Below are 68,219 nucleotides of genomic sequence, written 5' to 3' on the forward strand. Positions count from 1 at the left end.
AGTCATTTGAGTGTCTGATCGTCAGAGAAATGGCTGTCACCAACAGGGACCCTGTGAGTACCTTTAAAAGAGTCTCATCTCTTAACTCAGAGCGTGAGTTTTATCATTTTCATTTGAGTTGTCTGTTTTCATTCTAGTTTGCTTTTTAGTCGCACTTCTGTAATCGAAGTTTTCTCCTGTTGGTTTAAAAGCGACGTCTGTAAATGTGGTGATTTATGTTCAGCTCGTCCGTCTGCGTGGAACTAACAGCTCAGTGATTCTTCCAGGAAACAGAACAAACAAATGAAAGCTGAAAAGTTTGACTTGATAGGTCACTTTATTGTTCAGTGTGACGAGATGTGAACTGCATCTTAAAATCTGAAGGGTTTTCATTGATTTTCCTCTCACTGATCGACCGAACGCTGACAGAAGCAAACACACAGAGGCATTTATGTGGCTTTTTTAAACTTTGTGTTTTTCTTTTCTGCTTGTGCTTCAATCATTCTTCTGCCTGATTTGTTGTTGAGATTGGGGATTTGTACTCCTCAGCTCCTCCATGACCTGCAGTTACCCATAATGCCTCTCTTTGTGCGGAGATGCTGCGATGATATGCTGCTGTGTTCTAGTAGCCATACCAGACTATTTAGTCAGCCAGGAAAAGATTTAGTTTGTCCCAGCACATATGTCAAATGCAGTGTGCCAAAAACTCCAGGACGTCCTCCTGCATCTGCTTGCATTGTGCAGTGTGCGAGCCAGCATGTTTCCTGGTTATTCTGATCCTCTGAACAGCTGAAGATACGTCACAGTGACTGAGCCGCTGAGGGCAGGGTTTTTACAAAGTCTTGGTACTCTGTCAGTACCCGATCAGATCCTGCCCGAGCAGTCCTGTACGTGCAGGTCAGGTCCCAACGCCTGGCTGATGAGTTATTCTAACCTTAACCGCTCACCAGTCATTCTAGGGCTGCAGTACAGATCGAGCAGTGAACTGACCTTACAAATCACACTTTTTCCTTTTACTTCAAATTTCACACTACAGACTGAAAAGGGTAGGAGAGCAAAAGGGTCAAAGGTCAAGGCACAATGTCAGCAGCTAATGCTAACTGTATTCATATGCATGCAACAGTGCATACTTTGTCAGAGCAGCTGCAGTACGTACTTCAAGTAGACAGAAAAAGAAAGCGATATGGAACGTAGCCATTATCGTCAGAAACTGTAAACCCATTTGGGGGGGGGGGGCATGCCTCTGATTGGCCGGTGGGGCTGTTCATCCTGCTCATCATCACATCTGCTGTCAAGAATCACAGTTTTAGAGAGTTAAAAATCCCAAAATCTTGATTTGGATTTGACTTTCAGTGATGCTCCACTCAAAATCTGTCATTTGAGTTTCAAACACTTAGAAGAAGAAGTCTGTGAAAAGTTTGCTTCTTCACAGGAAACTGCAGCTGTGGTTAGTCTGGTTTCTGATACAGATAAACAGCCCAATCTACAGTATATTCAGGCCATGTGCAGGATTTATTCAAGAAGGAAAAATGCATCTACGCATTAAATTAAATCTCCTGTAATGTTTTCGACATCAGGCAAATGGCCAAAATGACTAAGGACTGGTAAACAGGAACAAATTTATTTACATCCTGCGGACGTCATAGCCGCTGATCAAAGAAAAAATATAACACTTACATCCACCATCCTCCATCCTAATGTCTGAAAACATCCACAGAAACATGCCAGACCTCCTGCAGTAAGATCCTGCAGCCTGAGCTCAAAGCAGCACATTTGATTGTTAAGCATCCGGAGGAGTTTGGATGAGTGACGTATATGCTGCTAAATACTCAACTTGTGTTTGTCATTTTTAACTAAAAGACAATAAAAACACTTTTAAATAAGTGTTTTCATGTGAGTGTTTCTTGCTGTTTTGTTGCGGAAGATGCAGATGTCCCACAGGCCTGTGCTGTGGCTCACTGTCCTGCTATTTGTCATCTTTACCACCGGCCAGTGTCAACAGAACGAAAGGTGAGGTGCCAGAGTGCAACATTTTTACATGGTGCAGGCTGTGACTGACTTACTGAGTCCTGGTCCTGACTAACAGATGCTCTCTCTGTCCTCCCTGCAGCCGCCGAGCGGTGACCGAACACCAGCTGATGCACGACCGTGGCCGAAACATCCAGAGTCTCAAGAGACTCATCTGGCTGTCCAGTGCCATCGAGGGTCTCCACACTGCCCAGACTCGGTCTGCTGCTTTCAGACCCACAAAGGTCGTGAACCTCGCTCTGAATCCAGCACTGGTCCCTGCTGCTGGAAGCCCCCAGCCCACCCGGGTGCAGAGCCTCCTGAGAGACTTCTTTAATCCCTACCTGATTCAGCTGCCAGACAGAGAGCCCTAACAGCACATTGCTGAAGCTACTGTACACATACATAAATTATTATTTGTGTCCATCGTTTGAACAATAAAACACTTAACGCACAACAACGAGAACACCCTGTCAGCTGTCAACGAGTCCAAATGTCTTCAAGAATTTAAAAGTAGATTCAGATTTTAATTATGAAGAAATATTTGAGTTTGAGCTGCCTGAAGGTACTTTGCCAGTGGGCAGAAACACGTGTTTGTTTTACTGTATGATCACGTTATATATCATATCGAGGGCTGAGCAATGGAACCAAAAAATAAAACTGTTTCCAAGCAATGAAATGATCTTCTCCATATCAAATACGATTGAAACATATTTTTAGTGGAGCAGCAATAACAAAAGATCTGCGTCACTCCTCAGTCCCTGATGCTTCATCCACAGTAACAATCAGTTTGCACTCACTGATTCATCGGCCTTGTTTGTTTGTGCAGGCAGCTAATGTTAGCGACCCGACTAATGACAAAATAATGTCGCCTTGTCAATAAACACGAGGAGAACACACAGATATCAGTGTGTAGAGTTATTTTTCAGTCAGTCTCTCATATTGACCATGGGATCCTCTGTTAGCCTGAAGCAGCTGGAGACACATCAGCCATGTAAACTGTGTCGGCTGCACATTCACTGTAACTGTCACAGTTTGTAGGATCTGTGTTCATCTACCTTTTGACTGACTTTCATGCATGTTCTTACTTCCAGGATGTAGACATTTTACACATCATAATAAAAGTAAAATTTGAATTGTTTGAAATAATTTGACATACTGCCCATTGCTACAACTGTCAAACTTACATTTGTTCCTCTTCTCATTCTCGTCAATTGAAGACAAACTCATACATATGTTTCTGTGTTGTTCAGAAGATATGAGGTTTTAGGGTGACAGGCAGTCATAACGTTCACGTCTGCCATTGGAGTGAACAGACGCAGGACCTGCTGCTGGTCTCCTAAGTATCTAAATATTAAGAAAGTCCACATTGACATAAAATAGGGATAGAGCACCATTTTGAAAGGCAAGATAACTTGAAGGATGAGGGGCAGCAAATTATACGTTCGGCAAAGCATTCTCTATGATAGTGCACAAACTAGTTCTGTAACAGTACGCAGACTTACATCAACATAGCATTACTCTGTTAGAGGACTAGCAAAGCTGGTAACTTGACTAAATTTGATCATTTTGTGTTTGTTATAATGTCCAATAAGAGGGTGCCGTCATATTAGCCTGTGCTGTCGTTGATGGTTTCACCACTTGATGTCACTGTTTTTGTGCTTGCTGTAGATTAAAGACATACTAATTACCTAATGACAATACTTTGACCTAGTTTACATTTGTTACATCGTTGTTTGCTGATGAACGTGAGCTATTTCTAGTTGTTAGCCTGTTGGCTATTACGTAGGAAAGTCTTCAAAGATGACAAGAGACAACATTATAATAAACACTGATTGGTCACAGGAAGGGAAACTATCATTTTCTGCTACAATAGTTTGGTTAGTTAGGACTTTATTCCATAGCTGTTAAGATAAACTTTCCATCTCTGTGAGGCAACCAAACGACACAGTTTTAGTATTAATCTAACTGGTTTCAGCATGTGGTTTGGTGGATTTTGCATCCTAATTTAAGACAGAACTTACAAAGAGCTGGTGCAACAGGCCCCTGAACCTTGTAGCATGAGTCCACCACCCACCTTGACTGCCTCTCTGTGTGATGTACAAGAGTTTTTCCATCAATTGAAAACCTGTTGCTCCTGAACAGAATGAATGGAGCGACATGGTTCGGACGTGGTTCTCCAGGTGGCTGAAAGCTGGCTTCAACACAGCTGGGACTCATCACAATCAAGCACAGCATAAAGACTGCAGCTGACTCATTGCCAGATTGTTTCTGCTGCTTAGTGGTGTAGTTGGCTGTTTATCAGTGCTACCTGCAAGTATAAGTGAATATTTAGTTTTTGTTCTCTCGTGTTAATCCTGCCCAAACATAACTTTGTCTGTTTGAGCTTATCATTTGCCAAACCCCACTCAACTAACCTTTACAATGAGCCTTTACAAAATACAATGACACAATAGACCTGTCAAGTTTTGGATTTCATCACATGATGAAGAGGCATGTGTAGAGCTAGCATTAGCATGTTCAGCTAATTAGCTTGCTACCAATTCACAGCAGTAATTTAGAAATGATTCCAAAGCCGAGAGTTAGCATGTGATTAGCTAACTACATATTACATTTTGTCCTCAATAATACTGTAAAGTAACATGGCAAATTAGCTTTGTAGTACAGGAACAAAGCTGCTCTTCTGCATTCATTTCAATGGATCAGTGACTGGTGATGGTGTTGCCTTTTTATCTGAGATTTTTTAGCTTTAGCCTCAGTAGTTAGCTAAGCTAATTACACCTGGTAAAAACTAGTGACAGAGAGCAGAGGCTTCTTCAGTCTACTTACATTTGAAATCAAAGACCCATTTTCAGGTTAGCTCAAAAAATTCCAACTCTCCACGGGGGAGACTGTTTTTTCCAGAAATACCTGTTACTACAACTACTCCACCTGCTTCCACTGAGACTTGGTTCCCGTGGTCCCTGTGTCCAGCATTTCATGTACATAGACAATGTGTTGCACTGCACTATATGTCGAAGTGGGCAAAATACTGAACCCCAAATTGCTCCTGATGCTGTGCCATCATTGTGCCAGTGTGTGTGATTGGTTAATGCTCGTAATGAGCAGGTGTGTGTGTGAATGGGTGAATGCAGACTTGCTGTAAAAGTGCTTTGAGTGGTCATCAGACTAGATAAGCATTTTATAAATATAGTCCATTTACCATAAAGTCCATTTATCTTCCTTGATCTGTCTCACAATCACTCAGCTTCCTGGCACAGGTGGAAAATACTTGCTGACGTGATAATAAACAGAGGATAAACTGTTGTCTTGACAATCACAGCTCCTCATTTCCTGCCGTTTCTGCATGTTTACATTCAGCTCACATTGACCTTTTCATAGTTTGTTTACCTCATTTTCAGTTCAATAATTACTGTTCATCACCTTGACCCCGGTGAACTATTAAAGACTCTATCTGTAATCAAAATGTGAACAGTGTCCTACAGGAAACAGGCTAATTTCTGAGAGAATAAATGCTAATTTAAATAATACAGTCTTTGTCATGTGGAGAGCAGAACCATGCCATGAAGAGTCTCAGTTGGCAAAAATCAGATAAGAGGGAGGAGGGCTGGCCCGGCTCTTCCTGGGAGTCTAAACTCAGGGCACAAAAACCGAGGGAAGACGACAGCTACGCGAGATTTCCGTGATGGCTAACGTTAACTAGCTTGCTGTGTGACAGCCACAGTGACACCGGTCGTGGTGATCCATCTTCAGGTGCAAACGTTCCTCCGGTACACTAAGTCATACAGAGAAACTTTAAAACTAAGCGCCCACAGAGGGGTCCTGTCTGTCGGCTCGAAGCGCCCTCGCCGCCCCTTGGACTGTCCGCGGCTCTCGTCCTTTCATCGGCCAGGTCAGTCGGTGTTATATCCGTCACTTCACCAACTCGCTAGCTGTCTTTGGGTTAGCTAGTCAAGCTAGCTGGAGCTAACCGCAGTCTTCACGGGAGGTGTCAACAGTATACTTTGATTTAATCAATATCCTAAATGGGCAGTGATATTTTTGAGCAATGCAAGTACGAAGAAGTGAGAAGAACCCGACAGCAAGCGAGTAACTTTGCATAATCAAACTGACACAAGTCTTCGGTAGCTACTTGATAAGCGAACGTTACAAGCCCAGCTAATGCTAATGTTCAACATCAGCAATACTGATGTTAAGTTAGCTAACAGCAAGTGGCTATGCTAGGCAGCGTTAGCAGACTGTTGTCAGTTCAGCTCATGTGTTGCTGACAGTCACAAATAGTTTCGTAACACAGATACGATCCGTTAAGTGGATCTTTGATAATGTCTGTGATTTGTGTAATGTTAACAGTTAGCTGATTAAACACTTGTTAGCAGATTATCTGCTGGTATCTTTTTCTTCTGAGTCTAACATGTCATAGATATCAGGTAGCACTACATACCTGATGTAATTAATCGTACAATAACCGTTATGTATGACCGTTATGGGCAGTTTCTGACCGTTTTGGTCACTGGAGGCTGATGTCCACTGACGCCCCTGAGGGGTCTGATCTTTGATCTGCTTTGATTACTGATCAATCATGGCAATCATTTTTCAAGCAAAAACACCAAGCATTCTCTGTTTGGAGCTGCTCCAATGTGAGGATTTACTGTTTTTGTGTTTTATGTCATTGGAAACTTAATGTCTTTGGGTGTTGAACTGACTCATGACCAGATGATTAACAAATAAACTGAGAAAATACTCATGAGATGTATCAGTGATGAAAATGATTATAGCCTGAGTGAATGCTTCATGGGTTTTGTGAAGCTGTGTTCATATATTGTGATGTTTTCACAGGATGGTGTTCTGATATTGGTTTCATTTTTCCAGGTATTGTCCAGCCTCATCCAGCCCCATTGTGGATCTTTAGCCCCTTCAGCAGGACAGTGGCAGTGGCAGAGGCAGAGCCATCAGGGACCAGACCAGCAGGCAGCAGGGCTCCATGAGCACGACGGGGCAGCAGCAGGGGGGGGCCTTGCGTTCTCGCCGAGGCCTTGTTCGGGACAAGGACCCTGGGCAGGGCATGGGCATGGGCATGGAGGCGGCCTGCTGGCTGGCCCCCGGAGTGCTGCGCCGGCTCATCGAGCTGCCCTCGCCCCCCCTTTCCAGACACCAGCTCAAGAGACTGGAGGAGCACAGGTAGCAATGAATTCCGCTTTGCAGATCGAGGCAAAGTGAAATAAAACTTTATCGTATGTGGAGTTATTTTAATGTTATGCACAGTAAGTTTCAGCAGTGATATGTACGGTGATACACAGAGATGTCCAGAGGTTAAGCAGTCTGATATGGAAGGATCCAGTGTGTGTTGAGTAGATGGCATCATATGTGGCTCTCCTGTATGAAAGTAGTGTTTGTTCTGTCATCAAGCTTTGTCAGCTTTGAGTACACACTTCACACTTGGTTGCTGTTAGGGCGCCCCTGGTTTAGTTAGTTATTGTTTTCTGCAAATGAACTGTTTATATGGTCTACACAGTTTGAAACAAGATATGATTGTATCAAATATGTTCACAAAGTTGTTTCAACTTGAAGAGAATCAAGTAAAATAATGCAGCTGTTTGCCTTTTCAGTCCGTCCAGAGTCAGTTAAAGAAACTGTCGTTAATGCCATATGTAATATCATTAGGATAATAAGTTAGTAGTATACATAGCATTACTGAGTAATATTCAAATATGTCATTCAAAAGTGGCATTGTGTTCAGTGATAACAGCTGCACAGTTGTCCAGTTGTGGTTAAAATAAAACACTGCTGCTATGTCAGGTCTGACAATGACTTCATGTTGGACACAACACGGAAACCTAACTGATGATGACTCTGGTCTGAAGCTGTTTGGGCTCATGTTTGCTTCACAGTTCTGAATGTTGGAGACCAGACTGTCAATCAGAGCTCTCCAAAACAGAAAACACTGCTACCTGAAAGGGCTGAGTTATGTTCAGGATAATATTAATGTTCAAATGATGAATGTGTATGGTTCTGGATGAGAGTATTTTGAATAGGCTGCTCTTTGGTTATAAAGTGGAAAAGCTGTTAACACACCTATAACTCTCGTCACATGGTAGCACATGCAGGTAGGATGACTTTACAACTTAAGTGGCCGAAACTCCTACGAAAAGCTGACGTGCTTGCCGGCTTGTTTTGCCTGCAAAGGTTTAAAGGTTATATATGAGATTTTGAATCTCCATTTGTTATCAGGGATCCACTGATCCACTTTTTTCAGTACTGATTCCATTTGAATTCGATCGATTTAATAATTGAATTTGGATATCTGCCAGTATTGAGTACTGATGCCAGTGTTTCATCAATAAGCTGTATTGTGTGGCGATAATGCCTCAGTGTGTGAAGGGGACAGATTGTTCTTTTTTTGTGCAAGGCAACATCGGGCTTGACTTAAACATTGCTTTCCTAACCCAGCAGGAACGTAGGCTCAAACATAGAATTGAACTGAAAAGATTTGCCCGACTGAATCGAATCAATATGTGACATCAGTACTGAATTGGTGCATCCTTATTTGTTATAGAGAGAGAGTAAATAGTGAAGAAACGTCACACTCCCTCTGTGCTTGTCGTCATTTGAGCTTCTCTGTTCTTTGTTTTGGTAGCCGGGATGGTCGTGTGTGCATGTCGGTGCATGTGAGTCCCTCCCTGTGAAACTGTTTGCCCTCGTCGTGTTCATAAAGAGACGAAGAGGGTGACTTCCCACCCTGGATTGGAAAAGTGAAAGCGCAGTGTGCCGTTCAAAGCGGTGCGGGTGGCGTCCCAAACATTCAAACTTCTGCTACCTAAAGCATATTTTACCTGATGTTTTAGGTAGCTAGCGTTAGCAGGATAGTTAGCAAGCCCATAATTATATTACATGGATTAAGGTCACTCAGCAGATCAAAAAATAGCTCATCAAGCTGAATACATAAGTGATGTTACTAAACTCTACTGTGAAAATCAAGATTCCAACCAACAAACTAACACCCAGCTCACCTCGTCACTTGACATTGTTCACAAAACAGTAACTTTATTCAGTTGTTTATCCCACTGCGTGTTCAGAGGTCTTATTGAGGGCCCTGTCTGTCACACCAGCTAAATTGTCATTGAAAATGTCCTGCAAAATGATCTCTACAAAAGAGTGGGAACCCAGTAAAACAATGATAGCATCTTTGTCCTCGAGCTGACATTCACACTCAACAACTGCCGACCGTCTGAAGCTGATGTGAGACGATTATCGACTTTATTTTCGTAGAAAAAGATTTGTTGCTTTGTTGGTCTTTCGTGAACAGCAAAAGACATCGCCTTCTCTTTATTTAATCAACCAGTAAAATTATACAGAGCGTTATTCTCCATAAGGGAACAGCTCTTGGCCAAGTGTAAATGTACAGACGCTGACTTGCTGAGAGCTCATTAAACAAACAAGAGCCAGGGTTCACGTTTTAAGCCTCTGTGCTGCTGAGGCATCGTGTTGGTTGTCATCACATTCTCGTGAACATCTCATAAAACATTGAGGGATTTTTTTTCAAATTTGGTGCAAATGTTCACTGGGACTCAAGAAAAAACTGAATAGATATTGGCGGTCAAAGGTCACTGTGACTTCATAAAACACATTTTTGTCCATAACTCAATAACTTACCGGGTTGAAGATGTGAGTGAAGCTTCCATATTTTCTTTGCAGCAACATCCACATTCGAATCATCGTAGTCGCTGATTGGTTCTGTGGATATCGAGCTTCTGGTGACTGTCGCTGCACCATGTGATGGTGTCTCTCAGTGAAGGCAGCATGTTTCTCACAGAAAACTATTCACTGGAATCATACATGTCAATATAGTGAGAACTTCCATTTCACCAAAAATTCACCTTTTATAAAATTCCTTCAAAGTCTTAACTGCATGTATTGCATTAGTCTGGACAGACAGGAATATAAACTGCAACTTGACTGGTCACTGGAGGAATACAAGCATGAGGAGGTCATTCTAGTTTTTCTCATGCAAACTAACAGAATTGACCTCGATTGTCTACAGTTAAGGTGACATGTTTCATTGTCGCTGATGGAATCAGTGGTTTCCAGCTTGAGCTGTCACTTTCTACAGCTTTTTAAGACACTTAATTATGCAAGTTCTGATCAAATTTGCAGCTCTTGTGATTTGAAAATTTCACTTAAAATAATTGTTCAGCCTGGATGAAAGTCAACGACAGTCCAGCCATTGTCGTGATTCCAGTGTTCTCTTATCTTCATCACTGTTTGCTCCATCCTGGCAGGCAGGTCAATCACCAGGTTAAAGTCATCCAGGCCTCACCTGGCTGTTCTGGTCCCTGCAGGTACAGCAGTGCTGGACGCTCCCTGCTGGAGCCCCTAATGCAGCGTTACTGGGAATGGTTGGTAGGACGAGTCCCGTCCTGGATTGCCCCCAACCTCATCACCATCATCGGCCTGGCCACCAACGTCTTCACCACCCTCGTGCTCGTCTACTACTGCCCAACTGCCACTGAACAGGTTGGTCATCTGGGATGTTAACCTGGGTGGTCTTTTTGTTAAACCAGATTAAAATGCAAGAATTCATGTTAAAACTTCGCATTCACTAATTAAATTTCAGAAGAAATTTGCTCTAAGTGATGAGAGAAGCTGCAGACTGTCCGGTCATTAAGACTAGAAAACCTTGGGGTGTCTCAGTTTCTTGAGAACCTGGAGTTCATTGCTTCAGCTTTGTGTTTGCGGGCTTTGAGGTAGAGTGAGTGACCGCTGCTTGAATGTGTGTTGTTTCAGGCTCCTCTCTGGGCGTACCTGCTATGTGCTGTGGGTCTGTTTGTCTACCAGTCATTGGACGCCATCGACGGGAAGCAGGCCAGACGCACCAATAGCAGCTCTCCGCTGGGCGAGCTGTTCGACCATGGCTGTGACTCCCTCTCCACCGGTCAGTTTTGTCCACTTTGACGTCGTTCGGCTGCGTCCCAGTGAATCTGAAGCCCTTTTAACTCTGACTGTGTTCGTGCGTTTGTCTCTGCAGTGTTTGTGGTGTTGGGAACCAGTATAGCCGTGCAGATGGGTACCAACCCGGACTGGATGTTCTTTTGCTGCTTCGCTGGGATGTTTATGTTCTACTGTGCCCACTGGCAAACATACGTGTCAGGAACGCTGCGCTTTGGCATGTGAGTCGACAAAAGCTGCTTGTTTTTTTTTGTTTTGTATTTGTTGTTTGAAGGTTGTTTTTTTTTTTAAAGCGTCAAATCCAGCCATTAGTCTGCGAAGAAGGTTCATCTCAGGAGTGAGAAACCAGTCCTTCACAAGTCTGAATGTGACTTCTTAATACTGCCACCAATACGATACCTGAGTTTTGTGGTTCAGCGGCATCACGGCTGCCCAGCGTTTTGTTTGTAGTGTTTTCTTGGATTTCTTGAAGACTCTAATTTATATCAGTCTGATTCTTTTAAACCCGAAATTCATCCTGCACTCATTCATTCACTCACGTCACATTCAACATTCAAACGTGTATATTTCCAAATTCACTGACACCTGTGGAGGCTGTGGAGAGCTGAAAATATTAACATCCAGTTAAGTGGCTGTTTCTCACCTCCACACACAGACCTGCAGCATCAAGTCTGAGGCTGCGTCCACACTAACACTTTATCAGTATAAAACAAAAACTATCTCTATCCAGATGAGCGTTTTAGCACCGTATCAGAAATAATCTCCACCTGACAACATTTATCACATGACCATCGCACACTGGGTGTACATGCCAGTGCTCAGTGTTTGCCTCCTGAGCACTGGAGGGCAGCAGTAGCATGATGAAATGCAGAATTTAATTACAGCATAGACAACAAGATCAGCAACTGCTGTAATTTGTTATACATGTTGAATTAACCGCTGGTAGCAGGGCTTAACTTCTTCAGGAAAAGGATCATGTGACATGACGAATCAGGAAGGACACGTGACTGATAACGTGCGATAAAACCTGAGCGACTGCGTCAAGTCTCCATTTCAATCTGAAGTTGTAGGGGTTCTAACCCGCCGGAGGAGTGTGGTCATGAGGCGAAAACATGGCAAAATTTCCGTTTCAAAACATAAACGTATTAGTGTGGTCGTAGCCTGAAACGTGTCCGGGTGCATTTCTGAAATCTGAAAACACATTCATCACTTTTATTTTTTGAAAAGAGGATGAACTCGTTACAGTGTCATCAGATGACAGCAGTTAGATGTGCAGTCGAGCTGGAGTAAACGTGGATGTATTCTGTGTGTAGATTTGACATAACAGAGGTGCAGATCTGTCTAGCAGGATTACAGATGCTCACAGCCAGTGTGGGTCCCTGCCTGTGGAACTCAACGGTAAACCTCCCGGCTGCTGCTGCATGGCTCACTGCTGTCTGCCGTCTCCTTCCACACTGACCGCTGACCTCCACCGAGTCACAGTAAATTCACAGCGTGTCCTGCTTAAAGGTGCAGTCATTAAAATACGGCTCCTCAGTAACTCAGCTGTTTTATTTATCTATGCAAATTCTAAACTGGGATTTGACTGAACTTGAAATTACTAAATTAGACAAACGCTCTTATCAGACGGACACATGTGACTTCAGCCAGCAGCTAACGCTAAAGAAGAAATGCAAATATAATGATAAAGGTACAGCTTTGCATTTAATTCCAAACACCACCAAAACGAGGCACAGTGAGACGCCTGCTGAGTGTGTGGAAATCTAAGCTCTTGTCTGTTTTATGTCACTATAAACTGACTGTGTTTGGGCTTTGGACTGTTGGTCAAACAAAGCAAACGTCCACTGATTTCTGATCTTTTACATGCAGGGTTTGGAGAGCTTTTTAAGAATAAAATTCAGCCACTTTTCAAGCACTTTCAAGGTACTTAATCCAACATTTCCAAACTCTCAAAGCCTGTATCATCACACCTAAATTGTTGGTAGAAATGAAATATTGAATTCTTTATACTCACAGCAATCAGAGTATTTCGTCATTTGGGTTATTTTACCAGCTGTTTATATTAACTTTGTATGATTTGATCATGGTTATTTAATGCTCGCTAATTTCATTGCCAGGAGACAACAAACAGACGTCAGCGGGATCATTTCAGTTCAAATATTATAAGATTTTTTGGTCATAAGACATGATTGTAGATGAAACACCATTACGTTGACAATCAAGAATTTTTCAGAGCATTTCCAAATTATAAGTATAATGCTAACCTTGAAAACATAACGGTTAAAATTAAGCATTTTCCAAACTTTCAAGGCTTTGTATGAACCCTGTATAAATTAAACGTGACATTGAAAATCTCTAAATTAAAAAGTTAATTGATAATAGAAATATTTGTTAGTAGCGGCTGTCCTAAACACACATCCAGACAGGCTGCACCTGTTCAGAAAGTTTCAAGGAAACATTCTGGAAAATACACTTCAGGTGTTCAGATGGATATCGGTCTCAGTCTGCGGTCAGCACAGATCTGGAGTCAATATGTAGTTAGCTTAGCTTAGCTTAGCATAAAGACTGGAAACAGCTACACTGGTTCAAAACGACACCTACAGACACATCTGAAGCCAGATAATGAACACATCCTGTCTTATTTGTTTAATCCGTACATAAACAGAAACATCTTGTTGTTTCATGGGGGTTATGAACACAACAACGTTTAGCGACCAGTGACCAGGTGCAGTGACTCCTGCAGTCTCACAGCGATGACAAGACTGTAAAACATATCAGTAGTCGTTGAGGGAACAGAGAAGTGACAGAATCCTTTTTGTGAAAAGAGCCAGTGAAATTTTACTGATTGCACCTTTAATGCATCAACTCTGCTGTCGAAGCTTAAAGCTCCAAACGAAACGGTTAACAGGAAGAAGCCGACGGCGTGTCATCAGCTCCGTGCCCAGCAGCGTGTCGTGGAAGGAGGCTGTAGGATGACTGTGTGCTGGTAGATGTCACTAATCCTCACTGTGAACTCTCTGCTTTCTCCTCCCACTCAGCATTGATGTGACTGAGGTGCAAATCTTCATAATAATCATGTATTTGCTGGCCGCCGTGGGAGGATCTGCTTTTTGGCAGTCACTGGTAATTGTGATTGGTTCTAATTCTTAATGAGACTGATGATGCCATAATAATGTAAAGATGTTTATGTCAGTACGTAAAATGCTGCTCTAACGTTCTTGTTTTGACTGTTTTATTATAATTGTCAGCAGAAACTAGGCGCTCTTCTCTAACATTACTCACAATGCTTGCATTGTGGATGTAACTAACAAGCTACGAAACTAGCAGGAAGATTAGAGTGTGATCAACACACACTTTGATGTCATATCTGTGTTTTAATATTATTTCTTACTTTTGGTGTTTTTCTGTCTTTATTCCCAGATTCCGATCCTAAATATCCAGATGAAAATGGTTCCTGCCATCTGCACTTTTTTAGGAGCCATCTTCTCCTGCACCAATTACTTCAGAGTTATATTTACAGGAGGCGTGGGCAAAAACGGATCCACAATAGCAGTGAGTCTGGAAACTGCCTTTCCGCTAAGTTAGCCCTGTGTCCCAGAACGGACCAGAGGGAGGATGTGGTTTTACCAGATAAATCAGGACAGAAATGCTCCTAAGCTAACTTTGTTTAGTCTCGGTTAGCGTTAGCACTACTACCAGCCGACACCTGCCACTGGAATACCATGAATCATGTTAGCTAGCCAGAGCCAACAGATACTGTACTTTACTCGTGTGTAATTTTACTGGTTGCTGGTACTTTTTCTTTTTTCCAAATACTGAAAGTAGTGTAAATTGTCACTCGAGCTCAGTGTGTATCACCACTCTGGTCAGACGCTACAGCACTCATTGCTAAATCTCAGGGTCACTGTGACTGTAATAATTGGGTCCATTTGACTAATCCCAGATCAAACGCCTCAGCGTGTAACTGTGTAAACTTAATGTGCTTCAGTTCTTTTTTAAGCATTTGTTTCTAAAGCTTTTGGCTCAAATATGAGCAGCTGGAAGTTTCAGACCAGAATATGCAGATTGTGTTCTACTGTGTGTTTCTACTGATATGAACCATCTGTGTCTTCATTGTGCTTTTGTGTCTCTGTCCTCAGGGAACCAGTGTCCTCTCTCCGGTCTTACATATTGGTTCAGTTATAATTTTGGCAATGATGATATACAAGAAGTCTGCTGTCCAGCTCTTCGAGAAACATCCGTGTCTTTATATCCTGGCGTTTGGCTTCGTCTCGGCCAAAATCACCAATAAATTAGTTGTAAGTCAAACTGACTTTTTAAGAAGAGGGAGGTCGAACATAATGCTGCTCACAGAGAGAGAGAATGAAAAATGTAGAAACTTGAACTCAGATAGTAAAAAGTTAAAGGAGCATTCGGAAATGTGTCCGGTGTGGAAGTGCATATGTTAGCATAGCTTCATTCAAATAAATAAAGGTTTTTATTGAAACCGCTGACGGTCACCTTCCAACAGCTCTGTAATATCACCTGTTGCCTTTTGAACTGATTTGCATCTTTACTTTCAGTTTCCTGATTTTACCACATTAGTTATGAAGGCTTTGAGATAAAATGAGATGAATATAAAACCATCAAATAAAAACAGTAAAATGCACCATAAATATCTAACATAAGTACCATAAATGGAAAAGATGAAAACAAAATGTACTTCACAGCAAATGTTCATCATTTACACATTTAAACAGTCGTGTTGTGTTTGATGCTGACTGCGTGTTTTTTTTTGTCCACAGGTAGCACATATGACAAAAAGTGAGATGCATCTCCACGATTTAGCCTTCCTGGGACCAGGACTACTGTTCCTGGATCAGTATTTCAATAGTTTTATTGACGAGTACCTGGTGCTGTGGATTGCACTGGTGAGTACACTAAGAGCCCGTTTCTGCCATGAGAAGAAAATAATACTTTAAATGTTTGGAATGACGAACATGAAAAAATGAAAATTTCATGAGTAAATAATAATAATGATGTTTTTTTTCCTGTCAGTCTTCAGTCAGTGACAGTGTTTCTTTCTCTCCTGCAGATCATTTCCTTTTTTGACTTGGTGCGTTACTGTGTCAGTGTTTGCAACCAGATTGCCTGCCATCTTCACATTTTTGTTTTCAAAATCAAGCCTTGTTCAGTGCTCAGTTCAGCTCCTCACTGAGGACACGCCGGCCATGACTGACTCTGTCCCTTCCTGTTCGTCGCACTCATCTTTTCTTCCCTCTGTTTTCCGCGTAGAGATGCAGGGGATGACGTGGTGTAAAGTATGTGCTTCTGCCAACTGAATGTGAGGACAAATAATATATATTAAGATACTGGAGTATTACTGTCATTGTTTCTTTTTCACCAGTACAGAATTTGTACTGGTTTCATCTTCTGCCCCAGTAAAAAGAATTCTCCTTCTGGCAAACTCATGGTCACACAGAGCAAATATTTCAGGAGAGTCCAGGTGCTACTCAGTATGTTCGAGGAGAGAAACTTAAACTGAAGTGTGTTTTAACTGTTCTTGTGCAGAGAAAATGTATAGGAAATCAAACTCTTTGCTTTTCATGACTATAATTTTTGTAATATTTGCATAACTTTACCTTTTTGCTATTGTAAATACCAAACTGTTAGTGTCCGTGCTTCTCTTTTAAGTTAAAAATCCTGCTTTGACTCATGTAGAAACCTTCTCTTCATGTGTATGATTTTTTGACTTTATCTCCTGCACATTACACCAGGCTGTGCCACTGTTTCACGTCAGCAAAATGCAGTTTTGGGGGAAACTTAATGTCAACTTAATCTTTTTTTTTTTTTTTTACATATCAGAGTGTTCTTTAAAATATTCACTGCCAGTGTTTTTTGTTTAGTTTGTCGACTGAAACCACTTGGTTAAAACCACATGTGGGACTTTTTGGGCACTATTCGAGTCTGGGCTGGGAATTTCGGTGTATTTATTGTCACATGTAACGTTAGTTGCTGATATATTATTTGTTAATGCTTCATGGAGTTCGGCTTTCTCTACACTCTAATCTTTTACTGTAAATATGTTAGGAATCGTCACCACAGCGAGGTCAGATTCTTTCACACACATGAAGTAGCTAAACTCAGAGGTGTACTTGCTAGCATTGAGAGCTCTGCAGATGAAAGGTACGGAAGCTCGTAAGTAGTCTTTTTAGGTCAAGAATGACTTTGATACTCAGAACATTTCTGGTTGCGGCTGCTTTGAATCAGTGCTCAGGTCAGAGTTACAGATCACTCCTCCAGCCGTTGCTCTGCTTCCTGTTACGTCTCGTCTCCACTTGATATTATTATGATGTGTATTTCTTATCATCAGCAAATCCCACGAAAGCACCAAACCCAATGATGAGTTAGTTTGTCTCTCAGTACCTTCTGACTCCTCTGCCATCGGTTCCTGCTGCAGATGTAAATCTTAAAAAATGCCTCACAAACAGAAGTTTCATTTGTAAAAAAGATCAATAACCTCCTTAAGCAGCTGATCGCTGTAGCTTATAGCAAACATGACTCAAACAGGAGGAAGTAGGGCATTTGTTGGGACAGTTTTCAGTGAGTGAATCTGCATTTTGTGTTTTACTGACTGTTTCCAGCAGCCGGACGGTGTTTGTGGCACTGAATCCAAAGACGGCGTGTGTTCACGTTAATGAGGAACATGTCAGTGCAATAATTCGTCTCACTGATGTTTTTTAATCGTTTTTACACAACCACGGAGCTCAGAGGAGTCAGAACGATTAGATTTTGGATGCAGAGATGATACTTGTCAGTGGATCAGTTCGTTGTTGGTTTGTGTTTTTTCTTTGGATTTGTTGACATTAACAGACTTATTTAAAATGAACGGCTGCCTGCCACCATTACGGTTATTTAAGTGAACGTTGCACTTCCTCTCTGTGCCGCCGGTGGATTCCACCTCTTAACTGAATCACCGTTTTCATAAGTTTTGTTTGTAACAGAACCATGTTCACATCATGTTTCCCCCAAAACTCACCTGCTGAAGCAGAACAGGTGCTCCTGGACTGAGTGTGTAGGGGATGAAGTCACACGATGACATCACAGTTTTTAAGGCGGTGACTGACGAGAATCAGATCAAACTTTTTGTTCCTGACAGTTAATAAAAACCTGTTTATTTGAAGTGGCTGCTGCTCACTCCGCCTCCACATCCACCGACATCACCTCACACTGTCACAGCACCTGACCCTCAGTGGGTGTTTAACGTCGCTGCTTCTGAGGAGAACCTGGAGCGACGGCCTGTGCGAATGTGGAGAACATGTTTGTGCTCAACAGCAGATTCGTTTCTTGCTTTTTAACATTGTGCCTGTTTTATTTCTGTTGATCGGTTCCATCTGCAGATGCTTTAATACAGTTTGTTTCCAGTGTGTAAGAAGGCCTCGAATGCAAAGTGTTGACTGTGACGAGAGTCAGTGACGAACAACAGCTTCAGATCAGCATCACTGTCTTAACTGGACGAGTTCAGGCTCAAGGTGGATTGATCGTAAACTGCAGTTATTAGACTGTTGGTCATTCAACGAGACAAAGTGTTAAAGGGTCACTTCACACAAATACAAACACGTGTCCTCAAATGCCTTGTGTTATCTTTAGATAGAATATTAGAGAAATAGAGTATTATGAGATTTATAGAATAAAGATGTGTATCATTAAAATGAAGCTGTGAGTAAAAAAAAAGTCAACGTATATTAAGTTGGATTTTATGAGAAAGTAGTGACAATTAAGTGATGACATAATGAAGGTTTGAGTAGTTTGGCTCACTGCTGATTGGAAAAAATACACTTCATGTTTCAGCAATAAAAACAGTATTTAAAAATATATATAGCAATATTTAAGAGCAGAGTTATAATACTTTGAAAAAAGAGTCACTGTGAGACCATGGTTGTAATTTTGAGAAAATTGTCAAATAGGAAGGTAAAGTTGTCCAAATGGTACTGAAAGGGGTCATTTATGAAGAAAGAAGTTGCAGCATTATGAGAATAATGTGGTTATACAGGGAAGGATTGTTTTCAACGGTCTGATATGTGACAGTCATGATTGTAAAGGCACGCTGCCAGTGGGGGGAAAAATACATTTGAAATTTTGAGATATTTGGAGTAAAATCATGAGTTAAGATGTAATTTTAATAAAAGGTTTGAATGAAGTCATGAGACTATAGTTGTAATTTTGAGAAAATATGTTAAGTTTTCAGTACTTGGAGCCCCACAGGCTGAGTTCCATCCACTTACACTATCTCAGTGGAGATCCTAATATCTCGACACATAAACTGAAAACCACCTGTGTGATTGGACACTGACTGGTTTGGGGAGGGGGGGGTTATGTTTGTGATCTGTGTGAAGTGACCTTTGAAGGAAGGCAGCTCAGTGTTTTAATGTGACAGATCACAACAATGTTGACTACAAATAGTCGTTCCTCGAATGTCACATTAAGATTTTTTTTTTTTTTCTTTAATCCTTTATTTTCTGCAGTGGACGTCTGAACAGCAGCAGTTCTCAAACTCTTTCTGGCACACGTCCCTTCAAAAGCTGGAAAAAGTTCAGGCCCCCTCACCCCACAGTTTTAATCACACATGACAGGAGAAGCAGTTCAGTAAGACAGGATCCGAGGCTCATATTCACTCACTCCCCCCGGTCGTCCACGGCCCCCCTCGCTGCTCTATGCCCCCAATTTGAGAACCACTGCTGTTCAGTCACGTCAGCTCACACTTGGTGTTTCAGGAGAACTGGGAAAAGAACTGATGCCCTGAAATGCATGTGTACTATACTGCTGTACAGTTTGTACCATATGTGGAGATTCTTTGTATAACTCACGACTGAACAACTCCTCACAAGAACTCAGCATCCACAGCTCATGTGCACATAGTTACTGATGTCAGGTCAACTCTCTCATTGTTACTAGTAAAAGTTTGCCTTAAACACGTTTGTTTTCTACTGTTTTGTACAGAGAAGCTTTCACAATGAGCATGTTGTCGGTGTGTGTGTGCGTCCACTCTGGAAAGCATGTGTAAACGTTTGTCTTCTGTTGTCCAGACTGCCGAGCTCAGGTAACTCACCAGTGAACAAAACAATGTGCTCCTAGACGAAAACAGTCAACAAGATCGCCTGACAATCTCTCCTTCACCTACCGATGTAAATAAATTTCATACCCTCATGTGGAAGCAGGTTTCTTCTTCTGTGTTTTACCGGAAACGGTCAAACTGATGGCTTCATGTCTTTGTTCTGATGATGCCACTGAAAACAACGTCCAGCATGGAGGTCCTCAAGTCCAAAGGATGGTATGTTTCTTAAAGGAAATGTTCAACGGTTTTGGAAATACGCTGATTCATTGGGTTATAATTTACAGTCTTATGCCGGTTTGCTAAAACTTCAGGTAGTTAGCATATCTTAGCACAAACAGCTAGCAAGGCTCCATCATATCGTAATAAATCAGACCATCCAGGCCATCTAATGAACATCAAAGTTAAATATATATATATATATATATATATATATATATATATATATATATATATATATATATATATATATATATATATATATATATATATGATTAAAAGTGTACATTATTAGTTTTACAAAGGATTTGTACCGAATTACTTCTTGGCCACAACTGGTAACTTCCTGGTGTCAGCTGCTGGGAGCCAAGAAATAATCCCACATAGAGCCCACGGTAAAAAGCAAATTAGCATTTTAATCTTTAGTTTTTATTTTGAAATAGTCACATTTACACTTTGATTTTTGGTCAGATTATACAAACAATGTAATGTGCTGAGTGATTTTAAGAGGTGGTTTGGACAGAGCCAGGCTAGCCGTTTACACTCTTTGTGCTAAGCTAAGCTAACAGGCTGCTGGCTGTGGCTTCATTTTATTATACGTATTAATCTCTTCAAGCATACAGTATGTAATGCAGCGCTTCTAAAAAATATGTTTGAAGATGATTAATACATTGCTGCCACTGGAGGACTAATCAATGAACACTGTGTTAGGTATTCCTGATGAGACACTTACAAAATACAGATGATTATGAATACAATACAGATTGTATATTTACCAAGAATTAAGAGAAACTGTGTTTTTTAAATATCCTGAAACGGTCAGGTCAGTCATGTCATAGCAACATTTCAGCCTCCTCTTACCTGTATTTCCCACTGAGGCCACACCCCGCGTTCCGCTTCCTGGTTCTCCTGCGAAGCAAAACTCGGGGCAGAAAATTCCCAAGTTGGTCTCGTGGTTGACCTGCGCATGCGCGCTCACTCTTGACTTGACTCCCGTAGCACCGCCGTGACGAGTTTAAAACTTTATTTTTTGAATGAAGTGTTGCACGCGACCCTGAGGACTTCTGACATTTCATAGACGTCTGAACAACAGTCTGGTTCCGAAATAAGTGATTCGAGAAGTTTTGTTGCTCCAGGAGGATTATGGTCGCTGGAGGGCTCGAATAACGTGAGTGTCATTAACGTTTAGTTTCGCTAATTAAAAACCGACTTACTTACGGTGACACTGGTTCACGTGACGGTAACGTTATTTTCTCAGTCGAGCAGCTGCGCGCTACGACCCACCGAACTGAAAACGCTCAAATATAAACGTTAATATTGGTCGGCTATCCAGCGCGGCTAACGTTAGCTAGCTAACTGCTAGCTATAATCTTTGTAGCTTTGGTTACGAGTCAGATGTTTACTGCAGTAACTTCCAGTTAGTTGGCGGTACTTTTCGGAATGTGGAACGTTAAGATTGTTTTTTTTCTTCTTCTTTTTTGGTTGAAAAAGCGTTAATTGACGGATTTCTGGGTGGAGTTTGAGATGTAACACCGAAACAGTTAATTTTACACTCTTCAGTCTGACTTTCTGTTTCACTTCTTCATTAAGAGCCTTTGTTAGAAAACAAGGGGCGTTTCCCAAGCTGCTCTTTACTCTTTACAACGTTTTTTTTTTTTGTAACACATTTAAGAGCTTCTTATGAAGCTTAAATGGGATGATGTTTACCTCTCAGGACGTAGGACTGCACAATTAATCTAAACTTCATCGCCAAGTAAATACAGGAGCTGCAGCTTTTCAGATAAAGGTAAAATATGTCAGAACATATGTTTTAAACGAAGCCTGCACATCATTTTCTCCAGATGTTTGGGAACATGACTGTTTGGTACAGAGCCCAGCATTCATTTTAATATTTAATATTTCTTTAAGTGGAAATGAAATGCAAAAATGACCATCCTACTAAGTTCTTGACTCATATCAACATCACTTAATATGTCAGAATAATCAGAGTTTTTCCAATATATTCACTGTGAGCAAGTCAACATTGTTGATTTAGTAGTAATTAATTTCGTATTTATTAGTAGTTATTAATTGTATAGAATCTCATCTGCAGAATTAATCTTTTATTGTTACTATATAAACTGTTTTTACCAGTTAGACAAACAGAAAATAAACATTGTTACCATCAGCAATCAAAAATTACAGTTAGTGCAAATGAACATTTTGTCATTTTATTATATTTATGGCTCATTCTCAAGAAGACAGTGAGACAGCACAGGTGATGTCCACTGTTGACTGCATGTCAGTGTGTGCTTGTGTGTATCACTGTTTGTGTGTTGTGTGCAGGACGGAGTGAACCAGCATCACACTGACACACTGAGTGTCACCATGTGGTGGTTTCAGCAGGGTCTGTGCTTCCTGCCCGCAGCACTGGTCGTCTGGACGGCGGCATCTTTCGTCTTTGCTTACATCACAGCGGTGGTGCTGAAACATGTGGATCCTCTGGTGCCCTACATCAGGTCTGCGTGTGGGCACGCGCGCGCACACACACACACACACACACACACACACACACACACAATTTCCTGAGTTCTGTCACCCTTGGTGGTTCCAGTTGATTTCATCTTCGCACCTTAAAATGAGCAAATTTGTAATTTTGCATTGATACATCTGATTGATTTCAGACAGAACAAAAGCAGCTTCTCATTTTTAGGGTGTCATTCGAATTTATTTGGGCACTGATGCCTGTATACAGTACATGTCGTTCAGCACTGACACCAGAATGAACCTTTGTCGCACCAAAACATCTTTTTTCCTGTTTAACAAAATAAACCAAACTTCTCTTCAGTGAACTTTGATGTGTGTTGCAGCGACACAGGAACGGTGGCCCCAGAGAGGTGCGTGTTTGGCATTATGCTGGATGTGTCAGCCTTTTTAGGTATCTAACACACACACACACACACACACACACACACACACACACAGATACACACAGATACTTTGATTATTTGGACTGATTGAATGCGGTGTGTGGTTGTAGGCATGGCCACGGTGTACGTGCGTTACAAACAGGTGGAGGCTCTGACAGGTGAGGACGAGCTCAGACTCCACAGACTAAACCGTTTTGGGCTGATGCTCGGCTTCATCAGCTCCTTTGGGATGTGTGTGGTCGCCAACTTCCAGGTGTGTGCAGCTGGTCCTGGACCCACTCAAACCTGTCCAGTGTGTGAAGCATTGAACATGTCAGCAGTTAATCTGTGTGTGTGTGTGTGTGTGTGTGTGTGTGTGTGTGTGTGTGTGTGTGTGTGTGTGTGTGTGTGTGTGTGTGTGTGTGTGTGTGTGTGTGTGTGTGTGTGTGTGTGTGTGTCAGAGCAGAAGACCACACTGTTCTCCATGCACCTGGTGGGGGCGGTGATGACCTTCGGCGTTGGGGCTCTCTATATCCTGGTCCAGACACTGCTGTCGCTCCACATGCAGCCTCACATCCACAGCAAGTCCATCTACCTGGCCCGCCTCGGCATTGGAGTCTGGACCCTGTGCAGCATCATCAGCAGTATCCTTTAACGAGCTGACAGCTGGAAACAGTCCAGCTGCGATGGAACAGGAGTTGATTTACACAAGAATCAGTGAGAGAGTTCTGTTCTCAAACACCTTTTTTAGTAATATTGAAAATTTTAAATGTTCCAGTTTGTAAAACACGATGGAAGCACAGAGCAGAACCCAGCAGCAAAGCCTCACAGGTTCTTAAAGGTTCAGGTTGAGCGAAGCGTCGTTCAGGACAGATTGATGTCGTGTTGCAGAGCAGCGAGCTGTGATCCTTAACGGCGTCCTCTCCTGTCAGTGTTCGTATCATCGGTCATCATGTACAGCAGCCTGAGGGGAGTGGACGTACCTCACAAACTGCACTGGATTCCTGGAGAGACGGTCAGTAGTCCTCTGTGTGTGTGTGTGTGTGTGTGTGTGTGTGTGTGTGTGTGTGTGTGTGTGTGAGTGTGTGAGTGTGTGAGTGTGTGTGTACTGGAGCTTGTCCGATTAAAATAACGACACCTTTCAGTTGCTAACAGGACTTTTGTGTTTTTTAGGGCTACACAGCTCATATTATCAGCACCCTGTCTGAGTGGTCTCTGGCCTTGTCCTTCATCAGCTTCTTCCTCACCTACATCAGAGATTTTCAGGTACTTGCTCTCTTTTCACCTCCACAGCTGCTGTTGAGGGTTTAGTCTGTTTTGTTTGTTGTATTTACTGTTTTAGCTGCTCTGCAAAACTGACTATTAAGTAACTTTTACATTTTATGCTGTTTCTTCTTTTTTATGAAGAAAATTAACTTGCAAGCAGAAGCAGTTTTGCAGAGCAGCCACCTGTACGACTGGCCACAAGGTGGCGCTGCAACGTCACATCACCACAAACGGGAAGCCTCCGAGTCGTCTCCACTGCTGGCAGGAGGAACGTGACCGGCAGCAAAACATCTACAAGGACTGTTTCACACCGAGTTTTCTAATCATGGTTAAAGGCTTTTTAGGAGGACTTTCTTAAAGGGTCAGTACGCTCTTAAAGGGCCAGTACACCCAAACATATTCTCTCTTCCCTCCATTGTATTGGAACGTAGATAGAAATATCAAAACCTATACAACTAAAACCAAAACTATCTGACAGGACAGATAGTAGGAGGTGAAAGAGGAAGGTGGTGCATACTGTTTTTTTGTAATTTGGGTGAACTGACCCTTTAAACCCAAGTCTAACGCTTTGCACTTTCCCCTCAAACTGCATCAATGACTTCAGCGCTGCACTTTATATCATTTATACTCGATTTTAAATTTTAAAACGCTTCCCTGTGTTTTACGCCCAGCTCTAAATTATATCTGCTCTTCCTGCACTGCTGCTGCTGCTGCCTGTAACACCCACATGTCCCCTATGGGGGATTAATAAGGTCTTATCTTATACATCTGTGAAGCCCACTCAGGATATAGAGAAATATATAGATATATTGTTAAACTGTGAGGGAAGGAATATTTGCTGAAGGGCTGAGTTTACGGTCAATGAACAGGATTGTTGCATATTTTCATCACTTCTCAGACTCGTTATCAGTCTGTGCTTTGATTTAGCTGCGTTACTTTTTGTTTCTTGTTTTTAGCAAATACTGCTGAACATTACAGGATAATTTAAGGTTTTTACTGTGAAGGACAGGTGCATATTTCTAAACCTTGTACAGTTTACTATGAACTTTGCTCTCCTGTAGGTGGCCCGGTTCAGCAGACGTAGAACTGGTCTGACAGTAGCTGAACAGCGCCCCCCGCTGGGGAATCAGAAACAGCAGCTTGATAAATATCACATTGTGCCACTACTATAATAATATATTTCTAGTGTTCATGTATAATCAATCAGCGTAAAGATTGTTATAATCTATTCAGGTAGAATGATTACTCACTCAGATTAATGAGTGAATAACAACTTTAAAACAACTGACCGCAGCTTTTAATGACACTTTATATTAATGCATTGATTGTTTACGTCCACCTTTATAAGTCAGCCGTCACTGTCTTCGCTGCCTGTGCTGGCACATGACTGACAGCACCTGCAGCTCGAAATTCAACATCTGTTGAAGAGAGGCAGCAGAGTCCTGATTGGTCAGACACACAGCAGCTGGCCAATCAGAACTGTTGCTGTTTGGGTTAAACTGTGTAGTTTTAGGTGGCACAGTGCTGATGTTTGATTTACAAATAAAGGGAACTGTCTCTAATTTTATCTGCACTAAACGTCTTTTTGTCGTCACTGTGCTCTTACTCTGCCTGCTTATTTAACATCTAATTTATATGATTCATTTTGAGTTAAAGCTGCACTAAACTGTATTTTTGAAATTACCAATAGATCAACTCGCTGTAATTGAGCTTTTCAGCCTCTTTTAGCTCCAAGTTTTGGTTAGTTGGAGACAACCAGGTGAAGAAATGTAACATTTAGCAGCTCCAGATGTTTTATCAGGAGTTGGTGGAGACCAGACTAGAGCTAAAGGGAGAGTGAATAGTGACCATTCATTCACCAGGTGGCCACAAACATGACCGCAGTGATGAAGATGATGCTGGATGTGTAACTTTTAAAGTAATGTCATTGTCAGAGGGTTTTTTTCAGCTTGTTCTGTCCCCGAAACCTCAGCTTTGATAAAAAAAACTGTTGTGTCATATTTAGAGTTCAGTACAAGGCTGATCTGTTTACTCACAGCCATAAAGGGTCGAGGTTCTTCAGGTTTGTCATCAGCTGCTCTCTGATCAGCTGCTTCCAACAGGTCGCTCCTGCTGATGATTCTGAAAGAAACTTCATTGAACACACACTCTGATCTGTACGTGAATGCAAAATAATGAGAATATGTTACCAAAGCCTTCGGCATCCTGTGATGTTTATTTACCTTCATCTTGAGCGGCAGCCATGATGTCAGAAACACTGAGGTCAAGCTGTATTATTGAGTGATTCAGTTTACGACCGAGCACTTGTCATTGAGGAGAAAAGGTGATTCATGAATTGGTGTGAATCAGGTGAATAAAATCGTTGATTCAACATGAACAAACTGCAGCCTCCAAAATGATCAAACAGTTGAATCAACACATCTCAAACAGTTTCAACAAAAACTGTTTTAACCACAGAGGTCGAGTTTACGGCAGGTCTGACGTGTTCGGCTGCATTCGTGTGCTTCAGGTTTGCCAGCAGAGATGCTGCGAATGTTCATGAGGTACTTCAGGATTTTCCTGTTAAACAGCGTCATGTTACCTCTGACCTCCCAGAAAACATGATTTATGTACGATTCCTTAACAGGTGGACACAGAGGTTTCTATCTTTCTCTGGTACCTGCTGAGTTCAGCTTTTCTCATTAAAACAAAACAAACGGCTAATTTTCAACCAGTCAAAAATCAAATAAAAATCCCACACAGATGGAAGCAAATACATGACGAGCTTTAATTTTCTCATAAAACTACAACATTCCTCTGTTCTATGAAACTCAGACTTAACAGGCATTAACTTTGGCAAACTTATTTCATATTCAGGCCTTTTAACAACCCATCGAAACCCTGATTTACGCACAAAATATTTTCCCTGCTGGCGTTCGCCTGACCGCACTCTGCTCTCATCACCACGGTTGATCAAAGCATAATAATATTACAACACATCTTTATTAAAATTAATGGCTTGAACACATATATACATACAATCATAACAATAAATAAGGACAGTGAAATTAGAGAAGCAGCTTTGTCTCTTAAATTAGTAAAATCACAATTAAAAAGAATATCTGAAGCTGATCCTGATAAACGGCGTGAAGGATGACAACGAGCGACGCTGCTGTGCGTTAAGGTTAGAGGAGGAAGAGGCCGTTAAAGGTCCAGTTCACCCAAATTACAAAAATACATATTCTCTGTCTCGTGGGATCTTTGCTGTCAGATACTTTTGGTTTTATTCGCTCAGGTTTGGAGACTTCTCACCTCATTTAGAGATTCTGGTATTGTGACATTAATCTCAACGAGCTGCAAAACGTTTGAGGTTTACTGTCCGACCTTCAGCTCGGGCTCAGCTGTTAGTTAAATGAAATTCTCAGCCGATGTCTGAACAAACACAACTCTCCACCAGTGGACTGTTTACTTCCATCTTCAAAAACACCACAACTACATAAATTATGGAGGTTATCTGCTCGGTAGCTGGTGAGTGTGAGCAGTATTTTAAAAGTCACAGTTCATTCTGTTACTGTTACTGGGCAGCACTGTAAGATGGCACACGTGAGGTTTGTGTCTTTTCCCTAAAAATGGGCCCTGGACGTGTTTCTGAAGCGAGGGTTGTATATAGAAATAAAATCTACTTGACTAAACAAATTAATTTACTGAAAATAATCACAATGTTTGTCACAAACATTGTAATGAAGTTCCAGAAACACTTCAGAAAACTGTGTCTCGTGTAACTTTGGTGAACTGGCCCTTTAGCATGGAGGAAGGAGCAGGAGGCGAAGCTGCAGGTGTGTCTCGCATCCTCAGGAGGTAGTGAACGTCGTCGAACGACGTACCGACAGGGTCATGAAATTCCTTGCGAGCTCCCAGAATGCACTGCAGAAAGAAGTGAGGATCAGGCGGCTCACTGGAGGCAAAAAGTGAACGGTGCGTCCCTGCGTTAAAGGAAAATGCACCATGTCATCGTAATTTTGAGAGCTGCAGGAGCCCTGACGATCAGACCGAACCTGCTGTGTTCTGTTTGGGACGGGGTTACCGCTCTGACCAGCAACCAATCAGAAGCTGCTGGTTTAGGAGCAGTTTACGTACAGCGGATTGAAGAAATGTGGACATTTGTTATTCCTTTAAGCCGACTTACATCAACCTGCAAACATTTCATCCACACTAACGTCTGTATTCTTGATGCCACCTGTGCAGCTCTGAGTGACGAGTAACCAAAGAAACGTCGTCAGTGAGCACAAGAAAAGGCCTTTTTTTGGATTACTGAACAAATCGGACATGTGGGCCACGAGGTCTGCAACAGGATGATGTTTCACTACTTTCTGGAAGAGAAACACACCCGATGATTTTGTGAATTTTTAATTGCTGGAGATCTGCTTGAAGCTATGGCACGAGCACAGCACGTCCATCACATCTGAGTGCTGCAGAGACTTTAAAGACCGATGATGCTGTGCTGTCGAACACCAGGACAAAGTCAAAAGTCACTTCTCAATCCTCTGACCTCAACCCTTCAAGTCGTGTGCAGTGGTTTCCAGTTCTCTGAGGACACTGGGAGGTCTATTAGATGGGCGGGGCATCAGAAAAAAGACCGGAGGGTTATAAGGCATCAGTGGGCAGGGCCGCAGAAAGGCGACGAGCTCCGAAAACGCCTCAGCAGGAAGTCAAACATTCACGGCCAATCTGCACACCGCAGCCCAGTCCTGGACTCTGTCCTCCTCCGCTTCGCTCCACCTGAAGGTTAAAAGGCCGATCCGTCGCAGATGATGTTCTGGCCTCGGCCGGGGAACAGCTCCATCTGCCAGTACCGAGGGTCAGCGTACACTGCACAGGTCAAAGGTCACAGGGAACAAACATCAACTGAGAGTTCAGCTCTAATTCACTGATAGTTTCATATATAATAACTTTTGTACACAGATGACTGTTTTGTGCACAAAAATAATAATCTGCTGAGAACAAGAGAAAAAACATCTTCAGGGGCTCCATGTAAAACTTACTCGTACTTCCTTCATTCATTAGACACTGGGACAAAATGTATTGTTTGAATGAATCAGTAAGTAATTCATATGTTTTATAGGGAGGCCTGAAGATCTGTTTTCTATCTTGAACTGCCTGAAGTCACATTAATTGTTTGTGGGTAAAAACAGCTGTTACCCATGTCTCCAGGTGTCAGCCACAGGTTGAAGGAGCTGCAGTGTTTCTGACAGCGCTGGACGGGCAGAACTCGAACTGTAGGAAGCCCCTCGCCCACCACGAGCCAGCCAAACACCCCGACACCCTGAAACACGACAGAGGGTTCAGTTGTGCTGAATGATGGAGGTACAAAGAACACCACAGAGGTCAAGACAACTGCTACCAAACACACTAACGATTCAGCAGTCAATTAATCTGTGCTTTCAACGGCACTTTCACACAGATACGGCATATTGCTGCTTTTTGTTCGTCAATTTTGTCAAAACATTTTGTCAAAAGCGTTTTCCTGTTTCGTCCTCCACTGTGTCAGCGTGGGGACGTCTGGATGCACCTTGCTCTGGGAGTTTGTGCTGTGGGTGACCAGGCAGCGCTGCACGATGGTCCCAGCGCTGTCCAGCAGGGGGCAGAGCTCAGCCTTTGGGAAGAGCCACCTCAGGACCTTCTCCCTGGTCCCAGAGCTGAACCTCCTACAACACACAGCACCGATCCTCAGTCATCTCAGATATTGGTTATCAGCCAGATGTGACCAGTCCACATTAAATACAGTTCTCTGTTCTGCTTTGTTAAAATGGACACAGACAAACTCCCTCCCCGACCTGATCAGGCTGACTTTGAACAGAAAGGCGTACCAGAGCAGAGTGAAGTTGGCGGGTCCCTGCGGGAGGCCGAGGTTGTGGTTCTGCAGACCATCGTCCTCCTCCAGCAGAATGGACATGGAGCCTGAATGGGCCAAGTAGAGCTCCTCAAGCTGCTGTCGCTGGACACTGAGGGACTCCCCACCCTGCAGAGACCAGGCAAACACATCTGAACTGTGAGACACCAACAGCTACTTTCAAGTCCAGGTTATTTTGTAAAGAAATTAAGCGAAACAGGTTTTTTTTTTACAGCTGTCATTTACAAAGTTTGCACTCATGGGAGTCATACGGGGAGGCCCATCAAAATAGCCAAAGCTGTCTGTGTTGACCTCTGACCTTCAGCAGGACGAGCTGGGGCCCCCGTCGCAGAGTCACAGTCCCTCTGAGGCTCTCAGGGACCTCCAGCACTGAGGAGATCTCTGCACAGCCCGAGCAGTTGACCAGATTCTGCCTGAGAGAGCCGGCACTCCACCATTCATGGAAACCTGCAGAGCGTGCACACACATATCCCAGTTTCATTAAGCGTGTCTCAGCAAGAAAACTGGGAAACATGGCTTCAGGCTGATTTCTTGCTCAGGCTGTTGTCACAGCTCTCAATGTTTTCTCTTAAAACAGACAGAGAACCTCAGAGATGGTAAAACACTGCACAGCTGTTGATAAAACTATGAGACGGCATGTGATGCAGCCAATGTGTTTTAAGTGATTTCTTATTGGTGAAAATCTGTGATTCAAACACGGTGATCAGGCTTCAGACCTTGCAGGTTGTACTTCTTGGCGATGGGCAGGGACAGCAGGCGGACGTGGCTGAGCGGGGACGACCAGTTGTAACAGCCCAGGTTGACCAGACCCAGCTGGGGGGTGCTCTGGGGGTATGTGAAGGCCAGCACGGCCACCAGCAGGAAGCCCACAGCCACCACAAACTGCAGAGACAACAGGGACATTACGGACACTGAGAGCTGTGTCCTTCCTCACACAAAGCTTGAATAAACCTTTACTCTCCGTATACGCTGAATCTGAATTTTCTAGAAACTAAATTTCTCTATCAGTTGAATCTGCATCATTTTCTTTGGTTGCTGTAATTGTCTCTTCTGTCCATATTGGTGAAAACATGATCGCTTCCTTACATGATTTTGGGCCTGATGTGAGGCTTCAGCAGTCAGAGCTCGACAAATCTACAAAATGATCGTCTTTTTGGTGCAAAATTCCTGTGCTGAGCTGCAGTGGACTCATAGTAATACTCAGAATTTCCGCAGTGTAAATACATGAATGAACTTTGAACCACGGCCCAACATGGGCCCTGCAGTGGAAAACACCCTTTACTGACTACAGTACTAATACGACATTATTAAACTGGGAAAAGCAATCAAAGCCTCATATCTCAGAGGTAATGACCTGCATGTTCAGTGCTTCACTTCAGTGATTCATCATTATTTTCTGTCATTTTAGCCGTGTAATGTTCGTGCTTGGCAGGCCTGACCTTAATGGTGGCCCTCAGGATGGGGAACTGGGGAGGCTCTCTCCTCGGCTCATTGGTCTCCAGCACCTGCTTGATGAACCTCTCGATCTCCCTCTCCGACATGCCGTAGCGGTAGCCCGACTGCCGGAGAATGTCGATGCTCTCCGACAGCTTGTCGTAGATACACGGCTCGCTCATCGTCGTTCCCATGACAGCAGCTTCTCAGTCAATCACGTCGATCTTCAGCTGCTGCAGGCTCCAGGAGCATGGTGTCACCTACGAAGGCATCTGAAATGGTAACTGCTGCTTCATAACTTTAAAACACGCAAACGCTTTATGGATTAAAGGTGCTGTCAGTTCACTGATGAGTGACACATAAATAACAAACCTAACTCTGGGTCGAAGTGACTACAAGCACACTTTAAAGCGAAGACAGTCAGTGGACATAGTATAGTAGACGCTATGGACTCTCAGGTGTCCATAGCGACACATAAAATATTCCCAGGTGTCCACATTTAGACAATAACAACCCGTCAGGTGTCCACATAGAGACAGCAACAGACTCCCAGGTGTCCACACTGTGACATTAAGGGAGTCCCAAGTACCCACACAGAGACAATACCAACTCTCCGCGTGTCTTCGCGTTAATTACCGGACTCAGCAAAGGAAATGAACGTTAGTTTTATCCTCGTCACGCGTCGTTAAGTCGAAAAGGCAGGCAGGAACCGCGTTTTAAACACCCAACCACATGGACTGTCACTACAAACTCGGCTCCAAAACAGGAAATTGCACAATTTCACGTTCTTGATAACAAACGTTACGTGATTTAAACGTTAGCGAAGGAACTTAGCTACTTACTTGCCGCCGCAGAGCTATCGCGAGCCAATTTTTTTTCCCAGGATGGCGAAGTCATGACCCGCCCTACTCTGACTCTGATTGGCTAGGACTACTTGCCTTTCTTAGTTAGGTTTAACCATGAAGAGTGATTGGTTATGGTTAGGACAAGGATATCAGGGTAAGCCAATCGGAGGCCGAGTAGGGCGGGTCATGCCTTCCCCATCCTTCAAAAATTATTTCCTTTCGTAAGCAACTCAGAGCAACACACTGACCTGCTAGCTTGTGTTTGCTAGCTGTGGTTAAGACTTTCAGTGTACGTCGCTTAAATAAAACTACAGAAGACCGAAAGCCTCACCTTAAAGTGAAATGCTCCGCCGTTATGGAGGCCTCTTCTTCTCACGTTACGTTCCAAATTAAACCTATTTTTTGAAAGTAGCTCGCTAGCTAATGTTTACAGCTGTCACATACAGCCCCGATACAGTCCTCCTCTTCTTCTGACGATACAGGAATTCGTGCATTGCCGCCACCAACTGGTATGGAATATACATGTATGCATAGCGTCCAGGAAATTATGTATGAGAAAACTGAAAGAGAAGAAATGAAAGTCTGAAAATAGTGAATGGAACCTGACAGCAGATAACAAGTTGTCTTTGTGTCTGTCCCTCCTTCTTTATCCACCTGTCCACATACACTCCACTCATGTGTCCTCACTGTCATTTCATGGCAATAAACACCTGGTTACTCATAATAACAGTAATTATTACACCAATAACAGTTGGTTCAGATAATTTGCAAACGAGTTACAGAATGAGCATGCTGATAAATTCCACATATTAATACAGGTAGTGTGATTCATTTTGATCACTCAGACATCAGAACAAGATGAAACATCCTTTATTTGTCGCAATGAACGCAACATGCAGAGTTAGGTGGGGAAACTGCACACGCCATGCATATGTGAAATTCTTTCTCCGCATTTGACCCATCCTTGGTCAGTCCTTCCTCCGCAGCAGACCAGGAGGTCAGGTGGTGATCTTCTTGCATGTTTTTAGTGGGGGTATTTTTATGGAGGATACCCCAGGTGAGCACGGGGAGAACATGCAAACTCCACATAGAAAGGCCCTTTTTTCGTCGAGCAGCAGGCACTGAAGGCATGGTGGAGGACACGCCACCACGCCACGCCATCGAACCGGGACCTTCTAGCTATGAGGCGACAGTGTTACCACTTGTTCCACCGAGCCAACCGAGACTAACTGACGGTACTTCTGAGTCTGAGTCTGAAGATATTTGTACTTACATAAATGAACTTTGTGTGAAAGGAAATGGCAGAAGAAATGTGTATACTGTTGTGAGGAAATGAGAAAAGCAGTGTAATTCACTTAATCCCATGATCATTACACAAAGACCAAATGACTGTCAAAATAACTTACAATAACTCAGTGTTTGCACTATGCTCTTTATATGCACAATATCATACATGTTTACAATTGCATCCCCATGCTGCTTCTGCAATTGCGCTTTCTATATTGCATTTTTTTTATTGCACCTCAATAACATACCTCAAAATCTGACTACACTCTGGCACACTGTGAATATTTTATATAAACATATGTCCATTGTCTGTCTGTATACGTTGTGTCCAGTGCTGTTGTCTGTTTGCACTATGTTATATGTTGTTGTGTGTTATATATTACTTGCACATTGGAGTATGGAGAAACGCAATTTCAATCCTATGTGTAACCACCTGTTGCATTGTTTGGTTGACAATAAAGTTCATTTTGACTTTGACTTTGGTGTACATGACAATGTCAACGTATCACTGAGTCAAAGAGCAAGAAATACATATAATACTATGAGGAAAAACTACCTGTGGATTTTAACATCTCAATTTTCCTTTGACGATTGTGCCAGAATAACTGAGAAAAACTGGAAATTAATTTTATCCAGAACTGAAGTCTACTGTTTAACAAACATACTGTCTCTGGTTTAATCAATTTTACAGGAGAATGAACTCACGTTTCATAAACCCCTGCCTGTAACCAATCAGAGGACAGAGAAAGACCTTAGCCCCGCCTCAATTAAGACCAAAACAATCCATATCGGCCAGTGAGATTGCAGCTTGTCCAGAGGAAGTCCCGCCCACTACTTCCGTTTCTTGTGCAACGATGAAACTGCAGCAACACCAGTTTGGCTCGCTGTGTCAAGCTGCAGAATGACAGGATCAAGCCGCAGATAGACCGTAAGGTGGTTTGTAAAAACAAATAATTTTTAAAACAAATATCATATTATTTTGAGTACAAACGTACATGTGTTTTGAAAATGTATCTATAAGAACAATTCCAATAAAAAACACGTAAAAATGAAGTTGTTTTAAAGAAACAAGCCATGTTCATTAGTGAAAATATTTTATTTTGAAAGTCACATCGGAAGTCTTCTTTGTTAGCGTCCCTGCCTTGACTCTCACCGATTCGGATATAACTGACAGGCGGCAACGTTTCTCAAACCAAACCAAACTTTGCTCACATTTCAAATTTATTCTTAAATCATCAATCTTGAATCGTCTTCTTCATTTCCATCCACACAGTAGGTTAAACTGGTTAAACCCGGTTTACACTGGTGTTTTGGTTGCGATCAGCGTCTTGTTATCGGAGGTCAGTGAGTCTCCAGGTGAAACTCGCACGCCGTCCAGATGCTTTCCCCGGGCAGGACAATCTCTTCCCGGCTGTTCAGGCCGATCTCGTGGATCTCTCTCCGGCAGGGCTTTGACCGCAGAGCCGCTAGCACCCTGCAGAAAGGTAAGAGCTGCCCGGAGAGACTCAGACTAGTTATCGTTATTTGGTCGTGAGTAGCTAGCACGAAGCTAATCCCACAGTGACGCAGTTTATAGCGGCTGTAAACCGGAGTGATGAAAAGTTACACAGAGGCGCGTGTGAGGAGCCGTCTGTGGCATTAAAGTAACACATTAATACTATAAAATCACTCATAAATGATAAGTCCTAAGTAGTTGATTGACAGAACATTTATTCGTCATCCATTTTTATGCTTGATTAATAACATTATCTTACATAATTTATCAGGCAAACGTGTCTAAAATCCTGTAGGTCCAGCTCTGTTTATGTTTTATGTTTTTTATGTTATTTCATTATATCACCTGGATTTAATAAAATTCCTCATTGTATTTTTTGTATTTTACAATTGATATATCGTATATCAGATATATACCAGATTTTTTGTAATCTGTCAAATAGCACATTTAAGTAGTGTAACACAGTAAACTGACGCAGTTTGACTTATGAGGATGTGCACTGTTTTGTTATATACAATAATCTCAATAAGACGGATCAAATGTACTGCATATATAATAAAAATACATGTGGCATATAAATATGTTCTGGTTCCTACCTGATACAGTGTTCAATTTTCAGACCTATAGTTTAGGCTCTATAGACAAAGTTAATCAATGACTCAGCGAGTCCTGACCTGTCACCGATGTCTGACCCAGTATTTCAGTCCAGAATCATGAGGAAAGCCAGCTGACGGTCTGTCTGTTGTTGTTTTGTGCTGCAGAGTTGATAAAGAAGTATGAACTGGAGAAAGATGAGCCCCGTCCCCTCTACATGGACTTCCAGGCTACCACACCCATGGTAAGTACTACTCTGACGCCAGAGAGAAAGTCTCTTATACCTACTTGTACAAACAGTTTAACGTGTGTGTGTGTGTGTGTGTGTGTGTGTGTGTGTGTGTGTGTGTGTGTGTGTGTGTGTGTGTGTGTGTGTGTGTGTGCTTGTGTAGGACCCCCGAGTGTTGGACGCCATGTTGCCCTACCAGGTGAATTACTATGGTAACCCTCACTCCAGAACACACGCCTATGGCTGGGAGAGCGAGAGCGCCATGGAGACGGCCAGGAAGGTAGAGAGACTGTCAGTTTTGGGGGGGGTGACCTTTTAAAAAAGTACAATTCTGTATTTTTCTGTCTTTTTTTGTCAGTTTTCTGAGGGAGTCTGAATGTGTCTACAGTGTAAATCTTGTGCGGTGTGTGTGTTTGGTTGTGGTCATCCTGTCTGTAAATCTGAATTTGAGGGAGAGACACTGACTGTGTGTTGTCTCTCTCTCTGAGCAGCAGGTGGCTGATCTGATTGGAGCAGATCCCAGAGAGATCGTCTTCACCAGCGGAGCCACCGAGTCCAACAACATGGCCATCAAGGTCAGCCTCTGCTCCTCCTCTTCATCATTAACTTCGTTACCCCCTCTCCATCACACCTTCTCTCCCTCTCCTCTCACCCCTACATCCTCTTGTTTTGTTTCCCAATGAGAACAGATCAAGAACTGAGGGAACAGAATGAAGGTCTGGTCACAGTAGAAATGTGGTTCTAGGATCGGGGTGGAGTAATGGCAACTCACGGGGCTCGTTGTTAAGACACTGACAAGGTCATTGACCTAAATTTGCAAATCGAAGTTTCCCCAAGTTGAACTTGACGCAGAAAAATCACCAATAGCAGCAAATCCATGGAAGTGAAATGAGGTCCCCTCAAAACCACCATTTTAAATGATGTGACCATACCTTGAGAACATACTATGAACAGAATGAGGAAGCAGTGAGAACACATTGAGAACAGTCGAGGGGTGAATGAACAGTAAAAAAACACTGAGTTGTGGTGTCTCCCCCTCCTGCAGGGCGTGGCCAGGTTCTACCAGGCCAAGAAGCGCCATGTGATCACCACCCAGACGGAACATAAGTGTGTTCTGGACTCGTGCCGAGTTCTGGAGGCTGAAGGTTTCAGCATCACCTACTTGCCGGTGCAGACGAACGGACTGTTGGACCTGGAGGTACTGAGCATGCAGACAGATCACATGAGAGCGAGGACAGAGTGAATGTGAGCAGCATGTACAGAGAGCATGCAGAAGCCATCGTGTGTATTAAAACTACGTGTGTCTGTGTGTGTGTTTAGCTGCTGGAGGCCTCCATCCGTCCTGACACCTCTCTGGTGTCAGTGATGACGGTCAACAATGAGATCGGAGTCAAGCAGCCCATCACAGAGATCGGTAATCATGACAGAACAAACATGTGACTTACTCCCCACATTAAGTAAAAGGCAGATTTCTGAAACTGTTGAGGTGATCCCCATCATCATGTAGAGGCTTCACTGGTCCCCTGATCTTTACTTTTGAGTGTTCTGATCAAAAGTATTGATTAGTTAACCTTTACTCTTCCTGCCCACAGGTAAGATTTGTCGTTCTAAAGGAGTCTTCTTCCACACTGATGCCGCTCAGGCTGTTGGAAAGATTCCCATCAACGTCTCCAGCTGGAACATTGACCTGATGTCCATCAGTGGTCACAAGATCTATGGACCCAAAGGTTAGCTGCAGCGTTACTGTAGATCTACTATCAACTGTTAGTTCATTCGGTGAGGTGATAATATTTACAAACTGCTGAAACCTCGACAATTCTATATTTCCTGAAGAGAATTTAAATGTGTTTCTGGCCCAAATTTTGCAGTTGAAACATGTGAAATAACTGAAACCCTGTAACAGTTGAAATAGAAGTAATGGCAGCATGTGTGAATTAAACAGAAAGGGGTCGAGTTGTGATCCTTGTGGTACACCATAGTTCATGCTGATGGGTGTCTCTGTATGTGTGTGTGTGTGTGTGTGTGTGTGTGTGTGTGTGTGTGTGTGTGTGTGTGTGTGTGTGTGTGTGTGTGTGTGTGTGTGTGTACAGGTGTGGGCGCTCTGTACGTGCGACGCCGGCCTCGGGTACGTTTGGAGCCGCTGCAGAACGGGGGCGGGCAGGAGAGGGGGCTGCGCTCCGGCACTGTACCCACCCCGCTCGCTGTTGGACTGGGAGCCGCCTGCAGCATTGCCCAGCAGGAGATGGAGGTAAAAAAACAAAACAAAACATCCCAAGACTCGAAAAACACAACCAAACATCCTGAGACTTAATGTGTGTGTCTGTCTGTGTGTTTGGGGCCACAGTATGATCATGACAGAATTTCCACTCTGGCTAATCGTCTGGTCCAGAAGATCATGGCAGGGCTTCCTGATGTCATCATGAACGGAGATCCAGAGCAACGCTACCCTGGTACACATACACACACACACACACACACACACACACACACACACACACACACACACACACACACACACACACACACCACTGTCCTTTAATTTGCTCTAATTTCACTCAAAATGAAGGTCAGTGCAAGTCCTTGAATTTAATGTTGAAGGTTTGTGTTGAAAGTCTGTCTGATATTGACTAGAAATTCTGACAGTGGCGGATGAGACAGACGGATTTCTCTGACTGTGTTTTCCTTTCAGGCTGCATCAACCTGTCCTTTGCCTATGTGGAGGGAGAGAGTCTGTTGATGGCATTGAAGGACGTCGCTCTGTCGTCTGGGAGGTCAGACATACTCATGTTAAACATTTTATAGACAGACCTGAAGATTTATGTGGAGCAGGAGCTTCTGATGAGTCAAATGAGTTTTCTATATGTACATTTATCAGTTCCCTGTGGCATTTTTGACCATTAGTATGGTGCAGTGGTTTTTTTTTTGAATGGGTTCCCATTTTGTCAATGTCATTGACGTGAGGTGGCTGATTCACGTTCCTGCCCTCTGTTATTTCACATGATAATCAGCTTTGTCATCAAAACACACAGCATTTTGTTTACAGGTAAACTGTAAAACTCTGTGTGTGTGTGTTTGTGTGTATAGTGCATGTACATCAGCGTCTCTGGAGCCATCCTACGTCCTCAGAGCGATCGGAGCAGATGAAGATCTGGCTCACTCTTCCATCAGGTACAAACACTTCCTCATTGTAATCCAGATCAGAATGTAATCCAGATGAATACAATATTTATTATGATGAAGTTTAATTTAGATTAACTAGATTCATTCTTCTAGAGCAGAGTGTAAACTATAATCAGGATGATAAACCTGTTTATAGTCTAAACCACGAGTCTCATACAAAACTGAATTTCCTGACCTTCGTGTCTCTCAGTGCAGCTCTCTGCAGACTTTCTCTCTCTGGTTTGACTTCAGTTGATTCATATGTAGGTTGATGTAAACCTGTGTGTGTGTGTGTGTGTGTGTGTGTGTGTGTGTGTGTGTGTGTGTGTGTGTGTGTGTGTGTGTGTGTGTGTGTGTGTGTGTGTGTGTGTGTGTGTGTGTTAGGTTTGGTATTGGCAGGTTCACCACAGAGGATGAGGTGGACTACACAGCAGAGAAGTGCATCCAACAGGTCAGCAGGCTCAGAGAGATGAGGTGAGTTCAGCTGACCACTGACCACTCTGGTTTATTGTCACTGATCTTATGTTGGTAGTTTTGTCCAGTTTTGTCTCAACAAGGTCATATCCGAGTGTCAGTTTTGTCTGACTGCTTGTTTTTCATGACCTGTCGGACTCCTTTTCCGTGATGTTTCCAGGTCTCTGATATTAATTTTAAATTTTGAAAATAATTAATAAGCCATACTTGTTCTCAGTTACTGAATGGTGATGATGCTGTGGTAACATCCAATTATCTGTCTCTGTCTATCTGTCTGTCCGTCAGTCCTCTGTGGGAGATGGTCCAAGAGGGCATCGATCTGAAGAGCATCAAGTGGTCGCAGCACTAGACTCCTCCCACTTCCTGGCTGACCACAAACATGATGAATCCCGGGGGGTTCTGGGAGTAGGCCGGCTTTTCCTTCCTGTATACAAACACGCACAAACTTCCTGTCTGACTTGAAGTCTGTTTGTAGCTGTAACTCTCTGTCTTTGGAGACGCCCCTCTAGTTGACCTGTTGGGAGATGTTGTTCAGAGAGTTGACCAACACACGTCAGCGTCTGCTTGTTGTTCTCATTCTGTTGTAGATCAGGCTTCTGTTGGCCGAGTTGCTTCTGTGTTTCTGCAGAAGCAGAAGTTGTCAGAAGCTGGGACGCCTGGCTCCTTTATCATGAAGCCAGTTTGTCTTGGACCCCATTTACACCTGGTATTAAAACGCAATCTGTATCCAGAAAAAAGCGTATTAATGTAAGGTGTAAGCAATGCATTTAATGTGTGTCGTCACAGAGTAGCCTACAAGCCGGTACTGCAACGCACCACGACATACTGACACTGTATTTTTATACAAAGAACAGAATAATTTAATTTATTACATTTACAGAATTTACAAGAGGAGACGAACAACTCAGAATGTGTTGTGAACAGCCTTTCACAAAGTTTACAAAGTGTCAACAACTCACATAATCCTCAGATTTTTTGTTAAGGGGGTCTTGATCTGATTTGCCGCCACCTCAAATGAATCACGCACAAATTTTGCTCTGGAGGACAGAGATGACGAGGATGCATTAAATATAACGGGTGTAAACAAAAAAGGCAAGATCGGATAGTTTATTATCTGCGTAACATATCTGGATACAGATGCCATTTTAATATCAGGTGTAAACGAGTGGTTCATCTGTCACGTGAAAGAGGCGCTCTCATCATCAGAACTGTGGAGGGCTTGACATGAAGCTGAAACCTGTGGGGACATTTCATCACTGAATAAGACAGAAGCAGCTAAAGGTTTAATATCCACACACTGAAACTCAGTGTAAGGCTGTAAATCAGTGTGTGACTCTTCCTGTCAGGATCCTGTAGGGATGATGGCTCCATTTTTCCAGTGATCTGATTGGTTGACAGGTTTTGATCCGCTCTCCTGAAGCGCACCTTCTCTGGAACGTCCTGACGGTTAACATGGTGATCTGCCCTGGTTAAAAGTGAGCCAGTTTCATGAGTTAAACGCAAAAATAATACCTGGCTGAACTGCTAATCTTGCTTTGTGACACGGGCTCTGCTCTGTGTGTTGACCAACCAAGATAGGCAGCGACTCTGGTGACAAAAAACAAAATGGGAACAATGGGCAGTGTTGCTTCACCACGGCTGCTGATGGCAACTAAAGGCACCAGACCAAAGTTCGCTGAGTTGATCTGAGGATTCACTCTGAGTCAGAACTTCTCACTTCATGATTCACGTATTGTTTCCTGTCCTCTGTCTCCAGACTCACTGTTGTAGTTTTTCTTTCTTCCCACAGTTTTCAGTATTTAAAAAACAGCAGCACCATGTCAGTGTTAGCAGCCACAGTTTATTTTATTAAAGTCTGGAACGCTCTACAAAACTGTCGCCTTGATTTGACGGCTAATTTTCAAGATAGCGGTGAGTAAAACCGACTCAGGTCGAGTCTCTCGCATGTTGACTGAGACGTGCCTGAGGTTGTTGATGGGAATGTGAAGATAAGCCTGAAATTCAGAACACGAAAATCTATATAATTTGGATGGTAAATATCATCTTTAAGAAGGCGCCACAGTCAGAGTGGAGATTAAAGTCTTGTATTGAGTTCCTGGATGTAATCAGCTGAGCCTGTACAGGTCAGATTTATTAGACTCCTGCATCTACTGTCTTCTACTGTTACTCACCCTACACATTATTATTCAATAAAGCAGTGCTTCATAAATATGCAATGAACTTTTTTTAATGGATGTTTTTATTTGGATAATTACAATTTAAGGACAAATGCCACAGTACACACCACAGCATTTATAACCTGAGCTAGTTTAATAATTTATCCATTGATGGGCCTGATAACACAGCATACTCTATAAACAGAACAGTCAAGGATATGATAAAAATGCAGTTTTTATGCAAGTTTCTGATATGATTAATAAGTTATTAAAGTGTAAAAGCATTATCTAAGTATAACTATTATTGCTGTCCACTAAACACCAGAAGTGCATAAAAAACAGTTACATTTCTATTCAATGACCTCCCAAACTTTGTTTATGTTACTTATCATACACACTATATCGTTCACACAACTAATATTAGTGTAGTAAGAATGGGCACCCAATTTCTATTCATCGCAAAGGTGAATAGGCCTTTTCCACATACTTCTGGACAAATAGTGTTTTTTGAGTGGCAAACAGAGCTTGGACCTTCATTCTCCCATCGTTTCGCTCGGCCTGCTAAGCTGGTTGGGGCATAGGGGGCGATGTCGCCCTCATTTTAGGTAAACGCAGTCCGCAGTCTCGCGCGATCTTGTGGGCTATCGCGGTGTTAGCGCCGACATTTCGTGCTGGAGCAAACTGCACGGAGAAGAGAAGAAAAGAGCGTCGCTCATGAGTTAAACCTCAGTGTGTTTATTGACAAATTTCTCGGTAAGAATCCAGCAGCGGCAGCCCGCTGAGTGACGCACTCACACCGAGAGCCGAGGGCGAGAGAAGCCGCTAAAAGCGTGCATCCCACTCGCTTCTCCGCTCCAACACACACACACAAAGCAAGGATCACAACCAGCTAGCAATAGATGGCTAACGGAGCGTTAGCCTGTTCACGTAGCTGAGCCAAGCTAGCTACATTCAGCATTTCTGAGTTAGTTGTCTGTGACTGTTAGGGTCCTGCTTTCGAAGCTTTCACATCGGGTATTTGGTTATTATAGTGACTGATTGTGTAAAACGTTCATGCGGGTTGTTTAAAATGGTGTCTTGTACGTAGCTTCTGGCTACCTTTAGCTAGCTAACTGACACGTTATTAATGTTTTCATGTATTTTTAATTACGGTTCATCTGTAGTTTCCTCACTGTACGAACTGATGAGGAGGCTGTTAGTGAGGAGGTTTATTTTGTAACGTTAACTCAGTTTTTGTCGATTCCGCTGCGGTCGCAGCCCACTAGAGACTTCAAGCGCAAGCCACGCCCATGAAAGGTGACGTCACACGTCCACAACTACAAGAACTGAACCGTAAAGATGTGCAGGTAGACAGTTGTTCAAGATGAGCGTTAGGTGTCGTGGAGTCGGGGATTAGTTGCCAGCGTACAGAGTTACTGACTTAAGCTCTTTTCAGATATGGAATCAATAACTCATGCCACAGTAATGGAAGTTCAGACTTACATGTATGTGATGTAAATTTGTAATGGCGTGTACGGAAAATTTGTATTTGCCAATAAGTCATGATCAAAATCCTGTATTGTTCGCAGTGTTTTCCGATTACAGGTTCAAACTCATTAGATTGCTGCTGTGGCTAATGTAAAAGTAGTAGGGGGTTTATTCAGATATGGGACTGACATATAAAATTGCCTGAACATCTATGTAACAAGATGCATATCTGAAAGGGGCTATAGTTAAGTCATTGCATGAGACCTCCAATGGTAAATCCGTGTGGAAAAGGAGAATAAATACCTTAGTACATTTTCATGCACGGCAGTTGTTTCTCTTTTTGTCTTGAGCAGGTCAGTGGAGTTCTGTACACTCATGAAATGGATGGAGGGATAAGGTCTGGAACATACAGCTACAATTAAAGGTTGAATATGGTGCTGCAAAAGACTGCTCCTGGCATCATCCTGCCAGATCCTGTATTGTTGTATGTTGTTGAGATTTGAGCTCTAAGTTGGCTGATATGAGGAGATTTCCTCAGCCATGTTCTGAAATGGATTCTTTCTTTGTGTTTTGAGTTATTGAGTCCATGGATGGCGTTCCACTCTTCTCCTCTAAATCCGTTGTTCTTTTGCTGTGTTGTGAAGTCGACCACGACATGTGGTCTGTTATGTATTCCAGCTTTGAAACAAGAAATCAAGCCAGTGTTTTTGTTCTTTAATCCTGAATTTGCTGTATTGAAAATTTCTGGTTGTTCTGGCTGTGTGAAGGGCACTATTTTCTGTCTCCTATCAGCTTTGTTTCTTGGTTTTATGTGAGTGCGTCCTGCAGCTTCAGTTGAACTTTTTCACCTCTCTGACATCACTAGCTGTTGCTGTTTCCTCTCACGCTGTATTTTATCCTCCTGCTGCTTTTGATGTTTCACACTGTGAAGCTGTTAGCAGGTTGACACCAACAAGAGGAGTGGATGTTCAGGTTTAAAATCCATTGAAACTCATCCTTGGAGAAGCATTAGGTGAAATATATCAGTGTTGGACATGATTTGTCTATGCTGAGGTTGTGCAGTGGAACCATTGATGATGATAATGTTGGTGGTGCCTGGCATCATGCAGAGAGCTGTGGTGAGCTGCAGGTAGCAGCCTCACACCCAGACAAGGATGTCATTTTTTTTCAACCTGCAAATTTTATGAGCTGCTGAGGGACTGAAATGTCAGACTCTAGCAAGATGTCCGTCAAGGACCGTAATGCATAGTCTGACAATCCTGGATCAGGGTTAGAGCTTAGAAACCTGAAGATGTGTCTGAGGATCCTGAGACACCTGTGAAGCAGAGGATTGTGGATGCACTAAGCGTTGCTCCACCTGCTGTTGCTCAGTTGGAGATGTTATCAGTGCTAACTAACTTCTGCACTTTGCTTCTGTTTGCTTTCCCTTCTGATCAGCTGCTGTCTTTGGTGCTGTGCTGGAAATCAGTTGCTGATGTTGCTCTGGTTCACATAATGCTAATGTTGCTTTTGTTGATATAATGCTAATGTTGCTCTGGTTTACATGTACCTGGCATTGCTTTTGTTAAATGTTGATGACATTGCTCTTGTTGCTCTGGTTGATAAGTTACTGCTGTTGCTTCAGTTAACGTGATGCTAATGTTTTGTTGACAATGTATTGCCGATTTGCTGATTGACGTATTGCTTGTGTTATGGTCTTCTACAGCTCGTTGCTGAAGTGCTGTCCGCTGATTTGATGTTGCTAGAGGATTCAAGAAGCAGGATCCATCCTCTTCACCTCTGTGTTGTTGCTGGCCTCCTGGTTGCCAGATAGGTCCTGGGTTGTTGCTTGGTGTTTGCAGGGTGTTGCTGACTGATTGCCAGATGTTTGCTGGATGGTTGTTTCTCAACATTTCCGATCTTCACTTGTTCATAGGAAATTTTCATTTGATATACACTGTCAGCTCTAGTCAAGATGGGTTTTGCTTTTGGACAGGTGTTTCATTCTGTTGTCAGGTAGAAATGTTGCTGCAGTCTGATTCTGAGATTTGTTGTCCAACTTTGGTTAAAAATCCTCTTGTGGCTGTTGCGATTCTTGAGTTTTTTTCTGTGTTGTATCGCAGCTAAAGACAACCTTATAGTAGTACAACTGAAACTACATGAGACACTGAAACATGACATAATGATTGGTTAATATTCAACACTCTGTTGAATTTGATTGAGAGCCAGATACTGACACTGATTAAGTACAAGTTTTCAACTGCTAAAAACACCAATACGCCAGTCACTGGAAGCTAACATCTGTTCTGTGAAAGGTTGAATTTCATTAAGATGTTTTCAACAGGAATGTTTGTTTTTCTGACCTTTTCACCAGGTTTCAGTGTCCTGCAGAAATCCTCTGTCTGTTAAACAGTGAAACTATACACACAGCTTAGTTGCATTGGTGAGTTGCAAATTGCATGAGATTCATGAAGGTTAACTGTTGCACGAAATATTTCCAACTTTGCTGAAACTACCAGCAATATGTTGGTGCTGCATGGTAGAAAACAGTAAGGTTTTCTTTAAAGAACCAAATTCCACACGACATCTCAATTACATACAGGGGCTATTACACAAAGCAACTCTATTGAGATTTAAGGTATTCAGTAATCTTTGACTGAATAGTTTCAAGAAGTTCTCATCTCACATTCCATTTTCTCGAGTTGGAAAAATTACCAATTTTGCCTTTGGAAATGGGGTTTCACATACAAGCACTCCATTTGATGCATACTGTAGACTTTAATTCCCAACAAAGAAAGTTCCATTAGAGAGTGTTCTTGTGTAAAAATTAGCAAAATAGAAACTGTGTTCGTTGTCAGCCAGATCAATCAGACTTCACTAAGAAGAGTTCTAGAATGTGACTTGGCCCAGGTGCATGCTTGAAGAAAAGTGGTAATATTGGTACCGTTAGCTAGCAACTAAAAATCTTGGCCTGACTCAACAATTAATGATATCACAGATGGCAAATGTTTTGGTCTGTTTTGCACTGTGAAACACATTTTACCCTGTTCAAATATGGAACATCGGAGACAGTTGAGAAGAGAATGTGTGCATATGTTTATGTGTATATGCGAGTATGCGTGTATGTATAATATGTCTATTGACATCAGTGCTGTTTCTGTATTCCTTGCCATGTAGTTTTTTTTACAACTAAAATTAATGAACAGTGTAGCAGTGTTAATGCTTAAGATTGCTTCTGTTGGGGTCTGATGTGATCTGATCTGAAACAAGTTTAGCAAACTTATTAAATGCTGCAGATGGCTGGAGACTGTTTCAGTTTAGCTTTTTTTTGCCAGTTTCCTGAAAATGTTTCACCCCCAACCCAACCCCTTTCCAAACACCACTGGTTTCCAAATGTCAGGACCTCAAAATGGATAAGTCAAAAGTTTAATAAATAGTCTCTGGGTTATTCGGAAGAAACTGAAATGTAAGCAGTGTTGGCTAAGCCATTATTGGCCTGTGAAGTCAGATCTGAGTTTCCTGAAGAAATATCTGGAAACCACTGGTTGCCGTTTTCTGCTCTTCATCTGACAGTAGTGTTGCTTTCTCCCCAGGTTGTAGGGCTGTTGTTTAGCAGTCAGTATGGCGGTAGTCATCAGGCTGCAGGGTCTGCCCATAGTGGCTGGCACCATGGACATCAGACACTTCTTCTCTGGCCTCACCATCCCAGACGGGGGAGTGCACATTGTGGGGGGTGAGCATGGCGAGGCTTTCATCGTCTTTGCCACTGATGAGGATGCTCGGCTGGGGATGATGCGTACAGGTGGGTCCATTAAGGGCTCCAAAGTGTCTCTGTTGCTTAGCAGCAAGACCGAAATGCAGAACATGATTGAACTCAGTCGTCGCAGGTTTGAGGCTGGGGCGGGCGCTGTGGAAACAGCTGCATCTACTGCAGGAAATGCCAACCGACAAGTGGCCACCCCCATACCCACTGTGCAGCCAGGGGCTGGGGGGAGAAGCGGTAACCATGGAAATCAGGGTTTCAGTAACACTCCAACCTCAGTGACAGCAGCAAGCTCATCTCAGGAGCAACCGAGCAACAAGGCAGTGGCCAGTGTGGTGCCCAGCTTCCCCAACAGCTACAGTTCCGCCCCCACAATCACTACAGCTCTGGCATCACTCAATGCGGGTCCCCCACCCATCCCACCACTTCCAAGCATGCCCTCCATGCCCCCCATGCCCACACTACCCACCATTCCAGTTCCTCCTCCAGTGTCCTCCCTCCCCCCTGTCCCTACTGTCTCCCCACTGTCCCAAGGGCCCCCAGTGCCTCCTATGTCGCACCTTCCCCACATGTCCTCCCTGCCTCCTTTCAACCCATCCCTACCACCCCCAGCAGGACTTGCCTCCGGCCTCCCTCTTGGAACTCCTAACCCCATGCTGTTCAACCCTCTTTCCCCCCTGGCCTCTCTTGGCCTCCAGGCTCAAATGAAGGCTGCTGCTGCTGTAGCCAGTGGAGCAGGGGCCATCAATCCCGATGAGTTGTTTGTCCTCCTCCAAAACCTGCCTTTCACTTGCTCAGAGGTGGATATCAGGGGTTTTTTCCGCGGTCTGGGTGTGGATGCGGTTCGCCTGCTGAGGGATGGACAGGGCCGCCCAAATGGCAGGGGTATGGTCAAGTTTTTCTCTCCCCAGGACAGCTTTGAAGCTGTGAAGCGGGGAGGTGGTATGATGGGCCAAAGGTTTATTGAGATCACCCCTGGCTCTGAGCGGCAGTGGGCAAGTCTCAATGACAGTGCAACAAGCCATGCTCCTCATAATAGTAACAAAATAAATAATGAGTCACAGGAACAGCAGCACCGCCGTGGTAATGCTGGGTCAGGGCCAGGAGGCAGAGATCAACGAGGAAGGTCACGCTCTCCCCACAGGCAGGAGTTCTGTGTCTACCTGAAAGGCCTTCCCTATGAGGCAGACAAGAAACAGATAAAGGAGTTCTTTAACAATTTGGCCATCATAGAGGACAGCATCTACATCGCCTACGGGCCCAATGGCCGAGCCACAGGAGAAGGCTTCCTTGAGTTCAAAACAGAACAGGACTATAAGACTGCTCTGGGTGCTCACATGCAGTATATGGGCACCCGATTCATTCAGGTTCACCCAATCAGTCGGAAGGGAATGCTTGAAAAGATTGACACCATCCGCAAACGTGAAGCAGCACAGGGTGATGGCAAGAACCAGGATGGCTTGAAAATTCCCAGGAACTGCGCCCACATCACCAACATCCCTTATAATGTCTCCAAGAAAGATGTGCGTGCCTTCCTGGAAGGTGTGGGGCTTTACGAGGACACCCTGAAGGTTTTAACAGATAGTCATGGCAACGGTTTAGGCCAAGCTATCTTCCAGCTGCGAACTGAGGAAGACGCCCGCAAAGCTGAGAGACTGCACCGCCAAAAACTCAATGGCCGTGATGCCTTTGTCCACTTGGTGACCTTTGAGCAGATGAAGGAAATTGAGAGGAATCCTCCTCCCCAGAACAAGAGGGGCCAACGCAACCAGAACCAGCTGAACCAAAATCAGACCCAGCACCAGCAAGTCCAGCCCAATCCCCAGCAACCTCAAATCAACCCATTTGCTGGTATTAGTGGCGAGGAGTTTAACTTTCTCAGAAACACTATGGGGAACCTCAATAGTGCTCCCTTTGTGACTCCATTCGCAGCCCCAGGGAATGGACTGGCAGGCCCTCCTCCTCTCCCACCTCTGGCAGCAGGGCTGGGGGATGTGAATCTGGGCGTGGCTCCTCCTCTTGTTGCTGGTCTTCCTGGTGCTCCGATCCTGGAGCCACCAGGCTTTCGACCTGGAGCTGCAGGAGGAGCTCCATTTAGTCAGGATGGCTTGAGAGGGTTGGTGCCCTTTGACAATGCCAACAGAAAAGGAGGTGGAGGAGGACAGAACCGAGGGGGAGGGGCTAACAACAACCAAGGTCGTCAAGGGGGTGGGGCTACTGGTGGACAGCAGGTGTTCACTCCAGGAGCTGATGGGCACCGTAACCAGTCGGCCCCTGGAGGATCTAACAATCCCAGCAGTCAGCGTGGTGCTGCTGGCCCAACAATTGTAAAGCTTCAGAACATGCCATTCACTGTAACCGTGGATGAAATTATGGACTTCTTTTATGGCTACCAGGTACTGCCAGGCTCAGTCTGCCTGCAGTTCAGTGAGAAAGGCCTGCCAACTGGTGAGGCCATGGTGGCCTTCCAGAATCACGAGGAGGCCACTGCAGCTGTGATGGACCTTAATGACCGACCTATTGGAGCACGCAAGGTCAAGATAAGCCTGGGTTAAAGCTCTGTTCAAACCTACCTGGATCAACCATCCAGGTGAAGCAAAGCCAACATGGACTATACAGGATTCTGGACTCACACTCAACTGTTAGCAGCTCAGTTTAGACCTCGGCCCGCCCCTTGACTGTCAGCCATTACTGAAGCCCCTACCCCTGTGTGTAGATAAAGTCAGGTAAGCCCTGCCCCCTGCAGTCTGTCCAGTAGGAAGACTTTGATCCAGACTTGGCTCTTTTCTGCAGCTCCTCCACTGACTCTGGTAGCACAAACTGCTGATGATATTGATGTTGGCAAGATTTGGTTCTTTCTTACTCTGTTTCCAATGCAGCTTTTTGTCAAGTTCTGTCCAGAGTTGACAGACTTAACATATCCACCTGTTTTGTTGATATGGTAACTTGATGATTATAAAGAGACGGACAGATATTGTTGCTGTATTCGCTAAACATGCTGTGCTGCTGTGGTTTAAAATGTACATGCTCTGCTGGTGTGGTAAAAAGGTCAAACGCCACAGTACGTTGCCATGATCAAATGTTGCTTTGATTAAACATGCTCACAGTCAGATATTGTTGCTCTGTCGCTGTGGTAATTCTTCACATTCTCTGTTGCTATGGTAAAATTATGATAAAAAGTTATGTTGCCATGATCAAATGTTTGTGCTCTGTTGCTATGGTGCAATGTTGACATGCTCTGTTGCTTTGGTAAAATGTTGACAGTTCTGTGTGCTGTTGCTGATGTCGAGGATGCGTGATGGACAGATTGCTTATTTTGTAAATAATGACTTTGGGCCGCTGAATCTTTTTTCTGTCCCTCTTCTCACATGCCTCCCCTGCCCCCCTGTCCCTGCCCCCCCCTCCGCAGCACATGCTCAGTAGGTGTTTGGACTGTAGGACGCTGAGACGTAGTCTGCAGCGTTTTTTTAGTTTCATAGCTTTTTGTTGTAATTATGTTTAATAATGTTTTGGATGTTTTCACCTTAAAGTTTTTGTTTTTATTGTCAGTGTGAACAAACTTGTATGATCGTATAAACATACATGATGTGCAGTCTCCTTTGCTTTGGCTAATAAAAGGATGTTCCTGATACATACCTGCTCACCTGCAATCAGCCCTCTCTGACTGTCTGCTCTTCACTGCCTAACCACAGAAACTTTCTGATTACTTTGTTCATTTTAGTAACTGAGTGGTTTGTTCCTTTATTTGTAAAGCTTGAATGGAAGACTGGGATTTGTTTGGAATACAGATGGCCTTCAATTTGACATCTTCAATGCAAAATAAGGTACTAAAATCAAACTTTGATCAAGTAAATGGCTGTCGCCAGGTTGTGCCTCAAGTCATTATTGCTTTTATATTGAGACCTGGCCTCAGGAATGAAACGAGCGCCTCTGCTAGCAACAATGCCCATTGTTTAACTTTGCTCTAGTTTTGATTGAACATTGACTGATGTCCTGCGGAATCACAAATCACAAACCTGACAGATTTCTGTGGTGTTGAATCAGTGATTCCTGACATAATTTACCATCACCAGCTGTTTCCACCTGTACTATTTCCCAGTGTTACTCAGCACCACATTGATGCTGATAGCTGTCACTGTCTCTTGTCAACCAGCCAGAATAACTAACAAAGCTGAAGGTTGTCAATATTCATGATGCTCCAGGTGGTTCGTGGTACAGCAGAGAGCTGCTGTGGTTGCTCACAGGTTTTCTAGACTCCTTGCATTAATGGTAGAAATTTGTGAACTACCTTTGCATTCCCTTGCAACACTTCAATATCCCCTCGCAATTGTGTTGCACCCACTGGTGTTGTAGCTGTAGCTTTGTCGAAGCTTGTGCCTCCAGAAATGTGGATCAGATGGAATAATGCAAAAAGTATTGTCAGGTAGCTCAAAAGTACTGCAAGTGAAAAGTAGTTCACTGTGACTTCGTAGTGGACGTTTCTTGCAGTGATCACTCTAGTTTAAGTAAGGTAGTATGTGATTGATGAGGCTCACATTAAGGTTTTAAGTCATCCTGAGGAAAGGATGTATTGATTAGGTTTCTATAGACATAGTTCAAAATATAGTTCACAAATATGGTCTCAGAATAACTGATTTCTGTCCTTCATGTTCTATGAAAGTGGGATTCATCATGAAGTCTTTCCTCTTCCTTGACCTCCTAACCAAGAGCAAAGCACCATGTCTGTCCAGACTAATATATGAACTGAGGACTTTGAAGAAAGTAATAAAAGTATTAGGAAGTTATCCCTGTATTGACATGATTCCAGCGAATGATGTCCAGTGAGAAACATGCTTCTCTTAACTTAGAGACTATTTTTCCAGAGGAGTCCAGAGGATTGATAGAGAGCTTCGACAATCACGCCAATCACCTGAAGCTTAATATGAGCAGAACCAATCAGCTTGTGGTGGACGACAAGGCTTCAAATGTGGATGTTGCTGCAATGTAACCCAACAGCACAGAGGATCTATACAATCAGCACAGTTTGAAGGTGGACACCCAAAATTAGCGTCACCAATTCAGTACCTGACCAAATGTGAAATATGGTCATGCTCCCCCCTTCTGATCTGAGTTATGGTGTTGAATAATGGCCAGAAAAGTGCCTCTGCAGAACATTTTGATGTAAGCGAAGATGACCTTTGACCTTTTGGATATAAACTGTCACTTCATCATTTTATGCTATGAGATGATTGTGTGAAATTGTTGTCCTAATTAGCGTATTAATTCTTGAGTTGGCAGTGACCTTTGACCAAAGAAATTTCCTCCTGGTGTTCCTGAGAATCCATCGGTCCATCCTTACAGAAGAGAGGGATGGAGGGATGCTTAGAATGTAACTTTTGACAATGTAACTTATCCCCAGATAATAAGATACTTTAGTTTTAAATGAGGCAAAGCAGTCTGAAAAATAATTGCTAAGTTTTGATTTTAACATTATTGGCTTAAATCTTAGTAACCAGAGCAGCTGCTCTCTGCTTATGTGATGAGCTTCAAGAAACAGAGCCTCAGTTCTGTCGAGTCCACACACACAGTCTCATGTGTGAACCTCGTAGTTCTGAACTCACTGAAATCCCGAGAGGAGGTAGTTTTGTCTGCAGAGGGACGTCTGCTGCTTTCAGGAAGTGGTTAACCTCCAAGCAGGTACACTGATGACGATGTTCACCTGGTTGTGCATGCAGTTTTGAAGTATGTGTGATAGAAATGGATAAACAGGCCTTAATAAACCTAAGCGAAATATTATATAGACAAATTGTTGTTGGTAGATGATTGTCTGTGTGTGATCTGTTGTGTGGACGGAAGGAAAAATCCATTGGAATAAAAGACAAATCCTGATGACAGACTGGGCTTCTGTTAAGGATGTGAGTCTGTGTGGGTGGGTGAGTGTGGGACAGAGGTAACGTTATCGATGAATGACTGACACTGAGCTGTCAATCACCTGAGGTTCCCCCCTCCGACTGATGAATAGACAGACAAAGGCAGGACTTGCAGGTGAGTGACAGACACAAAGATGCTCTCTTCAAAACACTGTATGAAAGGCCTGTTAACATCCCATTAGAACTTGAACACCATCTTCATCAACAATCTTAGATTCGCCTTGAATCACCACAGAGGATAAGCATTGTTTTCAGAAAAAAGGGGAGTTGGCAGCCTGTAGATGTTACTTGGTGCATGGGACACTATACAACCCTAATACCAAAAATGTTGGTATGCTGTGCAAAACATAAATGAAACAGAATGAGATAATTTATTATTCATTTTAAACATAAACTCATTGAAAACAGTACAAAGACAATATATTTGTTTGACCTCATCAGCTTCATTGATTTTTGTAAATATTTGCTTATTCTGAATTTGACACAGTAACATGTTTCAAACATGTTGGGACAGGAGAAACTAAAGACTGGGAAAGATGTGGAATACTCCAAAAACACCTGTTTGGAACATTCCACAGGTAAACAGGTACATTGGTAACAGGTGATAGTATCATGATTGGGTATGAAAGGGGCGTCCTGGAAAGGCTCAGTCGTTCACAAGTGAGGATGGAGCGAGGTTCACCACTTTGAATACATGATTGGATAAAGGACATTACTGCATGGACTCAGGAACACTTTGGAAAGCTGTTGTCAGTAAATACGGTCTGTAAATGATTGCATTTTGTTTCCATTTGCATTTTGCACAGTGTCCCAACTGTTTTGGAATTGATTGTAGATGTTCAGGGCAGTCAGTCAATGGTTTACATTAGCCTGTAGATGGTTGTGTTTAGGTGCCATGCAATGGCATTTAATGATATCTGGTTGCTTGCAGATGGAGTCTAGACGATGGATGGTGGCCTTCAGATAATAGATCACAGTGGCCTGTCGATGGTTAATGGTAGCTTTAAGATGGTGGTACTGTGTGTTGATGTTGGTGTTTGGATAACAGATGCTGGCATGTCGATGGTAGCCTGTGTGCTGCGGTGTTCAGATAGCAGATGGTATCCTGTAGATGGTAGATGATGGCATCAAGGGATAGTTTTTTTCAGCACTGTTCACTGGAGATGCACATCTTTGTGATTGTATAGTTTGTTTGATTATTTCCAAGCACATTTTAAAAAGTAATAGATTTATGTAACTCTCCATAGCTTCAGTTTATGCAGCATCTCAGTTCAGACCAGTTGTTTGGGTCATAAATCCTGTTCCTGTTCCTGACAGGTGTGTTTGCTTTGTGTGTTTCACCTTTTGCTGTTTGAGGAAGTAGATTATTTGATAACTGGTAAAGTTTTGTTTAATTTATTTTCACACTACATGATAAATATAGACTAGAGTCATAAACTTAGAAGAATTCAGTCAGTGGACTATGGTGGTTCTAGTATGATGTTATTCAGACCCCCAAACTCTTAAAAATCTCCACTAAAATAAAGTTCTGAGGCTTTTGAGCAAAGCTCGGACACAGCCTGAGCGGTAAAGATGGAGACAGTGGAGGGTTGAGCAGTTTAAGAGTTTATTGAAGGATAGAAGCAGTTTTTCCGGGGAGGACGATGTGATGGTGGAAAAGATGGGTGAGGCAGGTGCTCAGTGTGTGTTTGGCTGTGTGTGTGCGCGTGTGTGTGTGTGTGTGTGTGTGTGTGTGTGTGTGTGTGTGTGTGTGTTTTATATGGTTTTAAACAATCCTACAGTTCTGTGTATTACACCCTTTTCCTTCCCAGGACTCTGTTTTTCTGTGTTTTGGTCTCTCCTGTTCTGTTTCTCGTTTCTGCTGCGATGGGCTGCTGCTTTGTCTGACTCCACTGTGGTTCCACAGCAGAGGATGAAGCAGATGAGAACCTTCATTGTTCTATGTGAGGAGGCTGCCTCGTGCTGTGCTCACTTTTTTTGTTTCACTTTGGTTCTTACTGTTACTCACCTAAACCTCTAAGATTTTCTGTTTTCACAGCAGCTCATTATCTGACTCATCACAGGCCTTAAGCGCTTTTTGCTTCAACAGCAGTACTTCCGGCTTGAGTGTTTGCCCTTCAACGTAAAAGCACAGAAATGTACTTCTTAACCAGTCATGAGTCAGAGTGTGGAAGATCATTCTTGAGTTTGAAAACAGTGTTTTGACACACACAAATAAAAAACTGTTAACCAAAGCTCCACTCGCGAGCAGTTTGAGGGAGAAACTTGAGAGAAGGTTTTGTTTGGTCAAAGTAATGATATTATTTTTACATGTTTCTACATGCAAAGACTGCACTTAATAGACAACCATCAAGCCAGAGCAGTTTCTAAATTAGACAGCGTACAATTAATCTTTTTTTTGTTTTGTTTTTATTTTGCCAGTGTTGCTGGAGTTTTGGCCTTATTGTGGCTCGGTCATCTTGTAACTTAATTTAGAAGCTGATGACAGATGTTGCCATACTGATATCTAAGGCTGGTTGTCTACCAATATATGACATTTTGTGTATCAATGATCAAAGCAATTGCTGTTATGTAAGTTGATTACAGCCAGTCCTGCTGGAAGGGGCGGATTTGTAATGATGCTGCTTTTATTCTGAAGGAGTGTGGTCGGAAGTATGTTGTTGCTGCTATCTTTTGCATAAGCTACAAAAACGACGCCCCTGGTCCAGGGGGCGTAACTGACAGTCTTCTTGTTCAATGAGGACGTGGTTGTGGACCTGCCTGTCCAATCAGAGCGCACGCTAATCGTGTGCCGCACCCTGTTAGCTAAACCTCCTGGACGGAGATTAGAGGCTGCTACCGTCTCAGTTAACGTTACGGCAACTACACAAACTTCTGCTGTGGTTGATATTAGTCGAACAGAGTGATCAAGTAATCATTGGTGCTCTCTTAGGTGTGTTTACGCTCAGCCAGAAGGTGTCGTTTCCTGTTTCTGATCGTGAGTAGTTCAGCTCCGCCCTGCTGTTTGTTCCTGTGGTCTGAAGAAGATAAAATATGTCTGCTCTGATAAAATGATTTACAAAAGTTTGTATTGACATAATGACGTGTGTGTGTGTGTGTGTGTGTGTGTGTGTGTGTGTGTGTGTGTGTGTGTGTGTGTGTGTGTGTGTGTGAGAGAGAGAGAGAGAGAGAGAGAGAGAGAGAGAGAGAGAGAGAGAGAGACCTGGTGTGTGTTCTGTACTGGATTAGTTAACTGGCTGAGTCTTTTTTCGCTGTCATGCTGGTGTTGCCTTCAGGTGCTGCTCCCTCAGTTCATTCAATGTGAGGAGAAAACAGTCACCGAACAGCTTCAACGTGTAATGTAAACAGTCGGGTGTACCGGTGGGATCGGCGTAGAGTTTTGGGAAGAGAATAGGAAGTTTGGGTTTGGGTGTGTCATTGAAACTCTCTGTGTTTAGGTGAATCCATTAATGGTTGTGCTTATGTCAGGTGTGGTTCGAGTCAAAAACATAATTACTTTGTCAGATACTGATCAAGGACACTTCGGATGATGCTGTATACTTGTAAAAGTTAATTATCAATCAAATTCTGTGGTTGAGACTTCCACAATTGGAGTATTTAGGAGTAAGAGCAATGACTGTCCTCACGTCCTCCTGAGCGTTCATTCATCAGCCCCAGTTTATAACCTCCTGATGATGAGAGGCTTCAGCTGTGGCTTCAGTGTCTGTTTGAGGACCGGCAGTCTCCTTTGCATGAGGCAAAGATACCTCTATGCAGTCATACAGTGTTATCTCAACAGACTCACCTTGAAGTAAACTACATTTAATGTAGAAGAATAAGTGGATCATCGTGGAGAACCTGTCATCACACTTTGTACCTCGCTATAGGCAGTTTCTAACGGACATTGTTTCTCTAAAGTCTGAAGAGTCATAAAGAAACTGGATTCAGTGTTGAGCAGCAAATACTTGCAACTGAGAATCTGGAACTAGGAAATGTTATCTTTTAATAATAATGTTGCTTGACTAAACTGATTCATCAGAATAGTTGCTCAATTTTGTCTCGATCGACTAATCGGTTTCGAATCGACTTTTAGTTTTGGCTTTCATCCTCTGGCTCCACCTGACTTGGAGGACGTGGACTTGGTGGACAGATGTGGTAGTGAATGGTGGTTCGTGCTGGCTGTAGTTGTGTTTCTCGCTGTTGAATGTAGTTTTCCCTGAGCAGAGCTACAAGCTGTGTCTCGGCTCTGAACTGTACACTGACTCTGTCTCTCCTTGTCCCCCCTCAGATGGCGGACTGTGTCTCTAAGGTGGAGCTGAGCGTCTCATGCGCTGACCTGCTGGATAAAGATGTCGGCTCAAAGTCTGATCCCCTTTGCGTGCTACTGCAGAGCTCAGGAGGAGACAAATGGACCGAGGTAACATGGCAGTCACCCTCCAGGATACGCAAGTCTTTGTTTTATTTTATTTTGTGATTTTTATGTGAAATAAATGACTCATCCCCCCCCCGTCTGTCTGTCTGTCAGCTGGGTCGTACTGAGCGTTTGAACAACACCTCCAGTCCGTCTTTCAGTCAGCGCCTTAGACTGGATTATCACTTTGAGACTGTTCAGAATCTGAAGCTGGCGGTCTACGATATCGACAACTCCACCTCTGACCTCAGCGATGATGACTTCCTTGGAGGGGTGGAGCTAACACTGGGACAGGTACAAACCAAACCAACCTGTACCAGAGTCCATAGAAATGTGTTTTCCACTGGGTCTGGTTCAGATGGGTAAACTTCCACATTAAATGAGCTGAAAGAAGCTAATCTGTTTTGTAAACCTTGTCCAACCATCAGTGAAAACATTTGTTTTACAGATTCAATCATTATGTTCAATTTGCAACTAATTTCATTCTAAATTAACTCCTAATAATTTTCTGAAATCATAGATAAATTCTTGCTAAGTCCATAAAATGGTGTCAGAGAACATTTGGCACTTTTGACAAATGACTGAAAGGATCAACTGATATTCAATGTAGTTGCTGCAGATTGATTTACTTGTTTCAGCTCTTCAGTATGCAGACAGTAATCCTGCAGTGTTTCTAATGTGAGATGTGCAGTGGAATGTTAGCGCCCTCTGGAGGTTGTATGGAGCTATGACCCTCTGGAATGTCTGCTCTCAGCTCATTGGCTGGACCGGCTGTTCCTGAACATTAAAGTTATCATTTTGTGAATGCAGCATGATGGAAGAGGCTGTTTGTATAACAGTAACTGTTTGAAACCCACTTAGACTGATGCTGCAGGTTGGAGGCAGATAGAAAGTGTGAAGAGAAAAACTGATAATGATTCATGATTTTATATTCAGTTTTTACATAAAATCATAACCATGATTTCTAGAAGTGACCCAAAATAAAGTAGTTTAATCACAGAGTTGTTACTGAGAAGCAGAAAAGTTTCTCAGGTCCACAGAGTGCTCTGAGGTCCACACCTCCCCCTGCTGGACAAACTGTGTCTGAATCGTATGCAGTGTGTTTTAATGGGTTTCTCTTCACGGTTGCTGCTGTCACTGCAGTGCTGATACAGGATGGGAATCATGGATTCAGCTGAAGACTGACCTCTGTGTGTTTTTCAGATAGTGTCCAGTAAAGCTGTGACCAGACCTCTGCAGCTGAAGAAAGGCAAACCTGCAGGGAAAGGAACCCTCACTGTATGTACAGTGTGTGTGTGTGTGTGTGTGTGTGTGTGTGTGTGTGTGTGTGTGTGTGTGTGTGTGTGTGTGTGTGTGTGCGTGCGTGCGATCATTATTATTTAGCTAAATGTCGTATTAGATTGTGTCCATGGAGAGTCTTCTTCTGTGATGATCAAAAAGATTATGACTGGCAAGTAAAGAGTTAGTGTGTGTGTGTGTGTGTGTGTGTGTGTGTGTGTGTGTGTGTGTGTGTGTGTGTGTGTGTGTGTGTGTGTAGGTCACAGCAGAGGAGATCAAGGATAACAGAGCCATTGTGTTGGAGCTGGAGGCTAAAGGCCTTGACAAGAAGGTAACTGCTCCTCCTCATCTGCCCACTTTTCCTCATGGTCTTCCTTCTTATTTTGTTCTTCATCCTCTTAAGTTCTCCTGAAGAAGACTGTGTTGCACCAGCTCTTCATAAATCACCAAGTTTGGCCTTTCTTAGCTGTCACCGCCTGGTTGCTGTAAATCCACCTATAAAAGCTGTGGATGAGTAACAGATCTCTGCCCCGCCACAGACCTTATTTTGGAAGCATCTCTTACTCTGTGTGAGTGATAGAGTTGGTGTTTGCTCACAAGTGTTATCCAGAATCACTGATGTTTGCTTTAGTGAAGTAAGTAAACCAAAGAGAAACAGAGACTTCAGCTCGCAATATGGAGATTAGCTGCTCGCTAAGTGCTACAAACCTGTCATCAGTAATAAACATCTGTGCAGCGGAAGTCTTTGTCGAGCACATGTGTACTTGTAAAAAGATGATTAGAAACCTGCTCACTCAGCTCATTGCAGAGAAAATTCTGTAAACCGGACAAGTGCACAAATGTGTGTATTAAAATTACTTGTAAATGTGTGATGAGATGTCAGCATGTGGTTTTTTTCTCTGTTCAGGACACGTTTGGGAAGTCTGATCCGTTCCTGGAGTTTTTCAAAAAAGGAGATGATGGAAAGTGGCAGCTGGTCCACAGAACAGAGGTACACACACACACACACACACACACACACACACACACACACACACACACACACACACACTATGGAGTTGATACATTAATGCACACAGATTTCAGACACAAATACAATTGTCAGCAGTTAATTTGTGTGTGTGTGTGTGCGCGCAGGTGGTGAAGAACAATCTGAATCCCAGCTGGAAGAAGTTTACTGTTCCTCTACAGACGTTCTGCAGCAGCGACCTGGACAGACCTTTGAAGGTTCCACCAATCAGAATCCACCTTTATTCAAAACAACCAATCAGAGTCCACCTTCAGTCATAAGAACAGTCACATAAAATCTTCTCCTCCTGCAGGTGGATTGCTCTGATCATGACAGTGATGGGTCTCATGATCTGATTGGTTCATTCACCACCAAAGTCTCTGAGCTGCAGAAAGCCGGACATGGCTCACAGGTGAGCTCATTGATGATGACACATTTGACCTCTGTCTGTTGGCTGGTCAGAGGCCAGTAATTCAATAAACTGACATTTTTTCCCCCAGGTGGAGTTTGACTGCATCCACCCCGAGAAACAGAAGAAGAAGAAGAGCTACAAGAACTCTGGAGTCGTCTCTGTGAAGAACTGCAAGGTAGAGACCACATTACCCATAGTTCCCTGCTGGGAGTTGCTGCTTAATGAACCATGAAGCTGGAAAGTAGAAGTTCTTGTCGGCCTGAGAACAGATTCAATTCAATTCAATTCAAAGAACTCCTTTGATCAATCTTTACCGTCTGTAGCCTCAAACCAGCCGCTGTTCCTCAAAGGAAACTTGGTAACCTGCAGACACTGCTTAGGGCACAAACGCACCCATGAATGTGCTGTTTTTATACATTGTATAATTTGTACACTGGACATCTTTCACCGAAACAAATTGTGTATAACCGCAACCTGAAGTGTATTTTTTTGATATGCCGATGCATGAGTGATTCTTTGACTGTGTCCTTGTGCTTCTGTGTCTTTGCAGCTGGTGACTCAACACACTTTCCTGGACTACGTGATGGGAGGCTGCCAGATCAACTTCACCGTAAGTCAACAACAATGAACACAAACACATTTTAGATGCTTTATTTTATTCCATCAATCTGCAGGCTGTTCATAGCAACCTTTCAGTTTTGAATCATAAACCTCTGAACTGATAAAACACATTTTAGAAACTCTTTTATTAGATGAACATTTAAACAATGTATTTCAATAACGAATGACTGAATCAGTAGGTGGGATTTATGAATGAATGTTTTATGGATACTGTAGGTGGGGATAGACTTCACTGGCTCTAATGGTGATCCTCGCTCGCCCAACTCTCTCCACTACATGAGTCCAGATGGGTTGAACCAGTACCTGTCTGCTCTGTGGTCCGTGGGTCAGGTGGTCCAGGACTATGACACGTTAGTACACACTCACACACAACACACACCTGCAAACTGCACCTTGAAAATATGTACCAAACCCTAAACCATACAGACACATACCCTACACCGTTAACCCTGAACCCCACACCCTGTATCTGACCTCTGTAAACTAAACTGTAGTTTCTACACTCTAAATACCACTACCTCCAACCTAAAACCTACACCCTGTGCTCTGAATCCTATCAGATAAACCCTAGTTTCCACACTCAACCCTACATTCTAAAACCCAGATGCTAAACTTTACAACCGTATACCCTAAACGCTGTACCCTAAACTCAATGTCCTTCAAAATAAACTGTTTCTACACCCTATTTCCTAAACCCTAAATCCTACACCCTAAACCTTGTATCATACACCCTAAACCCTGCATCCTATACCCTAAACCTTACAATCTACATCCTAAACCCTAAATCCTACACCCTAAACCTTGTAACATACATCCTAAACCCTACACCCTACAATGTTCACCCTAAACCCTACATCCTACACCCTAAACCCTACAATCTACACCCTAAACTCTACATCCTACACCCGAAACCCTACAATATACACCCTAAACCCTATATCCTACACCCTAAAGCCTACAATCTACACCCTAAAGCCTACAATCTACACCCTAAACCCTACACCCTAAACCCTACAATCTACACCCTAAACTCTACATCCTACACCCGAAACCCTACAATATACACCCTAAACCCTATATCCTACTACCCAAACCATTCACCCTGCAACCGAAACTATACACATACACCTTAAATGCCAAACTCCCCTCACTCCCTCCCTAACCGTGGTTATTTTGTGTTTCTTGTTTCAGTGATAAACTCTTCCCAGCATTCGGTTTTGGAGCCAAACTGCCTCCAGACTACCAGGTAGGCTCTCTAACCAACCAATCACAACACAGCTTTACACAAGTATGACATTATTTTTAGCCCCGCCCAGAGGCTGCAGCGTAAATTCATTTTGTCATTTTGTGATTTACTTGGACTAAATGACCCTTTAGAAAATCTTAATATTAAAATGACAAGTTTTTCAAAACAGCCAATCAGAGTACAGCTTGTACATTGTCAGGTCTGTTGAACTGTTGTGTCATTGATCTTGCAGGCTGCGCACCATGAGTTTGCACTCAACTTCAACCCCACTAATCCCTACTGCCAAGGTATGCGTGCGCGCACACACACACACACACACACACTAACATATTTCTATATATTATATTAGATTGTCAATACTGATGTATCAATGTGTATGCAGCTAGAAGGACAGAAAAAACATAACATCAACTTAAAGTCAGATCATATCTGTGACGGCTGTGTGGTGACGTGAATGAGTCTTTTATTTCATTTGATGGTCTACAGTCTACAGTCAGATCACACTGACTCAAACTGGGACATCCAGATAGATATTTTCATCTTCGTAAAACTGCTTCCCGTCTGTCTCTCAGGTGTTCAGGGCGTCGTTGAAGCCTACAGGATGGTGCTGCCTCAGCTGAGACTCTCTGGACCTACAAACTTCTCTCCCATCATCAATCATGTTGCTTCCATCGCCGCCTCCAGCGCACAGAGCAACAGCGCCTCTGTGAGGACTCACACATGAAAACACACAAACATATTCACCCAAAACACACACTCACACTGACACCTATGTCTGTCTCTCTCTGCAGCAATACTGCGTCCTCCTCATCCTCACTGACGGTGAGATTACTGACTTCGACCAGACCCGGGACGCCATTGTTCGGGCATCACGGCTGCCGCTGTCAATCATCATCGTGGGGGTGGGACCAGCTGACTTTAAGGCCATGGAGCTTCTGGATGGAGACAACGGTGTGCTGAGGTCGACAGTGGGGGAGGCCGTCGCCAGAGACATTGTCCAGTTTGTCCCATTCAGACAGTTCAAAGATGTAAGTGTGTGTGTGCATGTGCTGCATAGATAACAGATAGCTGTGCATTTTTGCATGTCACATTCTTTTGATTCACGGATTTGTATGCGCCTCCTGTTTGCCTGTTTGCTGCATGAACTCTTCTGTGAGAGTCAAACATCAGAGGAGAAGGGAAAAAGTCTTCCTTTGAGGACTGAGTAGGTCCATGCAGGTCTGGGATGCAGCAGCTGCCAACCTGTTAGACAGGGCTTGAAGGACAGAGGCCCAATTTTGTCTGTCCTAAAATGAACAGTCACATGTTCATATGAGCATGGAAACGCTCTGCGTGCTGTAGTCTTTCCTCCTGTTCATACCGGCTTTGGACAGATCTGTTTCTAACGTCCTGTCAGTGTAAGTGATGGGGGACAAAATCCACGGTCCTCATGGACATAAATGTCTTGTTGTGACTTTACTCGCCTCACATCTTTCTCTCTCTCTGCAGGCTCCCATGTCGGCTCTGGCTCAGTCTGTCCTCGCTGAGGTTCCCACCCAGCTGGTTTCTTACTTCAAAATGAGAGGCCTTGAACCATGTAAACCAGCAGCTGCCCCCAAATCCTAAACCTCCCCCCCAGAAGGCCTAAACCACTCCTGCACACTCCCCAGACCCACCCATAAAGATGAAAGCCCACCCTCTTTCCATGCTATTATCAAACCATGCCCCTACGCTCAAGCTCCACCCACAAAGTCGACCACCCTTCAGGGACCAACCTGATGTGTTGCATGGACTCTTAGCCAATCACAAGGCAGCACTTAGCTGTCAGCCAATCAGAATGCCATGGGCAACCATTCCCTTTTTTGTAATCACTTTGTTTTCGTATTCTTCTCCTCGATGTGTGGAATGTCAGCGACGATGCAGTATAGATGATTGATTATTGATTCCTTCTGCTACTTCCACACTAACTATGCAGATCACATGTTTACAAACATGATTTTAACAATCACAGAGCCCCCCCACACACACCCACACACACACGCATTTTGACTTGGTTCACTTTTGGGGACACTGCATAGACTGACATTCATATCCTTGCTCTAAACTTGACCACTGACCCCCAAATCTTTCTTTTTTCCAGTTGAGAACAAGGCTTTTCAAATGGACAAGCAGTCCCCAATTAACTGGTTTTCAGTCTGAAATGCATCCCCAAAAGTAGGCTAAGTCAGAATCACGCACAAAGGAGAAGTGTCGGCCATTTTTGGCTCCACGCTATGTCTCCATTGTCGTTGCCATAGTAACAGAAAAGGGTCAGGGATTTGTGGTGTAAAAACTGCATCGACCACAGGAAGAAGTCAGATGTTTTCCCATTGACTTCAACAGTCAGAGTTTTATCCCTGCAGCATCTTGTGGACATTAGAGGAACTGCACTGTAACCAACACTATCCATGTTACTATGGTGACCGCTTTCAGGACCAGCTCTGTGTGTGTGTGGCTCTGATCAGCTGTATTGATCAGGTATTGATACTTTGCACTTAGCTTTTTGCTCTAAATGCTGGAAAATTCTATCATGAATGGCATTATATATATTTTATATCATAGCTTTACTTTTGTAGCCTTACTATGAGCCTTTAGCCTTACCGCAGTCTTTAGGTTAGCCTGTGGGACCTTAGCACGCCGCCTCAGCTGCTTTAGCCTGAATGTTTCCAGACTGTTCTGTCACGACTCTCAGTGGTTTGTTGATGCCGCCATCTTGGCTCCTGGCACAGAGTTTAAGCAGTGTTTCCTAAAATAAGGCTGAGGTAAAGACAAAACTGCACTGCAGCCGGGGCTTTAGGAATCTGCCTCCTGGACGTACAGACGTGAGAGGAGGGAAATTACAGAAACCAAGTGTCAAGATCAGACTGAGTTGTTACATAAATACAGTCGATATGTTGCTGTCTAGCTGCAGTTACAGTGAAATGACTTCACGTTCAGTCTGAACTCACTGTTAAACTTTAAGAACACAACCACCGTCTTCAGTTGTCTCGTGATGTGAGTACCTGGAAGTCGTAACCGTGAGCAGCAGCACACTGAGAGTCTGACTGAACGTCTGTTTCTGTACCAAAGACTAATTCCTGATTAACATGGATCCTCCTACCTGGGATACTGGACCAACCTGAAAACACACACACACACACACACACACACACACACACACAAACGCATGGACACACACCCCGTCAAACTGTGTCAAAACTCATATTTACTGCAGCAACGCCACATTTAATACTATTAAATTCCACTGCTGATAAAAGTTATTGCCAACACTTCATCTGCAAACACTTAAAACCAACTTCTTCTGTTTTTTTGTTTGTTTTAAGGACATCTTCAGCTTTTTTCAGGGTCCACTTCATTAAAGTGAAATATTTGTATTGCATATTATTTGTAGCATTGAATTTTGTTTTAACTTCAGCAAAGACCTTCATTCTTTATGTTTGGGAACAGTCTGTGTCTTAAAATACTCTCTTTTTAGTTTTTGTAGATTACAACTGCAATTATGAAGCACTTTGAATGAATAAAAGTGTTTAGAAATGCAGTCCAACCACATCTCAAGGTGCTGATCAGCAAACGGAGCTCAAATTGAAATTATACTTCTCCTAGCTGGAGGTAAGAAAATGCACACTGCTGTCATTTATACTCATACATCGTGTTTAGCAGATCGTAATGTAAAAAAATCAGGAAATAAATCAATGGATGGGCAGAATTCAGTTTCTGTGAGTACTGTCCTGAAGTGTTACTACGTCCAAATTCAAAGAAAATACTGAGATAACTTCCCAACAGGATGTTTGATCAACCAATCGGCTTGCTGGGCAGCAGGTCTGCAGTGTACGTTGTCGACATTTGGAAGGTGTGTGTCGACCCAGAACACCCTTTGCTGTCTCGATCTGCAGAGTCCTCTGCAAGCGTCTCTGCAGATCATAATTCTAACCTCAGCTGTCATCATGTGACACCTGAAGATCTTTGCTGTCCTGGAGTTGTGTATGACATCATCATGACATCACGTGAGAGCTGTATTGAACATTATTACATCAGTGAAATGGTGAAGACCTTCTATAGACTGAACACCAGAAACACCAAACCAGTTCGACTGGGGGGAGGTCAGAGGTCATCAGACAAAAGCTCAAGGAGGATGTTCACATCCGTTTCTGAACAGAGGAGGAGGCTATGACTCACCCTCATATACGACCTATACTAGTTTAATACTTAATGATGGCGCCTGAACGAACTCCGTCTGCTGATTGGCTGAGATGTGGTTGGAAGCTCTGGGAAAACCTTCAGTGGGTGAAAATGAATTTGTCAAACGTATCAGTTTTTATTTTCTGTCTGCTTCTGTGCTGCCAACAGTATTTGATTGTTTGGAATTTGTTACAGTTTTCTCTCCAAGATAACAGAAACCATCCCCTCTCACAGACCTCCTACGGGAGCCCATGAGGGACTTCATTTCTCAGATATCAGGAGTTTTCAGAGACATTTTGAATCTGTTGGATGTGAAGAGATTTTTCTCTATTGACAAAAAGCTCAACTCAGTTTCCCAGAAAGTACAGAGGAAAAGCTCTCTGCAATTAAAACCTTCAATTGATCTACTTTTTGGATTTTTTTTAGAAAATGAACTGACCTGCAATATTTGGTCAAACTTTGATTAATTCATCTGTTGGAGAAAAAAATCACTCCTGTTCATTTTGACCATGGAAACCAAGCACTTGAATGCACCATGAGTTCAGATTTTCTTTGTGTGCTGTTAAATATTATCTTGATTTGATGCCAAACTACAACACATCCTATAGATTATGATGATGTCCTCCTAGTTTATTTTCAGATTCGTTGCCAAAAACATGTTTTCTGTCTGTTCTGGTTGAACAGAGATTTTGTTTTCACACTTGTGGTTTAAAGTGTTAGAAGGTGCCTCGGTTGTCAGTGACAGTACCTGGCTGCGTAGTCACATGGTGCTGTGATGTCATCAGGTAAAGGGGAAATTCTGCCTAAATCTGTAAAAGCTGCTGTCAATCAAACCATCAGTGCAATGAAAATGAGCCATTTGAAAAAGAGAGAAAAGAGAGGAGAAAATGTTTCCTGTCTTATCCTGATAAACAACTGAACTTCCCACAATGCTTTGCTTCACAGCTGCTCACTGTGATCAGTTTTGAAAAATACCTGCGTACGTGTGGACTAAACCTAAATGTTATAAAGTGATTGATCCACAGCATCATGTGACCGACAGCTCCGCTGCTCACTTATTCAACTACCTGCTGTTAACTAACCAGTGTGACTAAACCATTATAACCAGTAAGATCATGTTTGTATGAAGGCTGCCTGTTACAATATGATAATAAAACCTCTTTGGGAAAGAGAAAAAAAAATTCTGTGTTTAAGTGGAGAAAGCTGCTGCTGTTTTTCTGCCTTGTGTTTTATTTTCATAGTTCTGACTGAAGCCTGTTGTCTGAACATGTGACTCCTCGTGTTTCTTGACCTGTCAGACTTCTTTTCATAGCTCTCAGTGTGACCCCAGATCTCAGCTATGAACTTGGTGAGTATGTTGTTATTGTCACTGATAGAAATAATCGGCCATATTTGGGGGAATTTCCCTGAGATCTGGACTGGACTGAGACTAATGAGATCTTCGTCTCATCCAAAAGATGGGAGACGTTTAAGGAAGTTGGACTGAATGAGTAAATAAACAGGTTGTTGTATTTTGTGGTTCTTGTTTTCACAGTATTAAATTAAAGTTTGAACCAGCTGTCAAAGAACACAAACACCAGACTTCATAAAGAAAAGAGCTTTTTTAATTCAGTACTTTCTGTTTTGATTTTCAGTGCTGAACTTTTGCTTTTTTACTTTTACTTGAGTATTTTTACATTGTTTTACTGAAGTTTGTTTTACTGAAACCGAGTGCTGCGTCCACCTGTGCGTGCGTGCGCGCGTGCGCGCGCATGTGTTACTCACATTGTGGGCACATTAAAGCAGCAGTATGTAACTTGTATAAAAGTATATATATATTTTTTTGTCATATTTGCTAAAACTGTCCCATGCCCAGACAGCAGTACATGAAACATGTAATCTGTGAAAAAAAACGGCTCCATTGGTCCCACCTACTGCGATTTGCATTAATCCAGCCGCGCCCGACACGAAACAACCAATCAGAGCCAGAGGAACGTCTGAGGGAGTGCCTGA

The 68,219-nt window shown here is 43.1% G+C and overlaps 7 protein-coding genes across 12 annotated transcripts; 6 read left to right on the forward strand and 1 right to left on the reverse strand.

Annotated features, from left to right (window-relative positions):
• The first annotated feature begins 1,906 nt into the window (after positions 1-1,906).
• On the forward strand, positions 1,907-3,684 carry pth4 (parathyroid hormone 4). Its single transcript, XM_070959807.1, has 2 exons — positions 1,907-1,989; positions 2,090-3,684. Exons 1-2 carry the CDS (start codon positions 1,910-1,912, stop codon positions 2,358-2,360), a joined length of 351 nt encoding a protein of 116 aa, XP_070815908.1. The 5' UTR covers positions 1,907-1,909; the 3' UTR covers positions 2,361-3,684.
• A 2,003-nt stretch (positions 3,685-5,687) lies between these two features.
• Positions 5,688-19,106, forward strand: cept1b (choline/ethanolamine phosphotransferase 1b). Of its 2 annotated transcripts, none has more exons than XM_070958478.1 (10): positions 5,688-5,878; positions 6,856-7,164; positions 10,323-10,497; positions 10,768-10,915; positions 11,009-11,150; positions 13,968-14,052; positions 14,350-14,481; positions 15,069-15,227; positions 15,714-15,839; positions 16,004-19,106. In XM_070958478.1, the coding sequence occupies exons 2-10, from the start codon at positions 6,968-6,970 to the stop codon at positions 16,124-16,126; spliced, it is 1,287 nt and encodes a 428-aa protein (XP_070814579.1). In that variant the 5' UTR covers positions 5,688-5,878; positions 6,856-6,967; the 3' UTR covers positions 16,127-19,106. The 2 variants fall into 2 exon arrangements, with proteins under 2 accessions (XP_070814579.1, XP_070814580.1); XM_070958479.1 differs by lacking the exon at positions 13,968-14,052 and adding an exon at positions 12,243-12,327 and having other exon boundaries at positions 5,742-5,878; positions 16,004-18,089.
• Positions 19,107-21,166: 2,060 nt separating this feature from the next.
• Positions 21,167-26,589, forward strand: LOC139329529 (DNA damage-regulated autophagy modulator protein 2-like). Of its 2 annotated transcripts, none has more exons than XM_070959907.1 (8): positions 21,167-21,407; positions 22,565-22,737; positions 23,089-23,156; positions 23,259-23,401; positions 23,594-23,771; positions 24,060-24,142; positions 24,301-24,393; positions 24,535-26,589. In XM_070959907.1, exons 2-8 carry the CDS (start codon positions 22,607-22,609, stop codon positions 24,667-24,669), a joined length of 831 nt encoding a protein of 276 aa, XP_070816008.1. In that variant the 5' UTR covers positions 21,167-21,407; positions 22,565-22,606; the 3' UTR covers positions 24,670-26,589. The 2 variants fall into 2 exon arrangements, with proteins under 2 accessions (XP_070816008.1, XP_070816007.1); XM_070959906.1 differs by having other exon boundaries at positions 21,308-21,411; positions 22,572-22,737; positions 24,535-26,583.
• A 553-nt stretch (positions 26,590-27,142) lies between these two features.
• Positions 27,143-33,040, reverse strand: c3h6orf89 (chromosome 3 C6orf89 homolog). 2 transcript variants are annotated; one of them, XM_070959859.1, is made up of 8 exons: positions 32,894-33,040; positions 31,723-31,977; positions 31,000-31,165; positions 30,582-30,730; positions 30,240-30,391; positions 29,942-30,077; positions 29,572-29,695; positions 27,143-29,241 (listed from the first exon to the last, which is right to left on the reverse strand). In XM_070959859.1, the coding sequence occupies exons 2-8, from the start codon at positions 31,909-31,911 to the stop codon at positions 29,159-29,161; spliced, it is 999 nt and encodes a 332-aa protein (XP_070815960.1). In that variant the 5' UTR covers positions 31,912-31,977; positions 32,894-33,040; the 3' UTR covers positions 27,143-29,158. The 2 variants fall into 2 exon arrangements, with proteins under 2 accessions (XP_070815960.1, XP_070815961.1); XM_070959860.1 differs by having other exon boundaries at positions 31,723-31,989.
• Positions 33,041-34,976: 1,936 nt separating this feature from the next.
• nfs1 (NFS1 cysteine desulfurase) lies at positions 34,977-42,016 on the forward strand. The gene is made up of 13 exons (XM_070958991.1): positions 34,977-35,333; positions 36,106-36,182; positions 36,331-36,447; positions 36,659-36,742; positions 37,213-37,365; positions 37,488-37,581; positions 37,760-37,894; positions 38,258-38,415; positions 38,512-38,617; positions 38,857-38,938; positions 39,252-39,335; positions 39,711-39,800; positions 40,086-42,016. Exons 1-13 carry the CDS (start codon positions 35,228-35,230, stop codon positions 40,147-40,149), a joined length of 1,350 nt encoding a protein of 449 aa, XP_070815092.1. The 5' UTR covers positions 34,977-35,227; the 3' UTR covers positions 40,150-42,016.
• Positions 42,017-42,595: 579 nt separating this feature from the next.
• rbm12 (RNA binding motif protein 12) lies at positions 42,596-50,817 on the forward strand. 2 transcript variants are annotated; one of them, XM_070958292.1, is made up of 3 exons: positions 42,600-42,709; positions 45,777-45,845; positions 46,996-50,811. In XM_070958292.1, the coding sequence occupies exon 3, from the start codon at positions 47,024-47,026 to the stop codon at positions 49,718-49,720; it is 2,697 nt and encodes an 898-aa protein (XP_070814393.1). In that variant the 5' UTR covers positions 42,600-42,709; positions 45,777-45,845; positions 46,996-47,023; the 3' UTR covers positions 49,721-50,811. The 2 variants fall into 2 exon arrangements, with proteins under 2 accessions (XP_070814394.1, XP_070814393.1); XM_070958293.1 differs by lacking the exon at positions 45,777-45,845 and having other exon boundaries at positions 42,596-42,709; positions 46,996-50,817.
• Positions 50,818-55,856: 5,039 nt separating this feature from the next.
• Positions 55,857-67,393, forward strand: cpne1 (copine I). Of its 2 annotated transcripts, none has more exons than XM_070958295.1 (16): positions 55,857-56,051; positions 57,342-57,470; positions 57,579-57,758; positions 58,668-58,742; positions 59,002-59,073; positions 59,650-59,733; positions 59,880-59,969; positions 60,065-60,163; positions 60,252-60,338; positions 60,714-60,773; positions 61,001-61,134; positions 61,976-62,030; positions 62,263-62,317; positions 62,603-62,736; positions 62,822-63,058; positions 63,519-67,393. In XM_070958295.1, exons 2-16 carry the CDS (start codon positions 57,342-57,344, stop codon positions 63,633-63,635), a joined length of 1,608 nt encoding a protein of 535 aa, XP_070814396.1. In that variant the 5' UTR covers positions 55,857-56,051; the 3' UTR covers positions 63,636-67,393. The 2 variants fall into 2 exon arrangements, with proteins under 2 accessions (XP_070814396.1, XP_070814395.1); XM_070958294.1 differs by having other exon boundaries at positions 55,921-55,984.
• Positions 67,394-68,219: the final 826 nt, after the last annotated feature.

Source organism: Chaetodon trifascialis, chromosome 3 (genome assembly GCF_039877785.1).
Source record: "Chaetodon trifascialis isolate fChaTrf1 chromosome 3, fChaTrf1.hap1, whole genome shotgun sequence".
NCBI lineage: Eukaryota > Metazoa > Chordata > Actinopteri > Chaetodontiformes > Chaetodontidae > Chaetodon > Chaetodon trifascialis.

Excerpts from the sequence above, each read along its gene's own strand:
- rbm12 (XM_070958293.1), top strand. The coding sequence starts at position 47,024 with ATGGCGGTAGTCATCAGGCTGCAGGGTCTGCCCATAGTGGCTGGCACC.
- LOC139329529 (XM_070959906.1), top strand. Across the intron at positions 22,738-23,088 it reads CCTCTGGTGCCCTACATCAG|CGACACAGGAACGGTGGCCC; the intron begins GTCTGCGTGTGG and ends TGTGTGTTGCAG. Across the intron at positions 24,394-24,534 it reads CCTACATCAGAGATTTTCAG|AAAATTAACTTGCAAGCAGA; the intron begins GTACTTGCTCTC and ends TTTTTTATGAAG.
- cept1b (XM_070958478.1), top strand. The coding sequence starts at position 6,968 with ATGAGCACGACGGGGCAGCAGCAGGGGGGGGCCTTGCGTTCTCGCCGA. Across the intron at positions 10,498-10,767 it reads GCCCAACTGCCACTGAACAG|GCTCCTCTCTGGGCGTACCT; the intron begins GTTGGTCATCTG and ends GTGTTGTTTCAG. Across the intron at positions 14,053-14,349 it reads CTGCTTTTTGGCAGTCACTG|ATTCCGATCCTAAATATCCA; the intron begins GTAATTGTGATT and ends CTTTATTCCCAG.
- pth4 (XM_070959807.1), top strand. The coding sequence starts at position 1,910 with ATGTCCCACAGGCCTGTGCTGTGGCTCACTGTCCTGCTATTTGTCATC. Across the intron at positions 1,990-2,089 it reads CAGTGTCAACAGAACGAAAG|CCGCCGAGCGGTGACCGAAC; the intron begins GTGAGGTGCCAG and ends TCCTCCCTGCAG.
- nfs1 (XM_070958991.1), top strand. The coding sequence starts at position 35,228 with ATGCTTTCCCCGGGCAGGACAATCTCTTCCCGGCTGTTCAGGCCGATC. Across the intron at positions 35,334-36,105 it reads CGCTAGCACCCTGCAGAAAG|AGTTGATAAAGAAGTATGAA; the intron begins GTAAGAGCTGCC and ends TTTGTGCTGCAG. Across the intron at positions 38,416-38,511 it reads TTGCCCAGCAGGAGATGGAG|TATGATCATGACAGAATTTC; the intron begins GTAAAAAAACAA and ends TTGGGGCCACAG.
- cpne1 (XM_070958295.1), top strand. The coding sequence starts at position 57,342 with ATGGCGGACTGTGTCTCTAAGGTGGAGCTGAGCGTCTCATGCGCTGAC. Across the intron at positions 60,774-61,000 it reads GCTGCCAGATCAACTTCACC|GTGGGGATAGACTTCACTGG; the intron begins GTAAGTCAACAA and ends TGGATACTGTAG. Across the intron at positions 63,059-63,518 it reads CATTCAGACAGTTCAAAGAT|GCTCCCATGTCGGCTCTGGC; the intron begins GTAAGTGTGTGT and ends CTCTCTCTGCAG.
- c3h6orf89 (XM_070959859.1), bottom strand. The coding sequence starts at position 31,911 with ATGGGAACGACGATGAGCGAGCCGTGTATCTACGACAAGCTGTCGGAG. Across the intron at positions 30,078-30,239 it reads GCCAACTTCACTCTGCTCTG|GAGGTTCAGCTCTGGGACCA; the intron begins GTACGCCTTTCT and ends TGTGTGTTGTAG. Across the intron at positions 29,242-29,571 it reads GCTGACACCTGGAGACATGG|TGTACGCTGACCCTCGGTAC; the intron begins GTAACAGCTGTT and ends TGACCTGTGCAG.